The following is a 70,051-nucleotide window of genomic DNA, read 5'->3' on the forward strand; positions in this document are numbered from 1 at the left end:
AGCCAGGGGAGCGAAGTGGACAGGGAGCTGCAGACGGGAGTTTAAGAGGGAGTTTGGGAGGGAGTGTGACGGAGAGGACTATAAAGGTTAGGAAGACCTGCAACACCTGTGCCAGCACTACTGCTGCCTCCTCCACTTGTGCCTGTAGCCAGACAGACTGCCTGACCATGGATGTTTCTACCCAGATCCTGGTGTGGTTCTGCAAGGACTGTGGCTTGCCGTTCCCACTTACTGATACCCAAGCTGGGGGGAACATTCAGTGTGAAAGGTGCCTGCTGGTGGAATCTCTCAGACGGCAGGTGGGGGAGCTACAGGAGGAGGTGGCCAGGTTGAGGAGTATCCGAGTCCATGAGCAGTTCCTGGATAGTATTCAGGTGGAGACTGCGGAGGTAACTGTCCCAGTGCACAGGACGGCTGATAAACCACTGGAGGAGGTGGACCAGGGTGGACACCGGCAGCTGGTTACTTCTCGCAGCAGGCAGTGTTCCACCCCTGCTCAGAACCCTCCCACCGTGGTACTGGAAAACCGTTATGCTGTACTCGATACAGGAGACCAAGAATTACCCCGTACAGAAGAGGAGAAGCCTCGTACCCCCAAGGCTGGGAAGTCTACTGCCACCCCTGCAAGAAGGAAACGTAGAGTAGTGGTGGTTGGAGACTCTCTTCTGTCGCCCTGACATTTCATCTCGGGAGGTGTGCTGCCTGCCGGGGCTGAGACGTTACGCAGGCATTGTCAAGGATTATCCGGCCCTCTGACTACTATCCCATGCTTCTCATCCATGTGGGCACTAATGATACTGCGAGGTGTGACGCTGAGCAGGTCAAGAGTGACTTCAGGGCTCTGGGGGCACAGGTCAGGGAGTTTGGGGTGCAGGTGGTATTCTCTTCAATCCTGCCTGTCAGAGGTAGGGGTCCAGGCAGAGACAGGTGTATCCTAGAGGTGAATGCTTGGTTGCATGGATGGTGTCACCAGGAAGGCTTTGACTATGGGATCCTTTTCCAGGAAGGACTGCTAGGCAGAGATGGCGTTCACCTTTCGAGGAGGGGGAAGACCATATTCGGACACAGGCTGGCTAACCTAGTGAGGAGGGCTTTAAACTAGGTTCAACTGGGGCAGGGGAGCAAAGCCTGCAGGTAAGTGGAGTGCATGGCTACCTGGGAGATGAACTTGAAATGGGAAGGAGTATGGGCTGCACTGGGAGAGTAAAAAGAGGGCCAGGGCAAAATGGGAGGCAAGACCAAATCAATGTCTGAGATGCCTATATACAAATGCAAGAAGTATGGGAAATAAACAAGAAGAATTGGAAGTACTAATAAATGAATACAACTATGATATTGTTGGCATCACAGAAACTTCGTGGGATAATACTCATGATTGGAATGTTGGTATTGAAGGGTACAGCCTGCGTAGGAAGGACAGACAGGGAAAGAAGGGAGGAGGTGTTGCCTTGTATATTAAAAATGTACACACTTGGACAGAGGTGGAGATGGACGTAGGAGATGGACGGGTTGAAAGTCTCTGGGTTAGACTCAGAGGAGTAAAAAACAAGGATGAGGTCCTACTAGGAGTCTACTACAGGCCCCCTAGCCAGGTGGAAGAGGTGGACGAGGCTTTCTTTAAACAGTTAACAAAATCATCCAGGGCCCAGAATTTGGTGGTGATGGGGGACTTCAACTATCCAGGTGTATGTTGGGAAACTAATACAGCAGGGGACAGACTGTCCAATAAACTCTTGGATTGCATTGCAGACAACTTTTTATTCCAAAAGGTTGAAAAAGCTACCAGGGGGAAGCTGTTCTAGATTTAATTTTAACAAATAGGGAGGAAATTATTGCTAATTTGAAAGTGGAAGGATGCTTGGGTGAAAGTGATCACGAAATCATAGAGTTCACAATTCTAAGGAAGGGTAGAAGGGAAAACAGTACAATAGAGATCATGGATTTCAGGAAGGCAGATTTTGGTAAACTCAGACAGCTGGTAGGTAAGGTCCCATGGGAAGCTAACCTGAGGGGAAAAATGGCTGAGGAGAGTTGGCAGTTTTTCAAAGGGACATTATTAAGGGCCCAAAAGCAAGCTATCCCGCTGTGTAGGAAAGATAGAAAACATGGCAAAAGACTGCCTTGGCTTAACCAGGAGATCTTGCATGATCTCAAAATAAAAAAGGAATCTTATAAGAAATGGAAACTAGGACAAATTACAAAGGATGAATATAGGCAAACAACACGAGCATGCAGGAGCAAGATTAGAAAGGTTAAGGCACAAAATGAGCTCAAACTAGCTACAAGCATAAAGGGAAACAAGAAGGCTTTTTACAAATACATTGGTAACAAGAGGAAAACCAAGGAGAGGGTAGGGCCATTGGTCAGTGAGGAGGGAGAAACAATAACAGGGAACTTGGAAATGGCAGAGATGTTTAATGATTTCTTTGTTTCGGTCTTCACTGAGAAATCTGAGGGAATGCCTGACATACAGAATGCTAGTGGAAAAGGGGTAGGTTTAGAAGTTGAAATAAGAAAAGAACAAATCAAAATTTACTTAGAAAAATTAGATGTCTGCAAATCACCAGGGCCTGATGAAATGCATCCTAGAATCCTCAAGGAGCTGATAGAAGAGGTATCTGAGCCTTTAGCAATCATTTTTGGAAAATCGTGGGAGATGGGAGAGATTCCAGAAGACTGGAAAAGGGCCAATATAGTACCCATTTATAAAAAGGGGAACAAGAATGACCCGGGAAACTACAGGCCAGTCAGCTTAACTTCTGTGCCAGGAAAGATAAGGGAGCAGGTAATTAAAGAAATCATCTGCAAGCATTTGGAAGGTGGTAAGGTGATAGGGAACAGCCAGCATGGTTTTGTTAGATCATGTCAAACCAATCTAATAGCTTTCTTTGATAGAATAACGAGCTTTGTGGATAAGGGAGAAGCAGTGGATATGGTATACCTAGACTTCAGTAAAGCATTTGACACGGTCTCACATAATATACTTATCAATAAACTACGCAAATACAACTTAGATGGGGCTACTATAAGGTGGGTGAACAACTGGCTGGATAACCGTATCCACAGAGTAGTTATTAATGGTTTTCAATCCTTCTGGAAAAGTATAACTAGTGGGGTTCCACAGGGGTCTGTTTTAGGACCGGTTCTGTTCAATATCTTCATTAACAATTTAGATATTGACATAGAAAGTACACATTAAGTTTGCAGATGATACCAAGCTGGGAGGGGTTGCAACTTCTTTGGAGGATAGGGTCATAATTCAAAAGGATCTGGATAAACTGGAGAAATGGGCTGAGGTAAACAGGATGAAGTTTAATAAGGACAAATGCAAAGTGCTCCACTTAGGAAGAAATAATCAGTGTCACACATACAGAATGGGAAAGGACTGCCTAGGAATGAGTACAGCAGAAAGGGATATAAGGGTTATAGTGGACCACTAGCTAAATATGAGTCAACAGTGTGATGCTGTTGCAAAAAAAGCAAACATGATTCTAGGATACATTAACAGGTGTGTTGTGAACAAGACACGAGAAGTCATTCTCCCGCGCTACTCTGCGCTGGTCAGGCCTCAGCTGGAGTATTGTGTCCAGTTCTGGGCACCGCAGTTCAGGAAGTATGTGGAGAAATTGGAGAGGGTCCAGAGGAGAGCAATGAGAATGATCAAAGGTCTAGAGAACATGACCTATGAAGAAAGGCTGAAAGAATTGGGCTTGTTTAGTTTGGAAAAGAGAAGATTGAGGGGGGACATGATAGCAGTTTTCAGATATCTAAAAGGGTGTCAAAAGGCAGAGGGAGGGAACTTGTTCTTCCTTGCCTCTGAGGATAGAACAAGAGGCAATGGACTTAAATTGCAGCAGGGGAGGTTAAGGTTGGACATTAGGAAAAAGTTCCTAACTGTCAGGGTGATCAAACACTGGAACGAATTGCCAAGGGAGGTGGTAGAATCTCCATCACTGGAGATATTTAAGAAGGGGTTAGATAGATGGCTTTCAGAGATGGTCTAGAAAGTGCTTGGTCCTCCCATCAGGGCAGGGGGCTGGACTCGATGGCCTCTCGAGGTCCCTTCCAGTCCTACTCTTCTATGATTCTATGATTCATCCTGTGGATGTGGCCAAGCCAGCAGACCCACCGCTGCCTGAGAAGGGTGTGCGTGGTTGAGATTCCAGCTTGCTCAAGGACGGCAGTGTTGGACACTCTGTCCTTCCACGATATTCCAAGGATGTGCCTGAGGCAGTGCAAGTAGAAGACATTCAGCTTCTTTTCCTGGTGGGTGTACAGGGTCCAAGACTCACTGCTGTAAAGGAGGGTGCTGAGGATGCAGGCTCTGTAGACTTGCATTTTGGTTTGGGTGTACAACTTGATGTTATTCCACACTCTCTTGCTGAGTCTGGACAGAGTTGTGGCTGCTTTTCCGATCCTCCTATTTAGCTCAGTCTCCAATGACAGGGTGTCAGTGATGGTGGACCTGAGGTAAACGAACTCATGGATGACCTCTAATGAATAGTTGTCAATGCTGATTGATGGAGGTTCAGCGATGTCCTGACCAAGTACATTTGTCTTCTTTAGGCTGATGGAAAGCCCGAAGTCCTCGCATGCTTTGGAGAACCGATCCAGCAGTTTCTGAAGCTGGTCTTCTGTGTGTGACACTACAGCAGCATCATCTGCGAACAGCACATCTCTGATGAGGACTTCCCGCACCTTAGACTTAGCTTTCAGCCTTGCAAGATTAAACAGTTTCCCATCAGATCTTGTGTACAAAAAGATGCCCTCTGTTGAAAATCCAAAGGCATGCTTCAGGAGGAGCGCGAAGAAGATCCCGAACAATGTCGGAGCAAGGATGCATCCTTGTTTGACGCTGCTCCTGATGCTGAAAACATCCGATAATGTGCCGTCATATTGGATGGTTCCTCTCATGTCTTCGTGGAAAGACTGGATCATCTTGAGTAACCGTGGCAGATAGCCTATCTTGTGGAGCAGTCTGAACAGTCCATCCCTGCTGACCAAGTCGAAGGCCTTGGTCAGGTCGATGAAGGCAATACAGAGTGGCTTCCTCTGCTACCTGCATTTCTCCTGCAGCTGCCTCAGAGAGAAGACCATGTCAATGGTAGATCTCTCTGCGCGGAATCCGCACTGTGATTTGGGATACACCCTCTCGGAAATCATCTGGAGTCTGCCGAGGATGACGCGAGCGAAGTTTTCCAGTGATGCTTAGGAGGAAGATTCCACAGTAATTGTTGCAGTCGCTTCTCTCTTCTTTGTTCTTATACAAGGTTACAATGTTAGCGTCACCCATATTCTGTGGAACCTCACCCTCTCTCCAGCACAGGCACAGTAGCTCATGTAGGGGTTCCAGGAGGGTGTCTGTGGCACATTTGATTGCCTCTGGTGGTATACCATCCTGGCCCGGGGCCTTTCCTACTGCAATGCTGTTGATGGTTTTCTTCAGTTCGTCCACAGTTGGTTCCTGATCTAGTTGGTCCACTACTGGTAGGAGCTCGACGGCATTGAGGGCTGAGTCGACCACAATGTTCTCGTGTGAGTACAGCTCGGAGTAGTGCTCGACCCAGCGCTCCATCTGTTTGGCTTTGTCAGTGATGACTTCACTATGAAGTCTCCTATGAGCGGCCAGACAACAGGGCAATGAGACAACATGTTGAGGCACACTGTACATCAGAGAGCAGTAGAAAACCATTTGATGAGTGACCAGATAATGATGCGACTGTTGTGTATGTTGCTCATCACTAAACTGCCCCCAAGCTGTTGCATGTTTACTGCCCTGTAAACCAAACCTATCACAGTACAGTTGACACAGTGAATAAAGGTCCTGTTGCTCTGAAATCGTGCGTTTTTATTTAGGAACATATTCAGAAAAGGTATCTGATAACGTGCGGGTTGGGGGGATATAGGAACATGTGGCTGATTACAGTTGTTTTATGTAGCAATCCAAGCTGTGGGAGTGACAGCCTTCTGTTCCATGAGTCAGCCTGGAGCTGAGTAAAAGGCTTCCTTTGCCTCTTTCCGGTCTGCCCCCCACTGACACATGTGGGATGGGTGTTGGAAGAGATGGGCGTGGAACTGAGGGAGGAGGGCAGGTGGTTTATCAATGAGTGCAGTGGTGACTCTGCTCTAGCTGCTTTTCCTGCACCTCTACCAGGCACCTCATCAGGTCTATTTGCTCCCCTGTGAGCCTCAACATCTCATCCTGTGTGTTACACTTATGTTCCCTGCATGCTTTCCTGGCCTGTTTGCTGCGGATGACTTCTAACAGCGCACACCTCCATGCACTGAGTTGTGCCTGATCAGTGTGGGTGGAGCTCATTAAACATGGCATCGCATGCACATTTTTTTGCCTTCTAATCTGCGAAAGCTTAAGTGCTAGAGAGGGACAGGCACCACAGCCAGCCCTCCAGCAGCACTAGGGGAAAAAAATGAACAAGTGTATGCTGTATAGACGATACATTATAAAAAGAAAATGAGGTTATGTCTTTTAGAGTAAATGAAGATTTCATAACACCAAGCACACGTGTTAGGCACAAGGTTTTGAACGCCTACCAGTAAAATGTAAAACACATCAAAGTATCACATTGGGCAGCAGAACTTCATTTTGCAGACAGGCCTGGTAAGTAATGCATTAGGAGGGGTCTTTGACTTCAGCTTTAAAAATGTGGGATAGGATGCTTGCAAACTACAGCCCTCAGTTCACACATCAACCTGGATGGATTATTCACATGTGCATTTGCAAGGGGGCGGGGCTGTGGGTTTACAGTGGAGGGGAACAGATATGTGCAGTCAGTGTGGGGTCACCCCCCCGCCCACAGCATACTTGCTAACTGCAGCCTTCTTTTGCTGTTCTGAGGGGCACTGATCCACAGAAAACCTGTACCCATACCCATCTGCAACCCATTTCTGGCATTCAGAAAACAATATTCACCCAAACTGAGCTGACTAAACTAGGGTTTTGTCAACAAAACGCATTTTGTGTGTGGACGTTCTACCAGTTTTGTTGACAGTATCTCACCAAAACACAACACATTCACCAATACTGTTCTGCCTCTCCCCCAGAAGGCATATCATCTTTGTGAACAGATTTTGTTGACAGAAAACTTGTGTGGATGCTCTGCAGGCACTTCTGTCAACAGACAGGGCTTCTGATTTGCAGGGCAGCCCTGTTTGCTGAGCTTCTGGGTGGCTGTTCTGGTGAGAAAGGACTGGGCAGTCTGGCCGCTCTGTCAGAAGTGTACATTGCTCTTTCAATCCACTTTTGTGTGTGGGTATGATATGTCAACAGAAGTTTTGAAGGGAGATCTCTTCCAACAGTAACTTCTGTCGACAGGTGGCTCTAGTGTAATCAGACCCTAGGATTGTAACCCCCTTCCAATCCTTTGTATTTATTCATAACCAGAGGTGAAAAGTATCAGAGAGGGAGGCGTGTTAGTCTTTAGCTTTGAGAACAACAAGAAGTCTTGTGGCACCTTATAGACTAACAGATATTTTGGAGCATGAGCTTTCATGGGCAAAGACCCGCTTCATCAGGTGCATGGTATTTGGAGGGCGTTTTAGAGGGGTATTTAAAGAGTGGGGTCCCAGAAAAAGGGAGGGCCAGAGCTGACTAAGTCTACTCAGCAAGGTGGAAATGGCCCATTATCAATAGTAGGTATCAAAAGAGGAAAAAACAAATCAGATCAGACAGGGGGATGTGAGCCAGTGTCACAGTCCAATGGGGAGATCTTAACACCCAGGGCAAAGAAGGGGTGAAAGCAACACATTTCTTACAGGTAGTGTCGCAGTCTAGCTCCCCTCCCCTTGGCAGGCCACTGAGACAACAGTGCCTGTAATAAATTTAAGTATTCGATGGAGTGAAGGGAGTTCAAGGCTGAGGAATGGGATAGGGGGTTCAGGCGGCAGGGGGCTGCGGGTTTGGGGCACTGTTTCTTCTAAGATCATTCATCCATAAGTGGAGTAAGTTTTGGCTTGTGCACCAATACTGAGGTCGTGTGTGCTTGTTCAGATATGTGCCACCATGGCACTACACCCACCAGTTACTAACAGCAGATTTTGTAAAGCAGGTGTGCATACAAACACCCCCAGAGAGAAGGACGGAGCCCATCCTCTGCCCACACACACCTCAGAGGGAATGGGAGCCTCAGCCCAGCCTTCCCTCACATACAGTAGGCAAGGGAGGAATCTAGCTACATACACACGAGGGTAGGGTGGATCCCAGATACATACACACACCCTGGAAGATGAAACTGCGGATCTTCAAAACAAATGTGAAGAGTTTATTTATTTTAAAAATAAAATACAAAGATAAATTTCAGAGCTGCAATTCATTTGCAAATTTGACTCCATCAGCCAAGGACTGAAGAGGCTGGGAGTGGTTGGCCCATTACAAAAGCAGTTTCTCCACTCTTGATGTTCACACCTCCACATTAGCAACTGACAATGGGCCACGTTCCCTCTCACTGAACTGACCATTTCTTCTCTCCTCTCTTGATGTTCACAACTCCACATTAACTGCCGATAATGGGCCACATCCACCCTGACTGATAGACCTTGTCAGCTCTGGCCCTCCCCTTTACTTAGACCCCCTCTTTAAATCCTCCTCTGGACCTCCTCCCCCCGCCCCATACATCTGACGAAGCAGGCCTTTGCCCACAAAAGCTTATGCTCCAAAATACGTGTTAGTCTATAAGGTGCCACAGGACGTCATTGTTTTTGGGGAGTATTCTGGGCAGAGACAGAGGAACAGATAAGAATATCAACGCCAGAATAGGGAAAGTAATAGCTGCACTCAAGACTTTTCATCCCATATGACATTCAAAATAATATCTGCAAAGATGAAACTGTAGATCTTCCACACCAATGTGAAAAGTGTGCTCTTGTATGGATCAATAACCGTGGGCTCAGCGCCCATTGGTGTCTGATGCCTCTCTCACTATTTCCTTCCATCTTTCCCTATCCAGTGCAAAGTGGCTTAGTTTCTGTAGACTAGCTCCGCACCAATCTACTACATCATCTATCCATTCTCTGTGGGGTCTGCCTCTCCTATTCGAACCATCCATTGTGCCAAATACTAGGGTCTTGATTTTTCATTCGTTGTTCATTCTGCAAATATGTCCAAATAGCTGTAGCTTCCGTTTTATAACCTTCTGCAGCAGGTTCTCTTTCGGCTGTATCTTGCTATATAATTCCTCACTGGTGACCTTCTGCATCCATCCTATTCTCAGAATCTTTCTACAACAACTCCTTTCGAACACCAATGTTCTTCTTTTCAAATCTTTCATTATCACCCATGTCTCACATCCGTACAACATGCTGCTGAATACACACGTTTTCAAGACACCCAGCTTCGTTCTTAAGCTAATTGCTTTGCTTTTCCAGATCTTACCCATCGCCTTCAAACTCGCTCTTCCTTTCGCTATTCTAGTCGCTATTTCCTTCTTACAGTCTAGATCATACGTTATGTTGCTCCCCAGCTATGTGAACTTCTCTACGTTTTCTAGTTCAATACTATCCACACTGATCTTCCTTCCTATTTCCTTATCTCCAAATACCATTTTTTGTTTTATCAATGTTCATAATCCGTCTGTACCGCTTCCCTTCTTTGTTTAACACTTGCACCATTTTCGCTAGCTTCTCATCTTTCTCAATGATAACTATATCATCTGTGAACCTCAAGTTGTTAATTCTTTTCCTGGGCACAGATATCCTTTCTACTTCTTCCTTGATCTTGTTCATTGCTCTCTCCAGATCTGTGATTAAGATACTTGGCGATATTGGATCTCCTTGTCTCGTACCTCTACTTGTTTTAAACCAACTTCCCAACTCCCCAAATGTTCTCACCGCTGCCTCTGCATTATCATTGATCTTTCAACAACTGTATTAGTCTGCTATCCACTCCGTATGACTCCAACACTGCCCAAGTCACTTTCTGACCTATAGTGTCAAATGCCTTTTGAAAATTGACAAAGCAAGCATATACATTTTTGTTCTTTCGTCGAGCTTTCTCCGCTACCAATCTTAGTGCCAATATCTGCTGTATGGTACTTCTATCTTTTCTGAAACCTACTTGCTCGTCTGCTATATAGACTTCAAATCACAAGCTACCTACAATCATACAAAGATGCCTGAGGTACATCCTTCACATCAAATGGCAAGACGTTGTCACAAATGAGGAGCTTTGGAACAGAGCAGGACAAGAACCACTTGATGTTAAAATTAAGAGAAGAAAGACGCTATGCCACGCTCTCAGGAAACCAGCATCCAGTATAGTGTCAAGCTCTCACATGGAACCCACACAGAAAACGCAAAAGAGGAAGGCCTCGGCCAACATGGAGAAGATCTACTGAGACTAAAGAACAACTGAGGTACTCTTGGGGTCAGCCAGAAGTTTTGTCCCAAGACAGAGTGAAGTGGAGGAGATTTGTAGATGACGTACGCTCCTCCTACAAGGGTGTAAGTCAGCCCAAGGGTGGCTGGAATCTCCTGGCCCCTTCAAACTGCCACGAGGAGCAGTTCACAGGGGCTGAAATTGTGTTGTGCCTCTCTACCAATCTGCCAGTTTTGGAGGGAGAGCAATTTCCAGTGGTCTGGGTGTGCAGCAGGCAGCATGCCTGTCTCAGGACCCTGGAGGGCTCCTGGCTGGGAGTCGTCCAGGTAAATCTCACAGCCAGAGCCTCCCTCTGCAACCCAGAGTTTCCCTCCCTCCAATCACCTGCCCCCCTACTGCATATAACCCTGCCCTTCTGCCCCTCACTCCACGTAACCCAAACCCTCTGCCCTCTTCCTGCCCCCATGCTCCCTTCCAAACCTTGCACCCCAATCCCCTGCCCTAGGTCACAAACCAAACTCCTGCAGCCACATGAACACTTTCCAAATTCTTGATCTAGAGCCATAAAAGAAACGTCATCAACTGGAAAAGTGTTGTGGCTATGTTGGAGTTCTGGTTACTTCTGTGAAGATCAGCTTCACCGCACAACCACGCAGCCTAAAAATACCCACTTTTAGCAGCAGGAGGCTGGCAACTGAATGTTTGCAATTCCATGGTACAACTCCAGCTAAAATCTGCCTCCCAGACTAAGATCAGGCTCTCCTATTTTGACAGGTGCTACCCAAACCCCCTCAACCAAGGTCATAGATCAAAGCATCAGGAATTGCAGATCCAGACTCAGATCATGGCCCTGCGTTGTGACAGGCATGGCTCAGATCCCTGGCACTCACAGATGCCCATTGTGCTAAGTGCTGTATAGACTCAGATCAGGAACCCCTCTTCGCCTGATCCTGTACAGATGCGAGCTGAAAGCAGCACATGATCATGGCAGTCATCACATATACCTACAGTAGCAACAGTCTCCACCCCAAATCTGACCAGCAAAAGGCTATTGTAATCCATTTGACGGGTGGGGAAATTGAAGCATTGCTCCTCCCAATCTCTGCCTCTAGAACACCTGTTGCTGCTGTGAATAGGAAAGGGAAAGGGTTGTTTTGCGATGGATCTTGTGCCAGAAAAAAGATGGCCAGGAGGGAGAGCCACACAGGAAGTACCCATGCGAAATCAAAAAGAAAGGCTTTGCGAAAACAAGGGGTAACTTATGGGCTATGTCTACACAGGAGCACTACTTCGAAGTAGAGATTTTGAAAGATGCTACTTTGACGCGTAGCATCTACACACACGTCGAGGCTGGTGCCATCAACATGCAACATAAAAATAGCGACGCAGCACGTCACAAGGGGCCACCCCGGACATGGAAAGAGCGTCCACACATACAAGGAGCCCCTTTTGAAACCAGGAGTCAGGAAAGGCTGCGGACAGGGTCACAGGGCTGACAAGCCCTTCCAAGACCGCAGCAGGCCGCTCCTTTAAAGGACCCCTCCCAAACAAACACACAGTGCCTGCAGCAATGAACAGAGCAGCAGCAGCTCGACATCCTGCTGGCCACCACCAGTAAAGCAGGCGCCCCACTAGCTGCAGCACGGGGGGCTGCCCTGCAGCTGTTGGCAGGGGAGCCCTCCCCAGTGGCAGAAGGGGACACCCCAGGCCATTTGGCTCTCCTGCCCCCCCAGTGCCCCACTGGCTCTGGAGCCACCCCACCAGCTCTGAATAGTAGGAGCAACTTGTCGTTGGGGAGTGGGATGATGACTGGTGGCTCCAGAACTTCTTGGAGCTGTGCCTGTGGCTGATCCCTGCCTTGAGATACCAGGACACGCGGATGCGGCATGCTCTCCCCGTCGAGAAGAGGATCGTGATAGCTGTCTGGAAGCTGGCCACTCCAGACAGCTACGGCTCTGCGGGACACCACTTCGGTGTGGGCAAGGCCACAATGGGTGTCGTCATCATAGAAGTAAGGAGGTCCAGGCATGCACCCACTGGGAGGGGTGAGAGGCCAGGGACAGGGGCCAGGCACACCCCGCACACCCTCACAGGTGCTTATGTCCCCTCCCTGGAGGTGTCCCATGCTCTGAAAGCCCTGCTCCTGCAGAGGGCCGTCTGCACTGGGGACCTGGACGCAGCCATTGCAGGCTTTGCTGCACTGGGGTTCCTGAATTGCTTTGGGGCCCTCAACAGGACTCACATCCCCATCCGCACCCCAGAGCACAGCTGGGGGACAATTCATAAACCAGAAAGGCTAGCATTCCATGGGCCTGTGGGCCATGGTGGACAGCTGGGGCTGGTTCCACGATATATATGTGGGCTGGCCCAGCTGCACCCACCACACGTGGGTCTTCTGCAACTCGGGCCTGTGCCACCAGCTGAAGGTGGAGTCCTACATCCCTCAGAGGGAGAGCCCGCTGGGGGACACCACGGCTACGTCTACACGTGAAGCCTACATCGAAATAGTTTATTTCGATGTAGCAACATCGAAATAGGCTATTTCGATGAATAACGTCTACACGTCCTCCAGGGCTGGCAACGTCGATGTTCAACTTCGACGTTGCGCAGCACCACATCGAAATCGGCGCTGCGAGGGAACGTCTACACGCCCAAGTAGCACACATCGAAATAAGGGTGCCAGGCACAGCTGCAGACAGCGTCACAAGGCGGACTCAACAGCAAGCCGCTCCCTTAAAGGGCCCCTCCCAGACACACTTGCACTAAACAACACAAGATCCACAGAGCCGACAACTGGTTGCAGACCCTGTGCCTGCAGCATGGACCCCCAGCTGCAGCAGCAGCAGCCAGAAGCCCTGGGCTAAGGGCTGCTGCCCACGGTGACCATAGATCCCCGCAGGGGCTGGAGAGAGAGCGTCTCTCAACCCCTCAGCTGATGGCCGCCATGGAGGACCCCGCTATTTCGAAGTTGCGGGACGCGCAACGACTACACGGTTCCTACTTCGACGTTGAACGTCGAAGTAGGGCGCTATCCCCATCCCCTCATGGGGTTAGCGGCTTCGACGTCTCATCGCCTAACGTTGATGTTAACATCGAAATAGCGCCCAACACGTGTAGCCGTGACGGGCGCTATTTCGAAGTTAGTGCCGCTACTTCGAAGTAGCGTGAACGTGTAGACACGGCTCACCATGCCCCTCCACCTGGTGGCCAACGCCGCCTACCCACTCCAGCCCTGGCTCCTGCGGCTGTATACAGGCCACCTCACCACCAGCCATGAGGGGGTTCAATGGACGGCTCACCCATGCCCACCACACAAGGCATGGACTTCAGAAAAGCAGACACCTTGGACTTCAGAAAAGCAGACTTTGACTCCTTCAGGAACCTGATGGGCAGAATCCCCTTGGATTCTACCATGAAGGGAAAAGGGCTACGTCTACACGTGAAGCCTACGTCGAAATAGCTTATTTCGATGTAGCAACATCGAAATACTCTATTTCGATGAATAACGTCTACACGTCCTCCAGGGCTGGCAATGTCGATGTTCAACTTCGACGTTGCGCAGCACCACATCGAAATAGGCGCAGCGAGGGAACGTCTACACGCCAAAGTAGCACACATCGAAATAGGGATGCCAGGCACAGCTGCAGACAGGGTCACAGAGCGGACTAGCGCTTCCGGGGCAACAACTAGCTGCTCCCTTACAGGGCCCCTCCCAGACATACTCAGCCTGCACAGCACGCGGTCTGAGGAGCCACAGGCACACAGACCCCGGGCGACGCAGGCATGGACCCCCAGCAGCAGCAGCAGCCAGAGGTCCACTCAGCCCTCCCTGCAGGAGCAGGGTTCGCCCTGATCCATGCCATGTGGGAGGCAGCTGAGCACCTCCTTGCTACACCGGAGGAGGAGCTGCCCCCAGGGCAGCAGCGCTCAACCCCCAACCCTGCAGCACCCCGCCCCTCCGCCCTGCCTCACACGCCGGCGGCTGTGAAGCTACCCCACCAGCACCGACTGGTGGGAGCAGCTGGTGCTTGGGGAGTGGGACGATGACCGCTGGCTCAGGAACTTCAGGAGGAGCCGGCAGACATTTATGGAGCTATGCCAGTGGCTCACCCCCGCACTCAGGCACCAGGACACCGCCATGCGGCGTGCCCTCCCTGTGGAGAAACGGGTCGGCATCACTGTCTGGAAGCTGGCCACTCCAGACAGCTACCGATCCGTGGGACAGCAGTTTGGTGTCGGCAAGGCCACCGTTGGGGCTGTCCTCATGGAGGTAAGAGGACCCACGGGGGGAGGGCAGGGCAGGGGAGGGGGGCCCGGGCAGAGGAGGGCAGGGGAGGGCAGGGCAGGGCAGGGCCACGCACACCCTGCTCACCCCTCATTGGTGCTCTCCCATGTGCTTTCCCTGCAGGTTGTGCGTGCCATCAACGTCATGCTCCTGCACAGGCTCGTGAGGCTGGGGGACCCAGATGCCACCATCGCGGCCTTTGCCAGCCTGGGCTTCCCCAGTTGCTTCGGGGCTCTGGATGGGACTCACATCCCCATCCGCGGCCCGCATCACAGTGGAGGACGCTACATCAATCGCAAGGGCTACCATTCTGTCGTCCTCCAGGCCTTGGTGGACAGCCGGGGCCGTTTCCAGGACATTTATGTGGGCTGGCCTGGCAGCACCCACGACACCTGGGTTTTCCGGAACTCGGGCCTGTGCCGCCGGTTGGAGGCGGGGACCTACATCCCCCAGCGGGAGCTCCCTGTGGGGGACACCACCATGCCCTTCTGCGTCATCGCGGATGCGGCATACCCCCTCCGGCCCTGGCTCCTGCACCCGTACACGGGCCATCTCTCCGCTAGCCAGGAGCGCTTCAACCAGCGCCTGAACCACGCGCGCCAGGTGGCGGAGCGCTCATTTGACCGCCTGAAAGGACGCTGGAGATGTCTCCTGAACCCGCCTGGATGTGGGCCCCAACAACATCCCCCTGATTGTGGGTGCCTGCTGCGCCCTGCACAATTTGGTGGAGAGCAAGGGGGAGGCCTTTTTTCAGGGCTGGGCTGTGGAGGCCGGCAGGGCCGACCTGCAGCCACCCGCTGCCCCCAGTCGCCAGGTGGACCCCGAAGGGACCCGGGTCCGGGAGGCCCTGCGGGCCCACGTCGATGATGAGGCCGCGGGGTGAACTCTGCCAGGCCCCCCACTGCCCACCCCTTCCTCCACAACACTCCCTGCCCCAACGCCCACACCATGGAGCACCCAACCGCACCCCCCCGACACTTTTCCTGGACAAATGACAGCACGCATTTGTGGCTGAACTTAAACTGGTTTTTCTTTGAGAACTTTGTTTTTTTGGAACTAGAATTAAAACAAGAACAAACTATACACAAGATGTGTGTAACAAAAGTAATGTGTACAAAGAAAACAATAGTAATAAAAAAGTTTGTTCACTAAAAAGAAAACCAGGGATGATAAAGGGGAGAACTATTTACATGAGGGGGGACGGGGCAAAGGGGGGCACAAAAAAAGAGAACTACAACTGTCCATCATTGTCCTTTTTTAAACATCAACTATATACAAGGGGGGGGGCCCACGTCCCGGGCCCCATGCCCCTAAAGTCCGGCACTTGGGGTGGGCGGCTGGGAGCCCCGCCGCGGCCACAGCCCTGTCCGGGGCTGGCTGGGGGCGGGGCGGGGTGGACCGGAAGATATGCCCGGCGAGTCTCAGCTGGCTCCAGGGGTCCCTCGGTGGTCTGGCCCTTGCTGGTGGATGGCTGGGCGACGGCGGACGGGACGGCGACGAGCGGAGCAGCAGGTGGTGCGGCGGGTGGAGCAGTCAGGGCGGGCGCTACGGCGGCCGGCGCGGCATGGGGGGCCAGGTAGTCCACAAGGCGGTTGAAAGTGTCCATGTAGGCCCCCCATGCCTCTTGGCGCCAGGCCAGCACCCGCTCCTGCAGTTCGAGGCGGTGTTGCTCCACCCGCAGGCGCTGCTCCGCCACCTCCAGCTGCCGACGGTGGATGGCCAGCAGCTGTGGGTCTGTTGCCGTAGGCTGGTGGTGGTGCGGGGTCCGCCGTCTAGCCTGCCGTGGGGCCGGTCAGTCCTTGGCCGAGGGGCTTGCCTGGAGCGATGGCCCCGGAGGGGTCTCCGGGACCACTGATGCCTCGCCGGCGCTCTCTTCCGGCCCTTCCGATGGTGCAGCTGCGGGACGCAGGAGAGGAGGGGGGGAAGAAGAATGGAGACAGGCGTTGGTGTGGGCCCCGAGCCGTGGCCTTTGTCCCCCCAGCCCTGTGCTGCAGGTTCCCCATCCCCGTCCCCGGGAGATGCTGCTGTGATGGATGGGGTTCAGGGGTCCCCCTGCACTGCACCCCGTCCCCTGGTGGGAGCGACTCTCACTTCACTCCGCAGGGTCTGACAGGAGAGGTTTCTCAGGCCACAGATGCCCAGTTTCTCCCAGGAGTGATAGCACCAGCTGTCAGAAGAGACAGTCCTTCCAACCCGTCCCGGGGAGAAGACCCCAAGGGGTGCCCCTCTGGGATGTAGCTTTCCCCCTCCTCAGGCTGGCTGCCTTCCAGCTCTCCCTTCCCCTAACCCCTACCTGCGGCCCCCGCCGCCCCCCCCCCATTCAAAGCCAGCTCGGCTCCTCCCTCCTCTTTGTTCAGGGCAGAGGTGTCACCTGCCAGCTGTAGCCCCAGGATCATCCTTTGCCCCTGGGAGCTATTCGGCTCTTGTTGCTCATATCTTGCCTGAGTCTCCCTTTTGCACTCCCCCCACTCCATCACATGCTGCTGCTGCTGCTGTTGCTGCTGCGGGGTGTCCCACCCCCTCCTCCCGAGGGCCCCTCGAGGTTCCGCTCCCCCCTGCCCCAGGGATGGGGCATGGCACTGTCGTGCGGGGTTGTGGGGGGCAGGGGCTGATGCACTGCTGTGAGGGACATGGCCCTGCTGTCCTTGGGGCCATGGTCATGTGAGCCTGTGGGGGGCCCTGGACACATATCTCTTACCCCCACCCCTCAAGGCCAGGGGTGTACACCAGAGGGGGGTACATACCTGTCGGTCTACTCCCACGGTCCGGAGATCTCCGGGGGGCAGAGGCCTGGCTGCTGCTCCGGGATGGCAGGAGGAGGATCTGCAGCCCAGATTCTGCGGAGGAGGAGCCCCCCTCCTCCTCCTCCTGCCGCGATGGCCCGGGGGTGGGCTCTGGGGGGGGCCCCCGGGGTGCGGGGCTTACCTCCGGGTCGGACTCCGGCTGAAGGGCCTGCTGGGGCTCGTCGGCCGAAGTATCAAGGGTGGCTGGAGGGGAGGAGGTGTGCCGGGGGCCCAGGATGTCCCTGAGCTCCCTGTAAAAGGGGCAAGTGACGGGGGCGGCCCCAGATCGTCTGGCCGCATCCCGGGCCCGGGCATAACCCTGCCGCAGCTCCTTCACCTTACTCCTGACGTGATCAGGAGTGCAGGCAGGGTGACCCCGGGTGGCCAGGCCCTCGGCCAGCCGAGCAAACGCATCCACATTCCGCCTCTTGCTCCCCATTACCTGGAGCACCTCCTCCTCGCTCCAGAGCCCCAGCAGGTCCCACAGCTCGGCCTCCGTCCAGGAGGGGCCCCGCTGCCGCTTGCCAGCCTGGCTGCCCGCCTGGCTGGGCTGGCTGCCCTGGCTCCCCTTGGGGGGGTCCCCTGGGGGCGCTGGGGGGGCTGCCGGGCGGCCATTGAGGGTCCTGTGGCTGCTGAGGGACGTGCAGGCTGGCCGCGTGTCTGAGCTGCTGCCTGCACGTTCCCTCAGCTTCCTGCACAGGAAGGGAGGGGGAGGGGACCTTTAAGGGGCCGCTCCATGCGGCCACCATTGAGCTGAGGGGCTGGAGAGAGCGTCTCTCAACCCCTCATCTGATGGCCGCCATGGAGGACCCTGCAATTTCGACGTTGCGGGACGCGCAACGACTACGCCGTCCCTACTTTGACGTTGAGCGTCGAAGTAGGGCGCTATTCCTATCTCCTGATGAGGATAGCGGCTTCGACGTCTCGCCACCTAATGTCAATGTTAACATCAAAATAGCGCCCAACACGTGTAGCCATGACGGGCGCTATTTCGAAGTTAGTGACGCTACTTCGAAGTAGCGTGCACGTGTAGACACGGCTAAGGAGTCCAGGAAAACTGGCAGTATTTTAAGGAAGCCCTATTGAAGGCACAGAAAGAAACTGTCCCGATGCGCAGCAAAAGAAGTAAATATGGTAGGAGACCAGACTAGCTTAATGGGGAAATCCTTGGAAAACTTAGGCACAAAAAGGGAGCTTACAAAAAGTGGAAACTTAGACAGATGTCTAGGGAGGGATATAAAGGTATAGCTCAAGAATGTAGGGCAGTTATCAGGAAGGCAAAAGAGCAACTGGAACTGCGACTCGCGAGGAACTGAAGGAAAACAAGAAAAGTTTCTACAGGCATGTTAGCAAGAAGAAGGTGATCAGAGAGGGTGTGGGGCCTCTACTGGATGAGGGAAGTAACCCAGTGACAGATGATGTAGGGAAAGCTGAAGTACTTAATGCTTTCTTTGCCTCTGTCTTCACGGACAAACACAGCTCCCGGACTAATGCGATGAGTGATGAATTGTGGGATGAAGGTGGACAGCCTTTGGTGGGGAAAGAACAGGTTAGGAGCTATCTAAAAAAGCTAATTGCACATAAATTTATGGGCCCAGACCTAATTCATCCTAGCGTTCTGAGGGAGTTGGCACATAGAGATCGGGAGAGATCCTGGATGATTGGAAAAAGGCAAATGTAGTGCCCATCTTTAAAAAAGGGAAGGATGATGATCCAGGAAACTATAGGCCGCTCATTCTTACATCAGTCCCTGCAAAATCATGGAGGGGCTCCTCAAGGAAGTCATTTTGAGGCACTTGGAGGAGGGGAGAGTGACCAGGAATAGTCAGCATGGATTCATGAAGGGCAAGTTACACCTGACCAATCTGATTAGTTTCTACGATGGGATAATTGGCTCTGTGGATACGGAAGATCAATGGATGTGATTTATCTTGACTTTAGCAAAGCTTTTGATACAGTCTCCCACACTATTCTTGTCAGCAAGTTAAAGGAATGTGGATTGGATAAATGGACGGTAAGATGGATAGAAAGCTGGCTACAAGGTTGGGCCCAGCAGGGAGTGATCAACGGCTCAATGTCGGGATGGCAGTCGGTTTCTAGTGGAGTGCCCCCAGGTTCGGTTCTGGGTCCTGTTCTGGTCAACGTATTTATCAATGACCTGAATGAGTGGTTGGATTGCACCCTCCGCAATTTTGCGGATGACACTATGCTAGGGGGAGAGGTAGATATGCTGGAGGGTAGGGACAGGGTCCAGAGTTACTTAGACAAACTGGAAGACTGGGCTGCAAGAAATCTGATGAGGTTCAGTAAGGACAAGTGCGGAGTCTTGCACTTGGGCCAGAAGAATCCCAAGCATTGTTACAGGCTGGGGTCCAACTGGCTCAATAGTAGTTCTACAGAAAAGGACCTGGGAGTTGTAGTGAATGAGAAGCTGAACATGAGTCAAAAGTGTATTGTTATAGCCCAAAAAGCTAACGGCATATTAGCTTGCATCAAAAGGAGCGTTGCCAGTAGATCCAGAGAAGTGATTATTCCTCTTTATTCGGCTTTGGTGAGGCTGCCTCTGGAGTAATGTGTCCAGTTCTGGGCCCCCAATTATAGGAAGGATGTGGATGTGGAGAGGGTCCAGTGGGGCGTGTGTGTGTGATCAAAATAATTAGGGGGCTGGAGCATATGACCTATGAAGAAAGGTTGAGGGAATTAGGACTCTTTAGTCTGCAGAAGAGAAGACTGAGGGGGGCTGGAGAGAGGCTGTTCACAGTGGTCACGGATGGGAGAACACCAAACAAAGAGCTCAAGTTGCGATTGGAAACATCCAGGTTGAACATTAGGAAAAACTTTTGCCCTAGGAGGGTGGTGAAGCATTGGAGTGGTCCTGCCCAGGGAAGTGGTGGAGCCTCCACGCCTGGAGGTGTTTAAGTCTCGCCTGGACAAAGCCCTGGCGGGGCTGATCTGATGGGTTTGGTCCTGCTTAGAGCAGGGGGCTGGACTCGATGGCTTTTTAGGTCTCTCCCAGCTCTGCTGTTCTATGATTTCATCTGCCCGCCAGCGGTGTCGGCTTGGGCCAGCGGAGGCACTGGGGGGCCTTCCCCCTGCAGTAGCAGCAACCTGCACAGCTGCGCAAAGGGCACCCGTGGGAGCAGCGGCTGCGAGCCAGGACACCCGAGCGCTCTCTGGCCGAGGCAGGGAAGCGGGGTCTGGCGGGTGGGAGTGCAGCGGGTGGAGACGGGCTGGGCGCCCACTTTGGCGTTACCTCCGTGCCGCTGGCGAGGGGCTGCAGGGACAGGCGGGAGAGCCCTGCGGGGATACCCGGATGGGACCGGGACCGGGACCGGGATCGGGACCCGGCCGCGCAGCTCCTGGTGACGTCACACAGGTCCTGCTGGGAACAAGCCCCGCAAACCCCGGGGGCGCGGGCGGCGTCTGGCGCTGAGACAAACTGCCCTGAGCCGGCCCCGCCGTGACGGGCGCAGCGGGAATCGCCCGGGGCGGGGCGGGGCGGGGCGGGGCCCGGCCGGGCGTCGCGGGGCAGGGCGGGAGCGCGGCGCTGGTTAGGGTCAGGCCCGCCCTGCTGGTGCCCTCGCGTAGCAACCGGGTGCTATTTTAGCGCCGTTTTTTCAGCCACGGCCAGCGCAGGCGCAGCAGCGGCGGGGCGAGGAGCGCAAGCGCAGTAGCGGCAGGACCGCGAGCGTAAAGGGCGGGGCGAGGAGCGCAGGCGCAGCAGCGGCGGGGCCGCGAGCGTAAAGGGCGGGGCGAGGAGCGCAGGCGCAGTAGCGGCGGGACCGCGAGCGGAAAGGGCGGGCAGCTGGCGCAAGCGCAGTAGCGGCGGGGCCGCGAGCGGAAAGGGCGGGGCGAGGAGGGCAGGCGCAGTAGCGGCGGGGCCGCGAGCGGAAAGGGCGTGGCGAGGAGCGCAGGCGCAGTAGCAGCGGGGCCGCGAGCGGAAAGGGCGGGCAGCTAGCGCAAGCGCAGTAGCGGCGGGGGCGCGAGCGGAAAGGGCGGGGCGGGGTGCGCAGGCGCAGTAGCGGCGGGGCCGCGAGCGGAAAGGGCGGGCAGCTGGCGCAAGCGCAGTAGCGGCGGGGCCGCGAGCGGAAAGGGCGGGGCGAGGAGGGCAGGCGCAGTAGCGGCGGGGCCGCGAGCGGAAAGGGCGGGGGGAGGAGCGCAGGCGCAGTAGCAGCGGGGCCGCGAGCGGAAAGGGCGGGCAGCTGGCGCAAGCGCAGTAGCGGCGGGGCCGCGAGCGGAAAGGGCGGGGCGAGGAGGGCAGGCGCAGTAGCGGCGGGGGCGCGAGCGGAAAGGGTGGGGCGGGGAGCGCAGGCGCAGTAGCGGCGGGGCCGCGAGCGGAAATGGCGGGCAGCTGGCGCAAGCGCAGTAGCGGCGGGGCCGCGAGCGGGAAGGGCGGGCAGCTGGCGCAAGCGCAGTAGCGGCGGGGCCGCGAGCGGGAAGGGCGGGCAGCTGGCGCAAGCGCAGTAGCGGTGGGGGTGGGGGCTCGAGCGGGAGGTTGGGGTCTCCGAGCGTTGTGGGGGACTCGGACTTGGGGCTGCGAGAGCTTCCTTGGTCTGGGGCCTGCGGCGGCGGCGGCGGCTGGCAGTCATGGCGCACGCGGGACGCAGGCCTGGCCCCGGCCCCGGCCCCTCCCCCTCCCCGGTAGGAAGTGTGGTGGGGACTGTGTTTGGCTCTTCCCTTCGCTAGGGCCCGTGCCCCCCCCTGCAGCGGCTGCTTCGCCTCCCTGCGGCGGCGGCGCGGCCCCCCCCCTCTGTTCCCTCGTCCTGTGGCGCCTGGGTCCCCTCCCACGTGCCCTGGCTGAGGGGACGGGTCGCACCCTGTGCGGATGTCACTAAGCGCGGCGGGGCGGGTAGCTTCGTGGGAGGGTCGGGACAGGGCCCCGAGTGACCTGGACAGAGTGGAGGGTTGGGCCGAAAGAGAACTGAGGCGGCTCAGTAAGGAGAAGTGCAGAGTCCTGCCCTGGGGACGTGAGAATCCCAAGCGTTGTTACAGGCTGGGAACCGACTGGCAAAGTAGCAGTGCAGCAGGAAAGGACCTGTGGATTACAGGGCATGGGAGGCTGCATATGCGTTAACAGTGTGTCCTTGTAGCCAGCAAGGCTGACGGCATAGTGGGGTGCATTAGGAGATGCATTTCTACCAGATCTAGGGAAGTTGTTATTCCCCTCTACTTGGTCTTTGTGAGGCCACACGTGGAGTATTGCATCCAGTTCTTGGGTCCCTAATATAGAAAAGACATGGATGCATTGGAGTGGGCTCAGTGTAGAGCAACAAAATAATTTAAGGAGTTGGAGCAAATGACCTATGAGGAGAGGATGAGGGATCTGGGCTTATTTAATTAGCAGAAGAGAAAAGTGAGGGGCAATTTGGTAGCAGCCTTCAAGGAGGGCTCCAAACAGGATGGAGAGAGGCTACTCGCAGTAATGACTGCTGGTGAAACAAGGAGCAGTGGTCTGCAGTTACAGAGGAAGAGGTGTACATTGGATAGTAGTGAAAACTATTTCACCAGGAGCGTGGTGAAGCACAAATGCGATACTGGGAGAGGGCCCTTTCCTGGCCTGGGGCCTTCAGAGGCGGCAGTGCCTTATGTGTGGGTTGGACTGGTAGTCAATTCCTGAATTTCAATCCCTAGAGATTTTTAAGTCCTGACGTACCAAAGTCCTGAGTGTGATGATTTAATTAGGGTTGATCTTGCTTTAGGCAGGGGGCTGGACTAGATGACATCCCAAGGTCTATTCCAGCTCTAGGATTCCATGACTTCTCTCTGACCTTCCTCCTTCCCTCCCTCGCAGCTGGAGAACGTGGCCATGGAGGAGGAATGTCCACTAACCCAGACTGCCAGCCAGGTGCAGCGGAACTTGGAGAGACTCTCACCGGCTCAAGTGGATCAGAAGGTGGAGGGGAGGGTCTCTGGGACACACAGGGTGCCTGTTCTCTCCCTCCCAAAGGAGACCCCCTCATTGTGTGACACACCTTGTCTGCTTCCTTGTAGGTGAGTGAATTGGTGCAATACCTTCTGGTCAAGGATCAGAAGAAAATCCCAATCAAACGTGCAGGTGAGATGTCTACTAGATGGTTATTGGCCCTAGTGTGGAGATTCTACAGCCCCCCTCGCATTAGCAGAAGGGGTCCCCAAAACCAATTCTCTTCCCCATTTAGTCTGAATCCAGCTATCTGAGGCAGTAGAGCCAGGACTAAAACATTAGGCCACAGAGCCTTTCACATTGGATGTGTTGGTTTTATGCATGCTTTGATTTTAGCCTTTTTTTGCTTCTCCCCTCTGAGAGAGTGACTGGTTCTAGCAGTCCTGCTGTGCCTGTTAAGCTAGTCTTGCCAGCTAGGAGTAGTGTCCTAGCTAGTCTTGCCAGCAGAGGGTGCTAGGATTCATGGGAATAACTGTAAGGAATCGGGTATCTGAGGGGTAGCCGTGTTTAGTCTGGATCTGTAACAGCAATGAAGGGTCCTGTGACACCTTATAGACTAATGGAAAAGTTTTGAGCATGAGCTTTCGTGAGCACAGACTCACTTCATCAGATGCTGACCAGCATCTGATGAAGTGAGTCTGTGCTCATGAAAGCTCATGCTCAAAACTTTTGTTAGTCTATAAGGTGCCACAGGACCCTTCATTGCTGCGAGGAATCAGATAAGTGTAGGAAGAGAACTCAAGAGGTCGTGTTGTTCAAAGCCCTGAAGGAAGCAGGACCTGCCCCAGCTAAACATGTCTCCCTCTTTTTCTCCCTTATAGATATCCTGAAAAACGTCATCAAAGACTACAGAGGTGTCTACTCTGAGATCATTAACCGAGCCGGCAGGACCCTCCAGAAGGTCACTATGGTGTAGGGAGTTGGGCCCAGCCAGGGGTGCTGTCATCCGTGTGTCAGTATGGGGCACTAGGGAGTGCTGTTCTGTGAGGGGGCTTAGCAGGGACCACTCTTCCCTCAGTCATTGTTGGGCAGCAGGGTCCCCATGCTGCAGGAGGGAGCACCTTTCAGCTAAGTGATCTTTAGACCTCTTTTTAAGCCCTTATGTTTGCCTCAACCTTTTTTTGTTGGTAAAACTTCTGTTGGTTAGAGGTGTAGGAAAAAAAACACACCCCTGACCGACAGAAGCTTCACCAGAAGTGCTGGTGTGGATGCTGGTTATCAGGAAAAGCAAGAGGGATTCCTTGTAGGAGGTGGCTTAAATATGCCTGCGTGAGACTTCTTTCTGACTGGTATAGAGTGGTTAGGTTATGTCCAGGTTGTACACATAGCATTTGTGCTCTGGGTCAGTATTCTGTTACATGGTGTCTTTTGCCATGAGTTCTGACTCACGGCCTGTCCTTACTAGAAGACCTCATTCCATGCCTCTTTGATACTAACCTCTTCTTCCCTTTTCCCCTCTGCCCAACCTCCAGGTTTTTGGGCTGCAGTTGGTGGAGATAGACACCAAGCATCACATCTACATCCTGGTCAGCAATCTGCTGCGCCTGGAAGGCGAGAATATGAAACAGTAAGGGAGGGATGGGATGGGCTGGCTGGGGTGTGGGGCAGTGTGACAGATTATTCCCCTTTACTCCTAAATCAAAAGGCTTCTGAGCTCTTAGGGATTAATTCTTGTCATGAAGTTCCACTTGCCTAACCCTGTCCCCTAATAACTGGCATGGCTAATCCTTGTGTTCCCCCGTTGTGTTCTGTTTCTCTGCTCTCTAGTGGCCAGAAGGCTGCCTTGCGATGTCTGGAAATTTGCTGGAAGGTCTATAAGCTATCCCTGGCTCTAGTGATTAGAGTGGGAAAGACTGGTTCTTTTTCCAGCCATGGAAAATATGAATTGGGTCTTTATTTTGCCATTAAACCCACTATTCCCTTGTCCAGATCCACAGTCTTCCATAGAGTTACTTGGATAAGTAACACCCTTCTTGTGTGTTGTAGGGATGATTGTACAGCAAAGCTGGGCCTCCTTATCATCATCCTCAGCTTCCTCTTCATGAAGGGCAACGGTGCTAAAGAATGTAAGTTCTGCTGCTTCCTTGTGGGATCCGGCCCTTCTTTGCAGGTTCTGCCTCTGATATTCTCACTCTGCCCTTTCAGCTGCTGTGTGGGAGATGCTGAGGAGACTGCGAGTTGACCCTGGGTATGTGTGGGGTCTGAGATACAAGGGTTAATGCTTTCCAGCACCAGCTGTGGGCTCCTTCTTCTCTGTGCACCTGCTAGCCAATGGAGAATCTTGCAGGCTGGGGTAGACTAGTAGAGGCCTGTCTTCACTGAAGTCCCACCTCCTTAACGACATTCCTATCCACTTCTCCAGAATGAGACATGAGGTCTTTGGGGATGTCAGGAAGTTGGTGACTGAGGAATTCGTTCGCCAAAAGTAAGTTTGGGCTTGTTGGGGTGCCTGGATTCTCTGCCTGGGAGGTGAGTGGGATCTAGTGGTACGAATAAGGACGCTGGGCACCAGGACTCCTAAATTCTGCCCTGTCCCTGGAGCGGGGTGGGGTCTACAGGGATGGGGGAGAAGCAGGGCTAGCTCACAGGACCTTTGCTGTAAACAGTAGGCCCCATTCCTCTCACAGAGCCACAGACCCAAGAATCTGGCTATCGCTCACCCTGCATCCGCATCAGTAGATTTGGGCCATGTATGAGGTGCTGTGGTGGCCCATTGGGTTGGGTAGCTGATACATCTCTCAGCACAGTCTCAGCTGGTTTGAATCCAATGTTGTTGGCGTGTACAGAGCAGCCATGGCAAAGCTCACAGCCTTGCTGTTTATACCATGCCGCAGATGATCTCGTTGCCCCCTCAAACAGTCGGCTTGGAGGATGGTTCCCTGTGCCGGAGGGCATCGAACATGTGCATAGCCTGGACTGGCCTTCTGTAATTTAGTTCCAGCACACCTTTTTCCCCTCTGGCAGCACAAAGGAAAGGACGGCTAGTCTTTGGGACTCTGAAAATGGGTAGCCTTAGAGCCTTGGTGAGGGCGGCAGCCACAGAATTGCAGTGAGAGCTGACGCTTGGACTGGAGAGAACAGGAATAGCAGGAAAGCTAGAACCCAGATATCCTAAGCTTCCTGTTCTACCCAGTAAGTCATGTTGCGGTCATATGGCTGCTCTTCAGTAGGAGGAGGGACTGGGTGGGAGGGCAATGTGAGTGAGGTCAGAAGGAGTCTGTAAACTCAGAGTGGAGGAGGGAGATGATTTGATGCTTGGGGAAGGGGTCAGGGTCACTGAGTGCTAACCATGTCCACTTAGGTACCTGGAGTACAACCGCATACCTCACACAGATCCTCCTGAGTTTGAGTTTCAGTGGGGGGCACGGGCTGCCAAGGAAACCTCCAAGATGCAGATCCTGAACTTTGTCGCCAAGGTACCTGCCCGCTGGTGGATGCGGAGGGTGGGTGAGAGGGTTCTGAGATTTGGGGATGGGGTGGCTTGGATGTCTGAAGAGGGGTCACTTAAGAAGGGACTAGACTCTAAGGGGCAGTGCTTGGAGAAATGGGGGGCACTGGGCAGCCAAGGGGACTGAGGATTGGAGGTCCCCCAGGGTGCATAAGCACAGGGGTCCTGCCGAGAGACAAAGTCTGTGTCTCCTAAGTCTTGCTGGTGCCCATGTGGGCCCTAGGGGTGATCACAGCCCAGCTATGTCAATTGCTGCTTCCTGCCTCTCTTTCATTAGATCCAGAGCAAGGATGTCAAGGCTTGGAGTACCCAGTACAATGAGGCAGCAGCTGAGGAGGTGGCTGCAGGGGGCCTCTCTCAAGACCCTAGACCTCCTGGAGACACTGGTGGGACCAACCAGGGAACACGACGGCGGAACCAGTCAGCTTCATCCGCTTCACACAAAAGTGGTTTGCCCCATGGTGCCTCGTGAACCAGCAACAGGCAGGGCCCAGCATCCAACACCTAATGGCCTATTGGGGCGGCTGTCTCTGCCCTTCTGATCTCAGGCACCCTTCCTATCTGCCCCCCGGACAAATGGGCTGTGAAATGAAATTTGACTGTAGTGCATTGTTTGCTAAGCTGGCAAGGTGCAGCTCAGCTGGAGCAATCTCTCCTTGGCTTGCTGGGTTGGGGAGGGCAGCAAAGTGCAGCTTGTGTAAACCCTGCTGCCTGCGTTGTGGTGGAGGGTCTGGAACATGGCCTTGAACATGGCCTCTGACTTGTGATCCACCCAAATCACTTTTAAATAAAATCTCCTCGCACCCCCCCCCAAGTTGAGCATCTAATTCTCAGCAGGGAGATTTTATTTGTAGGTTTGTTTGTGGAGGCCAAGAGCGCACACAACGCTTGCATGCTACCTCTGTGAAAAGGTGTGTGTTTGTAGGAATGAAGCCTAGATGTGGCCAGGGCTCTGGCATTATTGATCTTGGGAAGAAGTTCTAGACACAAGGTCAGGGTATAGAGCAGCTTCTGAGAAGGCTTGAGTGCAGAAAGCAGCATGCTGTAGCAACTCTCCTGAGCAGCTGGTGCTCCTGGCTATGTTATCTGACAGCCACAGCTGTGCCTGTAGCATCTTCCTGTGGCAAGCTGGGGTCTAGCTGTGCAGTTACACTCACGGCAGCTTCCCCTCATGTGCCGCCCACCACCACCACCACTCCTGATCAGCTCAAAAAGCATTGTGCATGCCCAAGACATGTCCCTCCCCCTCCACTTGCCAAATGAACAGCTCAGGCTCCCTGCAGACCTAGACAGCACCGCTCATGCTCAGCTAGCTCTCCTCCTGCTCCCCCCACATTGAGCAGTAGGCTAGACCCACAGCATCCAATACGCTGTCTGTTTGCTACGTGTGGCGAACTGGACAGCATGATGTGGTGAATGTGGCTCCGTACAGCTGCATACATGGAGCACCCTACACTCCTCTACACATGCGCCCCACTGCTTGGTGGGACTAGTGTGGCAGATGTGGCTCCTTCAGTGGCTTAGGGTGTGGTGTGGTTGTCCGGGGCATGGCATGGCTTTGGTGATTCACTGGGGGTGAGGGGGTAGGATACCTGGCTGCGGGGGTCAGAAGATGGGGGTGCGGGGGGTAGGGTGCCTGGTGTGTTGGAGCTTGTGCCTGGCTGGAGGGGGTGGGGCATTTGGCTGTCATTGGTTTTGGACATCACTGGGCTAGACCCTAACTGAAGGCAAGCTGAAGCAGCAAACGGTGACTTCAGAAGCCAGGGGCTGAGGCCCCAGTCTTGTCACAACCTTCCTGAAGAGAGTAATAATGACTCCTAGCCTGCTTTAATTGTACAGGTGGATACTGTACTAGACACGTGCTTCATTGGGCTCCTGTTTCATATTAACAATCTGCAGTATGATGCATATAGGGTCATGACCACCTTGTTGGTCACAGCTGTGCCCAATCCCATGGCTCTGAGGAAGTGTGGGCCTTTTGTGCTTTAGTTTTGATGCCCTAGCTCTGTTTAGACTCTCTCTTTCTTGGGTAGGAACTATCTTTCATTAGGCTGTGCAACATTCGCATGCCAGGAACCCTTATCTCAGGCATGTGGTCTCTAGATGGGCTCTTGATCATAGAATTCTAGGGCTGGAAATAACCTTGTGGATCCTTGTGTGTAGAAAAACACTATCACCTATTGCCAATCCATTGAACGAACAAGTCACCTGAAGTGTTCTCCATTTTCATTCATGTTACCTAGGCCGCCTTTTCCCATGGTCTGTTCTCTGCCTGTATTTATGCTTCCAGTTTTCACATTGAAGTTGCCTGTCAAAATCAAGATATTATTCTTTGCTTTCTGGTTCACAACATTTTGTAGTTTTTGTAGAAGTCTGTTTGTTTTACATTCCTCAGCTGCTTGGTTGGTGCCTAACGTTGCACGATCAGTACCTTCCGCACTTTGGTGTAGAATCTGGCTATGATGGTACTGCTGTCCACTCCATTAAAGCACCAGATGCCATTCTTGATAACATCAAGCCCACAGCTTCGTGTGGTGCACCCTCTTTTTCTTGTCCTGAGTAGATGAGGATTTCACCTGTTGCCAAACTTTGCTGCCCAGATTGTTTCTATCTTGTCTCACACAAGCCCAAAACAGCAAGCTTGTACTGTTTCATTTCCACTGCAATCTGTGCTGTGTTCCCTGCTTGATACATGATGTGACTGTTCCACATCTCAAACTGGATGGTGGTTCTGGGTGAGAGAAGGGTCCTCTGTGTGGTAGCTTCCTTTTGGCTTTCTCTACCATGCTTCATACTCATTCCAAGCAAATTGCCAACTTCCTCCAAAGACTTGTGTACTTGTAAGTTTCTTTGTAGATGTTTCTGTAACTTTTGGTTTTTATAGATAGGGTTGTTAACCCTAAGCCAACCCCTTTTGCCCTGGGAAGAGGTGATCCACATTCGTCCGGTCTCTACCCTTTGACCTGTCCAGTTTGGGTGACTCTCTTCCAGGAGCTGTAGTTACCACTGACATAGCTCTGAGTCATTGAGGGATATAAGCCACCTCACCACAAGAAATGGACCATGGGGTGATCCCATGTGGTGGGCAGGGGTGAATTACTCCCTCCTCGGAGGAAACTTTCCAATATATGTTTTATTTAGGGGGCTCTAATGGCAAAGTGATGGGTATAGGGAAAACATAAGGAAACCAAGATCATGGTTCGTTGTATGTTGGTCGTCTTCTGGTGAGTAATTTCATGGGGCTAGAGTCCAGGGATCTCTGGGTCCCCAGCAAGAGGAGGTGGGCAGAATGTGTGGAGGGAGGAGATAGAGAAGTGGAGGACATGGACTGGATGAAGGTGGCAGAGCCCTGAGCAGAGGAGTGGATGGGGCTAAGGGAGATCAGAAATGCTGGTGCCTGGAGTGGCCAGGGGATACAGGGCCATGCTCAGAGGAGGAGGATGAAGAGGGTAAGAGTGGAATGTAGTGGTGGTTTCTGGAGTGGTTGGTGGGATACAGGGTCTTGACAAAGGGAGGGTATTGTGTCTGGATAGGGTGGCATGTAATTGGGCATGTGTTGGCATGGGGGGGGGTGCAGAGTTCACTGAGAGTCAACGTTTCTCAGTCATTGTTTTCTTAATTCAGTCTGCCTGTTCATTATTGACAGGACTGAAGCATTCATTTGTGTTTGACTGTCAATGTTTTTCATCCACTCAGCTCAAGTATTTCCTTTGTTACCACATCAGAATAACTCTCCAACATTTCATGCTGTGACTTCTTCTTCCTCCACCTTTGGGACAACCTCTTATGGCCAGTACTGGGCCCTCAGCTTCATCTTGCAAGGTTGCTTCCTGAAAAAATGTAGAAATATTAATGCCATTGGCAATAGCAACATTTTACTTTTTCAGAACGATGAATATATTGACAGAATGAAAGGCTGGCTGTCTCTATAGAATATATTGCAACGGCAAGGTCACTCTGTGACTCTTAAGGCTGAAGAATGCATGATTCCAAGCAGAAAGATTTAAGATCTTCTGTCGCTGAGGTTTGTCTTCAATGCCATGCTAAGCTACCTTTGGTTCACAGGGGGGAAGAAAATTTGCTGTCGTTTCAATCACCTGCAGTGCTGGGGGGCGCAATGTGTCCAAGAGGACACTGGCCTGGGCACAGGGGTGCCTGTAGCATGGCCTTTAAAGCAGCAGCTTCTTTAAAAGAAGGCTGCTCCAAGAGCAGTTTAAAAAAACATGAAAAATCATGGCAGGTCTGCACATGAACTGGGGGAGGGGTCAATCAGCCAGAGGCCTGGGGTAGAGGAGATACCATGTGTCTGAGTGGATGCTGCTGGAGGGGAGGGGAGTGGGTGGCTGTAGTGCCTGGATTTTAAATCTGCACCCTGATTTAAAAAGCAGTAAGGCTGCGTGAGTTTTGCTCTGTACAGGGTTTGTAACGAGCAAAAAATCATTAACGATTCACAAAACTTCCCATGCATTTGAGGTTGCAAAATGAAACAGCAGCTTCATCAGAAAAAGAAAAAGGGACGAGGAAAGATTGTTCATTCAGTCTAAGTACGATGTTGGAAAATTTGCGAGAATACTCTGTGGGCTATGATTCCAAATTACATAATGTTGGGTTGGTACAGTAAGGGGTCCTACTATGGAAGCACGAACAAGTCAGGTCTGCCCAGTCATTTTGTGAGGAGAATCCAGGAATGCCTGTCTGACTTTCAGCTTTTTGTCCAAACAGAATCAGGTCTCCATGTGAAATATCAGGCCATTCTAAGGGAAACAAGCATAGATCGTCGTCCCCCATTGCAACACACTATTATCAGTTAAAACCATACTTTCCAGAAGTGCCCTCTTTAAGATCCTGGTTTGCTTCTGAAGCTACCCCCTGAGAAAAGGGTGTAATCCCCAGAGGTAGGGAGACCACGTAATAGGGTGAGTGAAGACCACTCGGGGCTGGCATTAAAGGCCAGCTGGCCCTTAGCCATGGGGGTAGAGCACAAGGCTTTAGCCTTGATGATCACAGGTTCAGTTCCCCTCTACCAACAACTTAGGTCTGGCAGCATCACAAGGGGTGGGCTCCAAGTTGAAAAACAGCTCCTGGCTTTCAAGATCTGCTTCTGTACTTGACTGCACCCTGCTATCATCCACTTCTTCCAAATCACATCACCTTTCCTCACCCTCCAAAGGAACACTCCTTGATGAGAAGTCAGTGTCCATTCTGGAGGAAGATTCTCCAGCCTGAAGCTCATCATCATACCAGCATTTCTGGGGAGATACCCCAAACCACCCGTTTGCTTGTTTCCGTTTCTGGTAGCTTTGGCTCAGCTCCTTGATCTGTAGGTGGCACTGCTGAGTCCCTGGTGTAGCCTTTCAGAATCATGCCTTGTGATATTTTTGCATAAATATCATGTCTGTTGCAGGCTTTGAGCTGAAGGAAGATCACTCTTCCTCCTCCCCTTGCTGAGGTCCAATATCTGATGCCTCCATGGTTCCAACTCATATAAGGAGGGATGAGTATATACATAAAATGGGCTCTTTTGAGCTGAAAGGGAAAGAAGGTGGCTCTTCTTCCAGAACCCCTCTTCCACTCCTTGATCAGGAAGAGCACCTTTCGAAAAGGTCTTTTGCAAAAAAGCAGGTCTAGATGCACCGTGAGCCCTTTTTTCAAAAGCACAGTCTTAACGTTGCTGGATTTTTGGGTCCCTGCCCTGCTGTTTGAAAACAGGGAGGGGTGTGTGGACACTCTCTATTGAAAGAGAGGATCGATCTCCTTTTTAGTATGTGGATGCTCTTTCAAAACGTTTTTTCCAGAAGAAATGATCTGGAAGAATGTCTGTTGAAAAATCATTGTAGACCCAGCCCTAGTATAGATGTGATTGTGCTTCTCTGTCTGAGCCAGAGAAGACAATAGTCGCTTCAACTGTCTGGATGCTTGGCACCTAGTAGTTAACAACCAGAGTGGCAGCTAGCCATGCCCAGGAACAATAACGAAGAACTGAGGAGGGGCTGGCAGGGGAGTTGCCCGGGCTGGGAGGAAAGCCATGCTGTAGCGTTCTGTTGTCTGTGCTAGCTAAGGCTTGTTAAAACAAAAAAGTCCAATAGCACTTTAAAGGTGAACAAAATAATTTATAAGGCCTGTTAAGCTGTGCGGCAGCTAATCAAGCGCCTGCTTGTACCACACTGTCCCTGTGAAAGGTCGGGGGAGGTCTGCGCTGTTCCCTTGGGCCGGATGCACAAGACTCGCTCCGGCGGCCGACTGGGGGAGCAGAGGGGAAGCCGGGGTGCTGAAGGCACCGGTGTTTGGGGTAAGGAGGCGGTGACGCCAGGGGGCTTCCGCCTAAGGCCCGGCCCGCGGACCGGTCCCGCCTGGGCTGCGGGGCGCAGCCGTGTGGCGGTGCCGCTGGCGCTGGGGCAGAGCCCGCCGCGGCGGAGCACTGGCTGCCCCGGCAGGCGCGTCCCGACGGGGGCAGTTCTCGCTGGCGGCGCGGGCTGAGCGAGTCGCTCGCGTGCCCGGTCCCAGCGCTGTCCCGCCGGCCTCGCTCCGTCCCCGGGAGCCTCCAGCTCGGGCGCTGGCGGCGGCGGCGGCTTGTCTCGGGCTCGAGTCGTTCCGCCCCCAGCCCCGCCACTTCGCAGCTGCTCCAGCCCCTGGGTGCGCCGCGGCCCAGCCGCCGCCCGCTCGGGGTCTCTTCCCCGCTGGCCGCGGCCCCCGAGCGGGGCTCTGGGGCTGGACCCGGAGGCCCGGCCCGGCCCCGGCCGCCGCTCCCTGCCGGCGGAGGCCCACAGCCCCCCTGCGAGGGCCCCCCGGCAGCCGGGCCAATCCGGGCCGGAGCCGCCCTCCCCCGCCCGGCAGCGCCTTGTGCTGGCGGCGGAGCCATGGCCGGCAGCCCGGTCCCGCCCCGCAGGCAGCGGGGCAGCGAGGTGAGGCGGGGCGGGGCGCTCCCGGGGGGCCGGTTTGCCCCGCGGCAGGGGCCGGGCCGCGCTGCTGCCGAGCTCGGGGCCGGGGGCGGAGCGATCGGGGCTCTCCGGACACGTCTGCGCCATGTGCCCGCACCGGGGAGCCGGCGGCGCCCGTGGGAAAGGGCCAGCAAACGTGGGGAGCCGGTGTGCGCGTCCGCGGCGCGCCCGCAGCCGGAGCCCCGCGGGCCGGGCCGGGCGCCAAAGAGCCGCGCCAAGGGGGCAGCTGGAGAAAGTGACTGGGGAGGTGCCGGTGCCGGTGCCGGTGCCGGAGCTGGGCTGGGGCCAGGGGCTGCGTTTGTGGTAATCGCCCTCTTCCCTTCCTTCCCTCCGAGGCTTCTGATACCTGCTCCTGTCCCAGAGCAGCAGGAAGACCCGTGGCACCTCGCAGACCATCAGATGTCTCAGGTGCCACAGGTGGTTGTGTTGCTTTGGAAGATCCAGACTAACTCGGCTACCCCCCCCCCCCCCCGGTACTTGTCTGGGAGAGGGCACTGGGCGGGGTGGGCGCTGGTGTGATCCGCGATGGCCCTTGTAGTGCTCTTGTGTGTGGGAGGAAGGGCTGGAATTTGGGATCGGGGCTGCTTGGGTTGGGGGGGGCTGGTTGGAGCTGGGCTTTGGGGTATGTCTGTGGGGGAGTCAGAGCCAGACTTTGGGGTGTGTGGGAGGGTCAGAGCTGGAGCTTGGGGGTCAGAGCTTGGGAGTTGCTCTGTGTGTGGTTTGAGGGGATCCGTGTTCAGAACTGGTATTTGGGAGTTGGTGCTACAGAAGTTTGGGGGAATGTCTGAAGTTGGTGTTTTGGGACGTGGCTGGGGCATTTTTGGCTCTGCACCCTGTCACTTCACCAGGGTGTCCTGTGTCTTCCTTGGAGATGCTGATCCTGCCTTTAGCACCTCGTGAGGTCATCGGTGGCGAATCTGAAGTGCATCTGGCCAGAAAGGCAGGAGTCATACATAAGCATGTGCAGGGCAGGACTGGGTCCTGAAATCTGGAAGCTGTGAGGCTTTTTGGAGTAGTTTGTAACGTCCCTCCCATCTCCCACCATGTCCCTCCTCCCTCCCTCACTTCTTCCAGCAGGCACCAGGAGAGCATCTAGCCTGTCCACAAAAAGCTGAGGAGGATCAGCAGAGTGCAGAGCTGTTGGTAGGTATCCTGAGCCCACTGCTCCTCGGCTTGCCTGGGCTGAGAGTGGCCTGAGTGACATGGCAAATGCAAGGCGCTTCCTGCCAGCCTCAGCCTGGAAAGCATCCGCACCAGCGCCCAGGGACAGTGCAGGTTCAGATGTGGGAGCAAAATAATGTGTTTAGGATTCAAGAGGCAGCCATGCCTACCCCAGGTCCATGCTGCTGTTATAGTAACAGGGTTCCTTTCTAGCATGGAGTTGGGGAGGAGATATGTGGATGGTCACGTGAAGCGTTGGGTTGAGCGCAGTTTGGCGAGGTTTGGGGGAAAGCCCACCGCTCACAGCTGCCCTTCCTCTCCCACCCTTTGTGGCCTTTCTCAGTTCCCATCACTCGCCAGAGAGGTCCTGTGTTCTGTTAAATTACTCCCCGATCTGGTGGGCGGCTTGGCTTTGATTCTTTCCTGTTACCCGCCATCACAGAATCGTAGGGCTGGAAGGGACCTCGGGAGGTCATCTAGTCCAGCCCCCTGCTTCAAGCAGGATCAACCCCCGCTAAGTCATCCCAGCCAGGACCTTGTCCAGCCGGGACTTGAAAACCTCAAGGGATGGAGAATCCACCACCTCTCTAGGCAACGCATTCCAATGCTTCACCACCCGCCTGGTGAAGTTTTTCCTAATATCTAACCTACACCTCTCCCTCTTCAACTTCTGACCATTACTCCTTGTTCTGCCATCTGACACCACTGAGAACAGTTTCTCACCCTGCTCTTTAGAGCTCCCCTTCAGGAAGTTGAAGGCTGCTATTAAATCACCTCTAAGTCTTCTCTTCTGTAAACTAAACAAGCCCAAATCCCTCAGCCTATCCTCATAGGTCTTGTGCTCCAGACCCTTAATCATATTTGTTGCCCTTCCCTGAACCTGCTCTAGCAAATCCACATCCTTTTTATACTGGGGTGCCCAAAACTGGACACAATATTCCAGATGTGGCCTCAGCAGTGCCGAATAAAGAGGAATAACTACTCTAGATCTGCTCAAAATGCTCCTCCTAATGCACCCCAGTATGCCGTTAGCTTTCTTGGCTACAAGGGCACACTGTTTACTCATATCCAGCCTTTCATCCACCATAACCCCTAGGTCCCTTTCCATCATACTGCTGCTCAGCCAGTCGGTCCCCAGCCTGTAACAATGTTTGGGATCCTTCCGCCCCAGGTGCAGGATTCTACACTTCTCCTTATTGAACCGCATCAGATTTCTTTTGGCCCAGTCCTCCACTTTATCCAGGTCCCTCTGGATTCTCTCTCTACCCTCCAACATATCTGCCTCTCCCCCTAGTTTTGTGTCACCTGCAAACTTGCTGAGGGTGCAATCCAGTCCCTCATCCAGGTCATTAATAAAGATGTTGAATAACACCGGCCCCAGAACCGAGCCTTGCGGCACTCCACTTGAAACAGACTGCCATCCAGATATTGAGCCATTGACCACTACCCCTTGGGCCCGACCATCAAGCCAGCTTTCTATCCATCTTATAGTCCAAGGATCCAATGCATATTTCCTTAACTTATGGACAAGAATGTTGTGGGAGACCGTATCAAAAGCCTTGCTGAAGTCAAGGTATATCACATTCACTGACTTCCTCATGTCCACGGAGCTTGTTACCTCGTCATAGAAGCTAATCAGATTGGTGAGGCAGGACTTGCCCCTGGTGAATCCATGTTGGCTACTTTTGATCACTTTCTCTCTTCCAAGTGCTCCAGAATGGATTCCTTGAGGATTCCCTCCATTATTTTCCCAGGAATTGAGGTAAGGCTGACAGGTCTATAGTTCCCTAGGTTGTCCTTCTTTCCTTTTTTTAAAGAGGGGCACTACGTTTGCCTTCTTCCAGTCATCCGGTATCTCCCCCGATCTCCAAGAGTCTTCAAGGATAATGGCCAAAGGTTCAGCAACGACCTCTGCCAGTTCCCTCAGTACCCTGGGGTGCCTTAAATCCAGACCCATGGACTTGTGAACACCTAGTTTTTCTAGATAGCTCAGAACTTGTTCCTTCCCCACAGATGGCTGCCCTCCACCTTCCCATACTGCATCATCTAGGACCATCATTGGGAAGTTGACTTTGTCAGTGAAGACTGAGGCAAAAAAAGCATTGAGTACTTCAGCTTTTCCTGCATCATCTGTCACTAGGTTATCTCCCTCATCCAGTAACAGCCCCACACCTTCTCTGATAACCCGTTTATTGTTCACATGCCTGTAGAAACCCTTCTGTTACTCTTCACATCCCTTGCCAGCTGCAGTTCCAATTGTGCTTTCGCTTTCCTGATTGCTGCCCGGCATTCTGCAGCCATATGTTTATACTCCTCCTTCGTCAGCTGTCCACGTTTGCATTTCTCGTATGGCGTCCTCTCCTTGGGTTGCAGATACAAACCGAAGCCGAGAAGCAGAAGCTCATTGCGGAGTGGCAGGATCTGCGAGGGTTTCTGGAGGAGCAGGAGCAGCTCCTGCTGGCGCAGCTGGAAGAGCTAACCAGAGCCATTGTCAAGAGAAGGGACGAGTGCATCTGCAGACAGGCCAGGGAGATTTCCCTACTTGGAGGGAAGGGGCAGCAGCCAAGGAGCCAATCTTTGCAGGTGAGGCTGAGTTATTGCAGTAAGAATATACAGCTTCTCTGCCCTAGACCCCACCAAATTAGACAGAGCGAGGTCAGGGCATTATCCCTATTGTACAGAAGGGAGAGGGGCACAGCCCTGCACGCAGTCACACAGTGAGCCTAAGAAAGAGCCAGGGATGGGATCTGGGAGTTCCAGGTGCTGTAAGCCCAAGATCGTCTCTCCTGGCCTGTAAGTGTCTGTCAGGGTTTGGCCTTGTAAGGTGACATTTCTGGCTCATCCTCCCCCTGCCACCTGCCAGGCCCAAAGCCCCATGTCCCTGATTAGTGGGTTCGGTCGTGTGAGGGGACGTTGGAGAAGGTGGGGTGTCTCTGCACAAGGGGGAATTTCACTCTCAAATAGTCTCTCCTTGCCAAGTGCCTGGAGAGAGACTTTCCCCAGGGGCAGCCTCCAAACAGAGGTTCCTGGGCTGCTGCTGAGGACAGAAGTCCCAGCTGGGGGTCGCAGGGGTGGCAGGGAGTCAGCAGCTCTGCTCTGCATGTGGATGCAGCTGTCTGAAATTCCGCAAAGAGCCAAGGCTGCGGTGGTGATGCCCTGGCAGCGCAGGAGGCCTCCCCAGTCCTGAGCACACCCTCTGACTGCCTCTTCTTTCTCTCCCTCAGCAGGGGGCTGGAAGCACTGAGAGCAGGTATGTCACTCACTCACTTGGCAAGCACATGGGCTATGGCGCTTTCCCCTGCTGCGACTCATGGGCTGAATGCCTGTGATCGTGTCTTCCCTCAGTGGCTTCCTCAGGAAGGAGAAGAGCTTGTGAGTCGCAGCCGATGAGGGCTGGCAAAGATAGGTCCTGTGGGCCAGGTTCAGCCTTGCTGATGTGTTTGTGCGGCCACATTGCATGTTCGCAGTTTGCAGGATCCCCGCTTCGGTCTTTTGGAAGTATGTTACAAAGCCTCCTTCCCAAATGCAGACGGAGGCAGCGCTGCATTCCTAAGGGCTTGTCTACACTTGAAGTGGTGCAGCAGTGCCGCTGTATGTTTCAATGTAGACACTGCCCAGGGCGACATTGGCATAGGTAGCCCACTTCCCTGACAGGCAGCAGCTAGGGCAATGGCAGGTTTCCCTCATGAGCCAGCAATGCCTGTGCGGGCATTTCTCTTCGGGGCTCAGAGGAGTTGATTTTTTGCACTGCTCAACACTGTACTTAAGACCACTTAATATTCAGGTGTAGGCCAGCCCGAGTCTGTGGAGCTGGCTGAAACTCTGGCTCAGAGATGTGTGTACCTCCTTGGTGTGTATCTCCAGAGGTATTAGTACCTGGATGTCACCATTAAATATTCCATAGCGGGTGGAGTGGCACAGGGACAAGAGTGAAGCCTTCGAGGAGTGGGAAGTTGCTGTGTGAGGGAAGAACAGAGGGTGGGAGACAGAGACAAGGGAGGAGAGTGAGGAAGTCATGGAAATCCGAGGTGGAAATAGGAGAGGGGCTGTTTTCCCGTGGGGTGAAAAAAGTTGTGACAAGGAATCGCTTTGCATGACAGTAATGAAAAGCTTTGAATATAGAAGGCAGATTCCCCAGTGCTTGCCCCTAGAGAAAGCTCCAGAATCTGTCTCCGTTCCATGCCCCAATGTCTACCCACAGCCCATCTCTCAGGGCCCAGGGAGACCACGAGGCTGACGGCAGGTGACATCTCAGATAACCAAACTCAGATATAGCTTTCTTGGCATCTGGAGGCTTCTGGGCTCTGGAATTGAGGGATCGGGCCCATGCCTCACCCTTTCTGCTCTCCTCAGCAGAGAAGACAGGCCATTTCAGAAGCCAGAGCCAGGGTTTGCAGAACTGGAGAAGAGACTCAGCGATTTCTCTGTGAAAAGTGCCATCCTGCAGGAAGTGCTGCTGGCATTCAAAGGTGAACTGGAGTTTGGCAGCTGCGTCTTTATTGTTATCGGGACACTTGCTCTGGGGAGGAGCCAGGGACTCTCATGATGTCGCTGACCCTGCTCTCTGTCTCACTGCCCCAGTTCAGGGAGTAGCCCTTCCTTATGTGAGTAGCACTGTGAGGCTGGCACTGCCAGTTCTTTGTGTCACTATCTTGTCATGAAAAGAGGTTACGTTAGTAACCAATAGCAATAGGTTCGTGAAGTCAAGGTCCTGAATTCTCACCTCTCCCCTCTTCTCCTTCCCCAGGGACTCTGCGACTGGCGCTTTGGAACAACTCAGGTACATGTCTGTCTCTCGTGGGGAGGATTCAGACCAAGAACCATGTTAGTGGGAGAAGATCGCTGTCTCAGATAATCCTGTGAGGGGTTGACTCCTTATATGGTGTGAGTCACCATTGGGGGTCAGTGTGAATCCTGAGCTGGCAAGTGCATTTTCCTTTGAGGAAAGAAACAAGAGCCTGAATGTTGTGAAATGGCGAGAGAAGGGAAACATCCATACACAGCGCAATGCACTTTGTAGTGTCTCAGGAGTGGGCAGGTGGAGCCGCGCTGTCCCCTCTGTAGACTGATGCTCACCGTGAGACCGGGCTGCTGTACGGCATACGGACTGGCTATGACGGGGAAGAACTCTGTTATGTGTGGGCTCAATCTGACAGTGCAGTGGCTTTAATAGTGCAGATGAGTTTCTCTCACTTTTCACATCAGTTAGCCTTTATTTGAGGCAAAGAACAAACTCCGGTGCTGTGTTAAGTCATTGTGGAGTGTGTTTCAAGCGTCAGACAGGGAATACCTGGCTTGGAGGGATAAGTGTATATGGGGTGTGAGGACACGTCTCACCGGTGCTGCCAGCAGTAGGCCCCTCTGCTAATGCCCTGGGCCATGTTGCTTTTGGGAGAGGGCTTGTAGAAAGGTGTGGAGTGGGGCAGATTAGAGGCAGAGGCTTAAGAGAAGGTGCGGGGTGTTGGCAGGATGGAGACAGGGCAGGGGAGTGGTCTGGACCCCCTACTGTCCTAGAGATGGCCCTGCTGGGCACAACATGCGTTGGGCTTGGCTGGGGGATGGGGCAGGGCTCTAGACCATGCTCCACCCTAAACACAGTGTGAAGCTTTCTAGGACATTACAGATTTCGGGGCAGTTTGGTGCCCCAAATTTCATGATGCCTTCCCGGCTGCATAGTTTGTGTATGGGTAAGGATAGCCTTGGTTGGGGACACGACTGAAAGTTTGGAGCCAGAATGGCACTCTTTAGCATTTGCAGGCAAGTGAAGGAAGCCAAGTCTAGGTGGTGGTCAAGGCATTCAGCCAGAGGATGGGCAGACAAGAAAAGAAATAGGAAAGGCCACAGGAGAGAGATGCTGAAGGAGAAATTAAATGGAAGAAATATTCTTAATGCAGAATTGAGGTTGCCTAGCAACAGCACCTGTTCTTTCAGAATGCTGAATTCAGCAAAGCTGAAACTTCTGCAGCCCAGGAAAAGGGAAGTTACCTCTCTGTGCCCCCTGGAGCTGGCAGGATCATTTGTGGTTGTCGGCCTGTAGTCTAGCTGCACTTGCTGTATTAGGAGCAGCTATGCTGAGTGGTGGAGGTGTTAGTTGGAGAAGTTTGAAAGGACAGTGATTATGCTGAGAGGTGATCTGGGGTGCTTTAGTTTTCTGGAGTAGCTGTGTGTGAGCCCCTCTCCCTGACCTGTGTGATATGAGGAAAGAGGTAATTGTGGACCTTGAGAGATCCATAAGCATTGCAAACACAGGACATATGCTCATTCTGCATTTGCAGAGCTGTAAGGACCACCGAGTCAGTGATGGTTTTGCAGAGGACATTTCTGTGGCACACAACAAGACCGAATTCAAGGTTCTGATTTTCACAGAGCAGTAGCAAATGGTGGTACACTTGAGCACTCCTAGGTCTGAGAAATGAGCACTTTCTAGTGAGGTTGCCTCCTAATACAGATTTGGGGTGACAAACAGTGGCAGAAGTTTCAGATGTGCAAGATAATACTTCTGGACCTGTATATTGAACTCGCTCTAGCCCTCCAGCACAGGGACAGCAGAATGAAAGTTGCTCTGAGAGTGGAGAAGAGAGTGGTGATTTCACTATGGAAGCTGCAACACTAAAATTCTACCAGGCAGTGACAAATCATTCTGGTGTTGGAAAATCCACTGTGTGGAGGAGGGCATGAGATTCTGTGGCCTGCAGTGTGCAAGAATAAATGACCATGATGATTCCTCTGGCCTTAAATTTCATGAGAGACTCTTTGGCCTTCTGAGATGCCAGCCATAGTTCCTTCACTTTCACACAGTATTGCTGCCAATCTCTGGGTTACCCCTTCTCCAGTGAAGCCCCATGCAATCTGCTTGTACGTCACCTTATCTACAGCTGGTCAGTAGCCTCTTCTCTGTGTAGGTCGAAGAGATCTAAGCTGGAATGCATCTGGAGCACGGTCATCTGAGCAATCATGCACTTAAAGTGCTTGTTGAGCTGGACAATCAGCAGAAAAGCATTTCAGACATTTACAGGCTTTAAACAGGCAGGGGACGGTGCTTGCAATTTCCATGAGCCTTGAGGAGAGAGAGTGACCAGAGAGCTCAGTGTCAGGCAATGTTAGAGTTGACATAACTAATGCCATGTCTTAGCTTGAACGGCATCAACTTCAGTTCATAAACCCTGGTTCAGCATGCTCCATGGTGAGGAGGGGTTACTATGTTGATGAACAAGAGAGCTTACCTGGTGGGGAACAAATTTGTGTAGACGTGCTCAACAGGGTTGACATCAGGGAGTTATTTCAACCTAACTATGTAGTGCAGAGCCTGCCTCAGACCATGGTTTTTTTGTGATGAGGGAAATTCCCTCCTCTCTTTCCATTTTCTTTCCATTTCCTTTAATGGCCAACAATTGTGTCATCATAGGTTGTGTGATTCTAGGTGCTTGCAGTTAGTTTCAAGTGGACAGTTAACCTGGGAAGTGTACTTTCCTGTCTAATTGCTTCATCCCCTGTAGCCATGAGGTGATGCTGTAGTTGCATCAGTTGTACACGTACTTGCAGCTCTGTGAAACAGCCAAAATCTCTGCCTTCTGAGTGTATATATCCTTGCCAAAAGTTCAAATACTAGACAAGCAGAAGTTGAGAAATACATTTATTTGGGCTAAGAAACTAACGTGCCATGATCAGGAAAGCAAACTATCGTGAAGGAAGAAAGCCAAGTAGTGGACATTCAGTTCTGTCAAGGCTGTCCTCCAAGGAAATATCAAAACTACACACCAACCTCTTCAACTATACAGTGCCGGCGTTATAGGGCTGCAAAACACGAGCACTGAAAAAGACAGAGGAGCAACAACTGTCTGTCACAGCAAGGGCAATGGAATTAATTCTGGGGATTTTAACCTGCATTTAATCCCCAATGAAGTGATCAGACAGCAGCAGAGTGAAGTGCAGGACATTGTAGTTGAAAATAGATACAAGAAAATATAGGGTCTCAGAAGATTAGGGTAGGAAGAGGCCACAGAAAGTCATCTAGTCCAACCCCCTGTTCAAAGCAGGACCAAACCCCAACTAAATCATCCTAGCCAGGGCTTTGTCATCAATGTCGGGCCCTAAAGACATAGCAGGATGGAGATTCCACCTGCTTCCTAGGTAACCCATTCCATTGCTTCATCCTCCTCCTAGTGATATAGTTTGTCCTGATATCCACCCCAGATCTCCTCCACTGCAGCTTGAGATCATTGCTTCTTTTTCTGTCAAAAATGTAATGGGCTAGTCATATAGCGAGGACAAGTGACAGTTGGTGGATTGCTGCTGTCGCTGAGTGGTACCCATGGTTGCTGAAACAACTTTTTGTCTGACCTCCAAAGAGGTGGGAATATTCTACTGTGAAAAGGCATGACCACCTATGGAGGAGGAAGGCCAGGAAAACAGAAGAATAGAAGATATATTTGTGGTTGGGGCAGCCTATATAAGGGCGGAAGGAGTTCCACAGGCCTACCGTGCTCTGTGTGTGTGTAGGGGGGAAACAATCCTTTTGTTACTTTTAAACTTGCTATGTATTAATTTCATTTGCTTACCCCTAGTTCTCATGGGAACAAGTAAATAACTTTTTCTTATGATTTTTCCATGCCTGTCCTGATTTGATAGGTCTCTGTCATATTGCTCATTAGGCTCCTCTTTTTAATTTCTCTTCATATGGTATCCGTTGAAACCCCTAATCATTTTGTTGCCCTTTTCTGAATTTTTTCCAATGCCAGTGTATCTTTTTTGAGATGAGATGACCACATGTGCTTGCCATATTCAAGATGTGGGCGTACCATGGATTTATATAGCAGCAATAAAATATTCTCTGTCTTATTCTCAATCCCATTTTTATTGATTTGTAACATTTTGTTTGCTTTTTTGACTGCTGCTGCACAATGAGTGGATGTTTTCAGAGAATTTTCCACCATTACTTCAAGATCTCTCTCTTAAGTAGTAATAGCTTAATTAATCTCAACCATTTTCTATACAGTAAACTCTTTCATATCCAGCATTCTATTGTCTGGAACTCTCAAATAACTGGTATTTTAACCATAAGTAAATTTTAGTTACTTAAGTACAGTATTGTGAAAGTACATACAAATAAGTACAGTCTAAGTTTACAGTATACAATGGTATTGTTGTTAGTAAATAAAGTACTCTGCATACGTTTGTTTGTTTGTTAATATCTAATCTTGTTTTTCTTTAGTGTTATACATTGCTAGGTATACCACTCTATTATCCAGAGTATTGGAATATCCAGCAATCTCCCAATCCCCGGGTTGTTGGATATGAATGAGTTTACTTTGTATAGTGGGAATTGTGTGTATTACTTTATATTGCCTATGTCTACACTTGCCCCCTACTTCAAAGGGGACATGGTCATCAGGCTGATTGGAGATCACTAATGAAGTGCTGTGATCCATATTGCAGCACTTCATTAGGCTAATTTTGCCCTGCAGCAACTTCAAAGTGTCAAACTTCAAATTGCTGGAATGCCAGGTAGCTGCAGGCACTTTGAAGCGCCCACGGCTATCTGGCATTCCAGCACTTTGAAGTTTGACACTTCAAAGTTGGTGCGGGGCAGAATTAGCCTGATGAAGTGCTGCAGTATGGATCACAGCACTTCATTAGTAATCTCCGATCAGCCTGATTACCATGTCCCCTTTGAAGTAGGGGGCAAGTGTAGACATAGCCATATATCAACAGTAAATTTTATTTGCCATTTTGTAGCCCAATCACTTGGTTTTGTGAGATCTTTTTGAAGCTCTTCACAGTCTGCTTTGTTCTTAACTATCTTGAGCAGTTTGGTGTCATCTGCAAATTTTGCCACTTCACAGTTTATTCAGATCATTTATAAGTAGGTTGAATAGGATTGATCCCAGTATGGACCCTTATGGAACACCATTAGTTACCACTCTCCATTCTGAAACTTACAGTTTATTCCTACCTTTTGTTTCCTGTCTTTTAACCAGTTATCCGTCCGTGATCCTCCCTCTTATCCAGTCCCTAAAGTGCTGAAACCCTTATAGCTCATGTGTCCTGGTCTGAACTTCTGTAGGACTTTGTTTTACCAGGTCCCTCACTATCAGTGAGAACTGGATCCAGAGTGGTTTCCCCTCTGGGCAGACCATCCTTTTTGTGGGACATAGACATGTGTTCTCTGTTTTTTTAGGATCAACTCTCTTGTATGGCTGTGTGTATTCCCAGCAGAGAGATGCCAAATCTTCCCATTAGTTGAGTATCTTGTAGCTTTGAGTACCTGGGGAGCTGGCTTTAAATAATTTGTGTTAAATAATAGAACACTGGCAAATGTCCACAAATTCACTTGCTCTTGCTTATTTCTTCCCCAGAAAGTTTCCAAATCTATTGTGCTCTCCCAGCTGAAAAAAGGGGAAAGGTGGTGGGCTCTGGCCAGTGTTACCTCTAATTTTTCCATCCATGTGCAGAATAAATTTTGTTATGTACATCAAGGCATGTGTTGATGTGCTCTACCAGTAGAAATGCATGCTTCCAGCTCTGAGCACTTTGCTAATGAGCAGTGTGGCATATGAATCTCTCTTGGGTGGCTGCCCAAGCATTCAGCTTAGAGGGTCCACTACTGGCTCTCTCAGGCTAAGAGCAAAGAGATCCTGTGAGGTGACTGCACAGACTGGAAGGAGTTAAACTAACTCAAAACTTCTTGGTATCTGAAGAAATGAGCTGGATTTCCCTGCAAGGGCCTTGTGAACTCTGAGCTCAGCGTTGTTCCCAGCAGGTGAGGTGTCCTCATGAAGACAGTTGTGAGTTGGAGGGATTCCCACTCATTCTCACTTACACTGGACAGTTTTCTCCCTGATAACCCTTTTCCTAGAGTGCTCACCTGGGATATAGAGGCAAAATTGATCCTGTCTTTTCTCCTCAGGGGATGAATTCCTGATTTTTTTTTTCCATTTTTCCATTAACTATTTTAGTTTGTTCCCCCATTCCTAATCTTTCTCTCTCTGCTTTCTCCCTGGAGCAGGGATAGCTCATGACTAGATTTTCTTTCTGTCCCATCAGGTGATGAGACAGTGTGTGAGAACCAGGAGGACAGTCCTCAGCAGGGAGCTGTTCAGCACATGGAATCATCCAGGATGTTTTCAGAGAGATGTGAAAGGAGTATTCATGAGAGCCAGCACAGGCCAGAGAGGCGGCGGGGAAATCAGCCAGGGAATTGTTGGGGGAATGACAAGGGCGTCAAGGAAACCACAGCCCAGCAGAGAATCCCCACAGGCGAGAGAAGAAACACCTGCCCTGAGTCTGGGAAAACCTTCAGTAGCTGCTCAGCCTTTACTGCACATCAGAGCATACACGTGGATGAGACACCATATAAATGCTGTGAGTGTGGGAAGAGCTTCACTCGTAACTCTCACCTGAGCAGACATCAGCGACTCCACACAGGACAGAGACCCTTTAAATGCTCCGAGTGCGGGAAAAGCTTCAGTGTGAGCTCAAACCTCATTGCACATCAGACAATCCACACAGGAAATAGACCCTTTACCTGTTCAGAGTGTGGGAAAAGCTTCAATCGGAACTCAAACCTTATTACACACTTTAGAATCCACACAGGAAGTAGACCTTTTACATGCGCTTACTGTGGGAAAAGCTTCACCGACAGCTCAAACCTTACTCAGCATCAGAGAACCCACAGGGGGGACAGACCCTATAGGTGCTCAGAGTGTGGGAAAAGCTTCACACGGAGCTCAGACCTTATTAGACATGAGACAATTCACACGGGAGACAGGCCCTTTAAATGCTTGGCATGTGGGAGGAGCTTCAATCAGAACTCTCATCTTATTACACATCAGAAGACCCATAAGGGAGAGTAATTCCATAAATTCCTTGACTAGGGCTGGCCAAAGGTTTGTTTTGTTTTTGTGTTTTAATACATTTGCTATTTTTCCACAGTGATGTTGAAAGCTGTTTCCATCATATACTTCACTGTGGTCCCTCAGCTGTTCCAGGTGAGTTGCCTGCTTTTGCTGCTCACCTTTCTTTGGGTTGAAGCCCATTGTCCTTTCTATCAGTTCCTTGTTGTCTTGTAAGTCAGGGGAGTAGGCACTCTTCCTGCCTGTGAAATGTCCATGCATCCAAGATGGGGAGATTGGCTACAGTGAGGTAAAGTCTACCTGGTTTTCTGTCTCTACTGGGATTTTCCATGAAGTGAGCAAGCTTGCATTAGCTGTCTTAATTTAAATACCAAACTATTTTTACAGTAAAGACATAGATCTAGTAAAGTGCTTGGAGTTAGCTAGCACATTTCTAGTTAAACTGATCTAACCTTCATCACTCTTCCTAGTTCAGACAACTGAAAGCATCACATTTATATTGTTCCCCCGTTGCAGAATGATTGTCAGACTTACTTGAGTTCCCACTCTGTGGACAATTTGTCTCACTCCTGGTTGGTCTCACATTTCTTCTGGTTGTCCTTGGAACTAGTTATTTTTGTACCATTTTCTCATTTAAAATATATTTATAACAAAGAGAAGGAGCAGCGATACCACAAAGTATCATTTCAACCCCTGATACATGAAAAAGATTAGGTGAGTTAGGGGATTTTCTCCTTCCCCATCACCACCATGATTCTCCCTCACTACTACAGTTTTTTTAAATTTATTCTATCCCACTGCCTCCCAAATTGCCATGTGACACACCGTTCTTAGCTATCTGTGCTTCGGAATCACATACTTGTTAGTACTGGAGATTATATTGTCACAGACCTAGATAGGAAATTTTGAATGGCTCCAAAAACCATTGTGAACAACAAGGAGTCCAGTGGCACTTTAATGATTGAGTACATCTACACTAGGAAATTAGTTTGAATTTGTTAAGGGCAATTTTTTTAGCATCCAGTTTTGTGAAGTTGAGGGTGTGAATCCACACTGGCATATGAAGTTGATGGAGTACGTCCCTATTAGGGTGGACAGCTTCAACTTTGTCAGTAATGCACTGTGGGTACCTATCCCACAGTTCCTGCTGCCTCCTTGCATTGTGGGTTAAGCTCCCAGTGTGTGACAGGACAAAAACATGTTGCAGGTGGGTCTGCATGTTTGTCATCAGCCTCCCATTCTGTGCTTCTGTCGTCCTCCTCCCCATGGAAAGCAGTTGCAGAAAGTCTTTTCAGACCCTTTTTTTCATATCCATGTAGATGCTATTGCAAGTCTAGCATGAAGCCTGCTCAGCTTCAAACTGTTGTAAGTATTCTGAGCACCTCCCACATTGTACTTTGGTAGTAGCGAAGCCTAAGCGCCTTCAGAGCAGTGAGAATGCTGAGGAGGACATGGACATAAATGAATGTGAAGCACTGGAGAGGAGGAAAGGGGAGATGCTGGCTGCACTTGATGCTTTCTACACAATGGAGCTCCAGTTCTGGTGATGTGAAACAAGCTCAGACTGGTGGCACTGCATGGTTCTGCAGGTATGGGATAACCAGCAGTGGCTACAAAACTTCTGCATGGATAAGATTGCTTATATGGAACTTTGCAAATTGCTTTCCCCCACTCTGATGTGCAACAGTAGCAGAATGAGACCTGCTCTGACAGGTCAGAAGCAAATGGCCGTAGGTCTGAGGAAGCTTACACCACCAGACAGCTAGCGGTCAGTGGGGAATCAATCAGTTTGGAGTGGGCAAATCTACAGTGGAGGGCTGCTATGATCCAGGTAGCCAAAGCAATCTGTACCCTTCTACTCCCAAAACCAGTGACCATGGGAAATGTGCAGGATGTAATGGGCAGTTTTGCCATGACAGCGCTCTCTAACTGCGATGGAGTGATAGTTGGAATGTACATCCTGGCACCAGACGACCTTGCCACAGAGTACAAAACTGCAAGAGGTGTATGGTGTTGCAAGCACTGGTGGATCACATGAGCCTTTTCACTAGCATAAATGTGGGCTGGTCTTGAAAGGTGCATGCTGCACACATTTTTAGGAACTCTGGTCTGTTTAGAAAGCTGCAAGATGGAACTTTCTTCCCAGATCAGAAAATCACCATTGGAGATGTGAAGATGCCAATAGAGATCCTGGGTGGTCCAGCTTACCCCTTGCTTCCTTAAATCATGGCGCCATAGCCAGCAGACTGGACTGCAGTAAGGAGATGAGCAAATGCAGAATGGTGGTAGAATGTACCTTTGGCCATTTAAAGGCCAGATGCAGGAGCCTCTTGACTTGGTTAGACCTGAGTGAAGGCAACATTTCCCTTGTGGTGGCAGCCTGTTGCATGCTTCATAATTTATGTGAGAGCAAGGGGGAAAATTTCATGCCAGGCTCAAGGGCAGAGGCAGATCACCTAGCCAGTAATTATGAACAGCCAGACACCAGGGCAATAAGGAGAGAACAGCCTCATTGTTAGTCAGGCAGGCTTTAAAAACAGATTTATGAATCATAGACAACATCATGACAGCCATGTGTGCTGCTCTTAAGGAGGTGCCCCCTGAAAGATGTGTGCTTGACTGTAAAGCCTGTAAACTACCCCTTCCTGTGCAATATAAGCAATAAAGACAGTGGGTTCATGAGCTCAATTGTTTTTATTCAGTGGACACTAAAGGAGTTCATAGCATGGGCTTCAGGGGTGGGTAAACAAGGGCATTTTGCCAACACAGGTGGAGGAATGTCAGCCTTCTGCTGTCAGAACAGTCCCTGGGAGTGGAACACAAGGCGCTGCCCTTGACTCCCCCACCCCACACACACAGTCTGGGATGCTGATGGGGGAAATTAGGGAACATGGTGAGAAATGCATGTGGTTCATCATGGGCTACAGTGGGGCTCTGTGCTCCAATACCAGGCACTGCAGGAGCTCTCTTTGCTGCAGTCAGAGTCTGCAGTGTTGGGGTGAGTCTTGTCCCTGGATTGAATCAGGCTTGAGAGCTGAGTTTAGCAAGACAAGGTTACAGGTGCTCTCACTGTTAGGGAAGCAGACCCAGTGGGGTCTCAGTGCTTCAAGTAACTATTCAGAGAGGGTCCTGATCCATCCCACTGGACTTTGCTTTCCTAGGGAAGGAGCAGTGAGCAGCCCTCATTGCTCCCTCCCTGGACTTTATACAGTGCCTGGTCACCTGGGGTATTGGCTCCAAACTGTCCCTGGTAGTGATTTTCCTTACCCAGCAGCAACCTCTAAATGCTTTTTTCTTGTCCCAAGGAGTCAATGTCTTTGTGTTACCAGCTTCCTAGCTATATAGGACCTACCCAGCTGAGTCTGCTGGCAGTCAATTCCCTGCTCCCTGGCTCTTTCTCCAGCTGCAGTCTTATAGAGTTGATAGGCATAGCTGGTCACTTAAAGCCCTTCTAATCATGGTTGGAGTAGACACTCCCTCAGAAAGCTCCACACTAGATGTCAGCTAACTATAGGCTAATTATTGTTTTGGATAAGAGCTTGGGTTATTGCTTAAAGCAGGTTAAATTAGATATACATTTTTTACAGCTTATGTTGTGTACAGATCTATACAATGTAAGCTCATGAAATGTGACCTGTCAATGTGAAGAGAGAGGTGAAAGTAGAGATGCATTGTCTCATTGTCCTTCTGCCACGTAGATGTTACTTATGCTAGGTTTACCACTAAACGAAAGTGATTTTTTTAAGTATAAAGAGTCATAAAATGTAGCAGACGGAACAAAGGAGGTAACTGAGCAAGCAGGAAGCTTACTACACTAAAGAAACTGGTTATGTGTAATGTTGCCCCTAAAAATTGTTCTAATAATCTTCTTTGCAGACTGGATTCCCTTCCATTGGGGTCCAGCTCTTCTCCCCACTTCAGAGAAGGAGGGAGGGATAGCTCAGTGGTTTGAGTATTGGGCTGCTAAACGTGTGGTTGTGAGCTCAATCCGTGGGGAGGCCATTTAGGGATTGGGGCAAATAGATGTCAGGGATGGTGCTTGGTCCTGCAAAGAGGGCAGGAGGACTGACCTAGATGACCTCCTAAGGTCCCTTGCAGTTCTAGGAGATGTGTATCTCCAATTATAATATAATAATATGAGCCTTACAACAGGCCTATGCTAAGGGGCAAAGTTGACCTAATTTATCTGACTCCAGCTGCATGAATACCATGTCTGAATTTGACACACCTTAGATTGTTACTGGGAAGGGTGGAAGGGGAGGGAATAATAGGAGAAACTTTCCCATCAAGTTCCCTTACACTTCTCCTGCTGATGAAGAACTGGAGTCAATGAGACAGCAGATGGTGGTTTATTTAGTGTCTCTTCACTAAGGCTTGGCCTGTACAAGGGCAGAACATCAGTCCCAGTTACACAATTCTAGTTGTGCCATTAGAGTAGCTTGAATTGATGCATGAGGATTAACTTCCTACCCTTCTGTAGATGGGGGCTTTTAAGGCTCATGACGACATCCCTTAGTCCAGGGAATACCAGGGTCAATGGCTGAGCCCAGAGAGATTGATTTTGTTGTGTCTTCACAGATGCCATAAAATTGAACTCCAGAGGGTCAATCCCACCACATCAAATGTGTGGTAAATATAGATTCAGCCTCAAAATCAATCCAGGGGTAAGATTGCTACAGCACTGATTTCCCCCAGTAAGTATAAACAAGCCCTTAGTTATTTCCAGCACCCATCTTGTGAGGAGAAGTAGGGGAGTATTGACATCCTGGATTACCTCCCTCTGTGCCCTTTAAATAGGATTTGAATAAGGTGGGAGTTCTTTGTTTCAGAGTCTGGCACCCTCCCAGCTTCTCATGGAGAAGTACAGAATTCAGGATGGTTTCAAGTAACAGGAGACATGGTCACAATGATTCTCTAGGGCCCCTTAGCCATTCTTTAAAGGTTAGCCAACACATTCCCAGGCAGGTTATGCTCTTTTAGAGTTCATTGTCTTTTGACTGAAAGCAGCAAATATGAAATTACAAATGCCCAAGTCAATCCAACTTAATACATAAAAATGTAACGTGTACAAAGAGGATAAACATATTCAGTATATTATAGCCTTTCCAATTGTATGTTACATAAACTATTTTGCATCAAGGCTACCTGAGTTACAATGTTCATATCAAATTATTTTCATAAACTGCATGGAAATACTACATCACACCCAAAACTGCTGGGTTGGGACTGGAACCTGGGGTAGAGAATGGGGCTGTTCCCCTCTTCAGGGTCATCCCTAGGCATACACAAAATATACAACTGCTTGGGGCACCAGATTTCCAGGCATCCACTCAGCTGCATGTTCTTGTATGACTAAGTATATCCCTATTCATTTCTGCTGCTGCATTGCAGCCGGGTTCCTCTCCCTGCTTCCCCTGCTGCTCTTTTGTGCCAGCAGCAGGAGCCTGTGTTCTCCATGCCTCCTCCCTGACATCCACATGCTCCACTTGGCCAGCAGCCGGCTACTAGAAGGGACTCCCTCCTGCCAGGCTGGGGACAGAGAGGAGCTCTCAGCCTCTGTAGCTCTGCTCCAGCCCCAAGAAGCCACCAGGCCCAGGTAGAAGACCTGTAACATGGGGGCAGGAAGCCCCAGGCCCCTGGGCAGAAGCCACACTTGGTGGGAATGTGGGGGAGGAATCCTGAGCTCCAGGAAGAAGCTGTGTGGGGAGTTGTGGTTGAAGGGAAGTCCCAGGCTCCTGGCAAAAGTGCGGGAGGCATCATGAGTTGCATAGGGCCCTATAAAGCATGAGGATGGTCCTGTCCCTACTATCTGCTGAGAAAGTGGCATCATCAGGGCTGTACAGGAGAAGACTGCCTGAGAGTGCACAGAAGGACTTTGCATAACCCTGGGGGGAATATGCTCAGTGCAGCTGGTGTGGTGTGCACTCCCCCCACACCCTCTCTGTTCATCACCAGTCAGGTGGCTGCTCATACCCAGCTACCTCCCTCCTTGCAGGACTGGTGTGCTGGCCTGATGCCCCATTCCTTGGCCTTTCCCAGAGCTGAGCACCTAGCTCCTGCTGGCCAGGTGGTGGCCAGTGACCTTGGCAGGCTGGAGGTCTGAGTAAGGGGCAGTGGTGCAGCAGGTGGTTAAGAGAAGCAGGGAGGCCCCCGCCTCCCTCCTGGCCCTGCTCCAGGTTGCCAAATCTCCCAAACCAGATGTCATTTTAGTAAAGAGCATCTGGTCTGGGAGAGCTGGCAACCCCTTTTCCCCACCAGCTTCAGTGCCCTCCTGTCCTGTGGGTGGCAGATACCTGAGCAGGGTTGCATTGGGTAGTAGCACAGGTAGGGACAACCCTGAGAAGCAAGTCACATTCTGTGTTCTGAAGGGGGTTTTCCAGCATGGATTTAAAGGAAGGAAGATGTAATCCTTAACCTTCTATAGTTGGGGAAACCAGCATGGTTGAAGCTGAGCAGATGCAGTTTGGAAGACGACAGAAAATTTTGACAGCATATAACTGAGTGGTTTAGTATCTGTCACACTTATCACACTGGTAGCCTGGTGCTAAAAACGTAAAGATGTTTTTTGATGGTTGGTTGTTTATTTTGTTTAAAAGGTGTGGTTGTGAACTTTGCAGCTGTGTAGCACCTCCCATTTACTGATGCGGTCCCAGATGCAGTTATTCTCATAGAACAAGCATCTTAGTTTAATGGGAGTTGGAAAACAGTATAAGATTTGGCTAATGCCTTTTTCTCAATACCGCTGGCCCCAAACTAAGAGATGGGGGGAAAGCCGATTGGTGTGGAGGAGCACGTGGATCGGACGGAGTCTTCTCTTGGAGGAGAGTCCATTGATAGAGATTCTCTAGGTTTTAGTCAGAAAGAGAGGAGGGGAGATGATATAATATGCGCCAGATCAGACAGGAAACATTCACATATAAAAGAATCTAATACCTCAGGGAAGGGCAGACAAATAAAAGGTGGCAATTTTTTAAAGTGCTTCTACACAAATGCTAGAAGTCTAACTAATAAGATGGGTTAACTAGAGTACCTTGTATTAAAGGAGATTGACATAATAGGCATCACAGAAACTTGGTGGAATGAGGACAATGAATAGGACACAATCATACTGGGATATAAAATATATTGGAAAGACAGAACAGGATGTGTGGGTGGCAGAGTGGCACTGTGTGTGAAAGATAATGTAGAATCAAATGAAGTAAAAATCTTAAATGAATCAAAATCTTCCATAGAATCACTATAGACAGTAATACCATTCTTTAATAAGAATATAGGAGTAGGGATATATTATCGACCACCTGACCAGGACAGTGATAGTGACTCTGAAATGTTAAGGGAGATTAGAGAGGCTATCAAAATAAAAAACTCAATAATAATAATAGGGGATTTCAGTTGTCCCCATATTGACTGGGTGCATGTCATCTCGGGACGAGATGCAGAGATAAAGTTTGTCAATGCCTTAAATGACTGCTTCTTGGAGCAGCTAGTACAGGAACCCACCAGGGGAGAGACAATTCTCGATTTAGTACTGAGTGGAACACAGGATTTGGTCCAGGAGGTAACTATTACAGGACCTCTTGGGAATAGTGATCATAATATAATAACATTTAACATTCCTGTGGTGGGGAAAACACCTCAGCAGTCCAACACTGGCATTTAATTTCAAAAAGGAGAATTACACAAAAATGAGGAGGTTAGTTAAATGGAAATTAAAAGGTACAATGACAAGAGTAAAATCCCTGCAAGCTGCATGGAAAATTTTCAAGGACACCTTAATAGAGGCCCAACTTAAATGTGTAACCCAAATTAAAAAACAGAAAAAGACCTAAAAAAGAACTACTATGGCTTAATAACTATGTAAAAGAAGCAATGAGGGATAAAAAGGCATCTTTTAAAAAGTGGAAGTCCAAACCTAGTGAAGTAAATAAGAAGGAACATAAACACTGCCAAATTGTGTAAAAATGTCATAAGAAAAGCTGAAAAAAGATTTTGAGGAACAGCTAGCCAAAAGCTCAAAAAATAATAGCAAAATGTTTTTAAAGTACATTAGAAGCAGGAAGCCTGCTAAACCACCAGTGGGGCCCCTAAATGATCAAGATACAAAAGGAGCAATCAACAATGATAAAGCCATTGTGGAGACACTAAATAATTTGTTTCAGTCTTCACAGCTGAGTATGTTACAAACCTTCACTGTCCTTTGTGGGTGATGAATCTGAGGAACTGTCCTGGATTGAAGTGTCATTAGAGGAGGTTTTGGAACAAATAGAAAAACTTAACAGTAACAAATCACCAGGACCAGATGGCATTCACCCAAGGGTTCTGAAAGAACTCAAATGTGAAATTGTGGAATTATTAATGAGATTTGTAACCTATCCTTTAAATCAGCTTCTGTACCCAAGGATTGGAAGACAGTCAACATAACGCGAATATTTAAAAAGGGCTCTAGAGGCGACCCTGGCCATTACAGACTGGTAAGTCTAAAGTGAGTACTGGGCAAATTAGTTGAAACAATAATGAAGAATAAAATTGTCGGACACATAGAAGAACATAATTTGCTGGGCAAAAGTCAACATGGTTTCTGTAAAGGGAAATGATGTCTTACTGTTCTGTTAGAATTCTTAGAAGGGATTAACAAACATGCAGACAAGGGGGATCCAGTAGATAAAGTATACTTAGATTTCCCGAAAGCCTTTGACAAAGTCCCTCACCAAAGGCTCTTGTGTAAATTAGGTTGTCATGGGATAAGAGGGAAGATCCTTTCATGGATTGAGACCTGGTTAAAAGACAGGAAACAAAGGATAGGAATAAATGGTAAATTTTCTGAATGGAGAAGGGTAATGAGTGGTGTTCCCCAGGGGTCAGTCCTAGGACCAATCCTATTCAACTTATTCATAGATGATCTAGAGAAGAGGGTAAGTAGTGATGCGGTAAAGTTTGCAGACGATACTAAACTGTTCACAATAGTCAAGACGAAAGCAGACTGTGAAGAACTTCAGAAAGATCTCACCAAACTGAGTGACTGGGCAATAAACTGGCATATGAAATTTAATGTGGATAAGTATAAAGTAATGCACATTGGAAAAAATAACCCCAAGTATACATACAATATAATGGGAGCTAATTTAGCTACAACCAATCTGGAGATAGAGCTTGGGGTTATCATGGATAGTTCCCTGAAAAAAAAAAACATGCAGTGTGCAGCAGCAGTCAAAAAAGCAAATAAGATAGTAGGAATTATTAAGAAAGGGATAGAAAATGTGACAAAGAATATTTTACTGCCCCTTTATAAAACTATGGTATGCCCATATCTTGAATACTGCATACAGATTCGGTCTTCTCACCTCAAAAAAGATATTTCGGTGTTAGAAAAGGTTCAGAAAAGGTCAACTGTTTGTCAGAGGCTGGAGATGGATGGCTGGAGATGGATGGCAGGAGACAAGTTGCTTGATCATTGTCTTCAGTCCACCCCGTCTGGGGCACCTGGCACTGGCCACTGCCGGCAGATGGGATGCTGGGCTAGATGGACCTTTAGTCTGACGCAGTAATGGCCATTCTTAGGTTCTTAAACCCCCCTCTAGTCTGTGAGTTTGACTGTGTGGGATGGGAGTTAGGAGTCTCAGGTTGGGGGATGGAGGCCGGCATTCCCTGAAAGCTGATCACTTCTGTTTATATTGGTGGTGCACACAACAAAATTCTGCTTAAGGAGGGTATTTGTTTGCATGGAACAGTCTTCTGCCACCTTTTTTGTTGGTGCCACCATTTTAAAATGCAGGTGGGCAGCCCCAAGCCATATGTGATTCTTTAAGGAGCCCTACGTGGCAGGTGCTGCTGCTGCCGCCGTTCTCTTCCGGCTCCCAGCACCCTGCCGTGCAGAAGGAAAGACTCAACTTAATCGGTTTAATGGGCAGCTGTTAAACCAGTTAAATTGAGTGCTTCCTTCTGCATGGCAGGGCGCTGGGAGCTGCCCCTGCCGTTTTACGTGGGCCTCTGGCAGGGCTGGGGGAAGCTGTGCAGACGCTGCGAAGAGCAGGCAGCTGGCAAAGAAGCACCAGCGCACAGAGCTTGTGGATAAGGTGAGTCAAGGTTTGGGGGGAGGGTGGTTTGGGGTTGTGGGTGGGGTCAAGACACCTGGGAGGGGTGAGGGCAGGGAGAGGCTGAGACTGTGGGGGAAAGGGTGTGCAGTTTAGGGCTGCAGGGTGTGGGGTTAAGCCACCTGGGGGTGAGAGGGGAGCCTTGGGGGCTGCAGGGGTGTTATGCCTGGGGTTGGGGTGTTGATTTAGGGCTTGAGTCCTGGTTGGGAGGGCAGTTTGGGTCTTGAGCTCCAGCACCGCTTTTTCTAGAAATGCCTGGAAAATGTTGGGAACATTGGTGGGGGCCACTTGCTTTCACACAGCGCCCAGTGCCCAGCACCACAGCTGAGGCACCATCTGCTGCTTTCCTGTACATTCTAGCGAACTGGTTTGGCATTAATCACTTGAGTGGAAGCCATTAATCGCATTCACTGGAGGCCATTCGAGCGCTTGAGTGTTGGTTTTCCCCCTCACTGCTGGCTGCGCTCACCCTTGGTCGACCGACCTCTGCAAAGATGGAGAGATTGGCAAGCCAGGCAGTGAAAATGATTAGACACCCTGACATTTTATGTGTGACGAGAGACTGAACAGACTGGGACGGCAACATGCTGCCAGCACAGAGCATTCTAGGGCAGTGGTGTCCAGCAGTAATTGATAGATCATCACACTTGTGGTTATCAACTTTCCCTCTTTGACACAGGCCCCCCACTCGACATAAATACCCTCCCCATCCCCCAGAGCCAGGTACCCCCAGCCCCGCTCTAAAAATGCCCTCCCCCTTCCCCACAGCCAGGCACCCCAGTCCCCCCACTCTAACAGTGCCCCTTTCCCCAGAGACAGGCACCCCAGTCCACCAACTCTAACAATGCCCACCCCCTTCCCCAGAGCCAGACACCCCCAGCCCCCTCTAACAATGCCTTCCCCAGAGCCAAGCACCCCATTCCCCCCATTCTAACAATGCCCGCTCCCTTCCCCAGAGCCAGACACCCCCAGCCCCCCTCTAACAATGCCCCCTTCCCCAGAGCCAGACACCCCCAGCCCCCCTCTAACAATGCCCTCCCCCTTCCCTAGAGCCAGACACCCGTCCCCCCACTCTAACAATGCCCCCTTCCCCAGACCCAAGCACCCACTCCCCCCACTCTAACAATGCCCTCCCGCTTCCCTAGAGCCAGGCACCCCCAGCCCCCCTCTAACAATGCCCCCTTCCCTAGAGCCAGACACCCCCAGCTCCCCTCTAAGAATGCCCTCCCCCTTCCCCAGAGCCAGGCACCACAGTCCCCCCACTCCAACAGTGCCCCCTTGCCCAGAGCCAGACACCCCCAGCCCCCCTCTAACAATGCCCTCCCCCTTCCCCAGAGCCAGGCACCCCAGTCCCCCCACTTTAACAATGCCCTCCCCCTTCCCCAGAGCCAGACACCCCCAGCTCCCCTCTAACAATGCCCTCCCCCTTCCCCAGAGCCAGACACCCCCAGCTCCCCTCTAACAATGCCCTCCCCCTTCCCCAGAGCCAGGCACCCTAGTCCCCCGACTCTAACAATGCCCTCCCTCTTCCCCAGAGCCAGACACCCCCAGCCCCACTCTAAAAATGCCCTCCCCCTTCCCTAGAGCCAGGCACCCCAGTCCCCACACTCTAACAATTCCCCCTTCCCCAGAGCCAGGCACCCCAGTCCCCCCACTCTAACAATGCCCACCCCCTTCCCCAGAGCCAGACACCCCCAGCCCCCATCTAACAATGCCCTCCCCCTTCCCCAGAGCCAGGCACCCCAGTCCCCCCACTCCAACAGTGCCCCCTTCCCCAGAGCCAGGCACCCCCAGCCCCCATCTAACAATGCCCTCCCCCTTCCCCAGAGCCAGGCACCCCAGTCCCCCCACTCCAACAGTGCCCCCTTCCCCAGAGCCAGGCACCCCCAGCCCCCATCTAACAATGCCCTCCCCCTTCCCCAGAGCCAGGCACCCCAGTCCCCCCACTCCAACAGTGCCCCCTTCCCCAGAGCCAGACACCCCCAGCCCCCATCTAACAATGCCCTCCCCCTTCCCCAGAGCCAGGCACCCCAGTCCCCCCATTGTAACAATGCCCACCCCCTTCCCCAGAGCCGGACACCCCCAGCCCCCCTCTAACAATGCCCTCCCCCTTCCCCAGAGCTGGACACCCCCAGCCCCCCTCTAACAATGCCCCCTTTCCCAGAGCCGGACACCCACAGCGCCCCTCTAAGAATGCCCTCCCCCTTCCCTAGAGCCAGGCACCCCAGTCCCCCTCTAACAATGCCCCCTTCCCCAGAGCCAAGCACCCACTCCCCCCACTCTAACAATGCCCTCCCCCTTCCCTAGAGCCAGGCACCCCAGTCCCCCTCTAACAATGCCCCCTTCCCCAGAGCCAAGCACCCCAGTCCCCCTACTCTAACAATGCCCTCCCCCTTCCCGACAGCCAGGCACCCCCAGCCCCACTCTAACTATGCCCCCTTCCCCAGAGCCAGACACCCCCAGCTCCCCTCTAAGAATGCCCTCCCCCTTCCCCAGAGCCAGGCACCACAGTCCCCCCACTCCAACAGTGCCCCCTTGCCCAGAGCCAGACACCCCCAGCCCCCCTCTAACAATGCCCTCCCCCTTCCCCAGAGCCAAGCACCCCATTCCCCCCATTCTAACAATGCCTGCCCCCTTCCCCAGAGCCAGACACCCCCAGCCCCCCTCTAACAATGTCCTCCCCCTTCCCCAGAGCCAGACACCCTCAGCCCCCACAACAATGGCCTCCCCCTTCCCCAGAGCCAAGCACCCAGTCCCCCCACTCTAACAATGCCCCCTTCCCCAGAGCCAGGCACCCCAGTCCCCCGACTCTAACAATGCCCCCTTCCTTAGAGCCAAGCACCTCACTCCCCCCACTCTAACAACGCCGTCCCCCTTCCCCAGAGCCAGGCACCTCAGTCCCCTTCTAACAATGCCCTCCCCCTTCCCTTGAGTCAGGCACCCCAGCCTCCCCACCCCAGGGGAAATGAATGCAGAGACCCGCCCGAGCTTCCACTGCAGCAGCTGCACCGGGGCCCAAGCTGGGGCAGTGTGAGCTGCACCAGGACTAGTTCTGCGGCCTGCGCTGCAGCTGCACGAGCCATGGATGCAAGAACTGTGCCAGGGCCCACCAGAGCTCCTGCTGCTACTGCCACGCATTCGTCCCACCAAATGGTAGGGTAGATGCACAGAGTGGGCGGATGTCACACGCGTGTGTGTGACTAGGAAGAGCCGCATCTAAAGGCGCCACGAGGTGTATGTGGCTCCAGCACCAGGATTTGCCACACTGGTGTTCTGTTTGCCACGTGGCACGTGGTGAACGTGTTGGACGTCGCAGGTCTAGGGCATGCTAGTAGTACACAGAGCAATGGAAAAGCAGTCTGACATCAGTGGCTCAGATGGAGTGTGGGACCCAGTCCCAGCGGCTTTTTCTGGGTGATGCAGCCTTCTGCAATACGAAGTGGGAGCCAGCACTGGAGCAGCTCGTGCCAGGGGTGCATGGTGCTGAGTCTGGGTGGAGCAAGAGGCTGAGGATGGAGGTGTTTGTCAGCAGTGGTATATGGATGCTGATGGTATGATGACCTCATTCTGTCATCCAGCAGGGAAACGTTTTCATATAGACATTACTCTGGCCCTTTCCTCATTTATCTGGATTGTCATTGTGCAGATGTGTTGAACGGGGAAGTTTTGGAGGTTTGGGGGGTGGGTGGGACGGGTGCGCATATAATGTCCCTGTCTTTAACTGGTTTAATGAGGTGGGGAGTTTGTTGTTGGACACAGACACGGTGACTGGTGTCCTGATGACCATCAGATGCTGCTCAGAGGAGACAACCAGTTTGGGCCAGCAGAGGATAATGATGCAAAGGGTCATCTGCAAGGATTTGGTGACCTGACTCCCGCCAGAAGAGAATAATGGATGGAGGTGGAGAAGAGAGAGGCCCAGATGACCCTGTTACCTGATGACCCTGGGTGGGGCTGCTGGAGTGGATATCTGTAGCTCATCTGGAAGCTCATCTGTAGCTGATCTGGGCAGGGGAGACTCAGACATGCTGGGCTTTGGCTTAGGGTTCAGGTTAGGCGGGGAGGCAGACCTCCAGGTCAGAGTGGGCCACCAGGGAAGGGTGGTTGTATTGGAGTGGACTCCCTGAGAAAAGGCTGTCTCACATATCAGGGCAGGGTTGTTGGTTTTCCATATGCAGGTTGTTTTCTGAATGCATTCTGTCCAAATACACCTTCTTTTCCTTTTATTCACATCCTTGTGCTGTTACCTCCCCTGTCCGGTGCTACTATGATCTTACTAGCTTATAATGATGGTGATTGCATTCTTTCCTTGAATTTCATATACCTTCATTTCCAAATAATCTGCAGTTTTCTTGTGTTTGTCCTATGACTGGCCTATGATTTTGGCAATCTTGCTTTGGCCTTTCTTTGCTCACATGTCTGCAATGAACACCTATGCCTTCCACCTGTCCTTTCACTGCAGTGGTTGCCTACCACTAGATTGGGATCTGCTGGTGGATATTGGAGACTCTGACAGGTGCTTTCCCAGGTTTGGCCAAGAGGCCATTAATCGCATTGCTTCATCTGACCCGCCCCTTACTGCTGCGAATCTGCTGCCCTCGTACCTGTGCTCTCCCTCCCCTCACTGCTTGCTGGGCTGGGCAGGGCAGCATATTGGAATACCGGGGATGACTAAAAGGCCCCTCTCATGATGAGGGGGGGACCCACTAAAAAAAGCCCAGTCCCAAATAGATACGGGGGACAACGAAAGAAAAAACAGGGGCGGGAGTGAGGGTCAAAGGTTTAAAATAAGGGAGCCGGAGGGGGATACCGAGCAGAGGACCCCGGACAGTGCCCACGGCTCCTCGAAGGTGTCTAGGGAGTTGGTGGACGCCGCCCAGAGGAACTCCGCTCGGATTCGTGAGCAGAGGGAGGAACGGAAGTAGGCCCCACAGTCGCAGGTCGCCCCCCCTGCCAGCCTCCTCTCCCTGGTTTTGTAGATGGCCCTTTTGGCTGTGGCCAGGAGGAGGCTGACGAGGAGGTCCCGCGACTTTGTGGGGCCACGGATAGGGTGTGACAGAATGAGGAGGTGTGGGGAGAAGTGCAGCCAGAACCTCAAGAGGAGGTTCTGGAGGAGCCGGAAGAGGGGCTGCAGCCTGGTGCACTCGACGTAGATGTGCGCCAGCTGGGCAGGGCAGGGAGGGGAGGCAGAACTGATGTCAAGGTTCCCCTCTCCCACCCTGTAGTCTATCTCCACAGAACACATAGGAGGCACAAGAGGGCTTGGGATGGAGGGAATTTGCTGGCTGCTTTTGAGAGTGCTGCAGGGCCAGGGCAGGGGTGAGCCTGTGTTGGCCTCACTGCATCAACACTCAGGAGCCCTCTGTGGTAAGCAGTGTCCAGATGCAGCCTGAACTCTTGTCCCTGTCATAAACCCCCTCCTGGATCCAAACTCCTTTACAGCGACTTACCCTGAACCCCTTCCTGCACCCCTCTCCCAGTACCAGGGTCTTGTCAGAGCCCTTCTCCCCCTTCAGAACCACAGTCTGCACCTCAAACCTCTACCCCGCCTGATGAAAGGTGTTGTAAGAGCAGCAGTGATCTCTGTACGTCTAAAAAGCCTGTTACACCTCCCTGCTCCTGTCTCATAGAATGCCTGTGAAATGGCTTTTCCTCCCAGCCACTCCAGGAATGTGTGTGGAGGTGAATGGGCTGTGTGAGCAGCTCCCAGGTAGATAAGGTGCCTGCTGCATGGACATTCAGCACCTAGGCAGCAGAGACCCTGATCAGGCAACAATCACATGCCCCATGCATGGTCACTGCCTGAGGTGGGGTTTGACCAACCAGATGTGCCCAAGTCACCTCTAGCCACAGACCAGAGGAGCAGGTCCTTAGAAGGGGTAGGAACCAGGTGCTGGGAGCGTGCTCACAAGATTGCACGTCCAGGGAAGGCCCTTCGCCTGGACTGCCTGGCCAGTGGTCTGCTGCATCTCAGGAAGGTGTACCTCCACGGCACCATCCACCACTGCGCTGTGGGAAACTGACCTCCCAGAATCCTGATGTCTCCAGTGCCTGGGAGCGTGAGTATGCGAGTGTGGATGTGAATGTGAACCCCTCCCTTTTTCCTTCAGCTTAGTTATCAGTGTAATAAACATGCTGCTCTCTGCCAAACTCTGGTGAGCCACTAGTCCTCCCTAAGCTTAGTACCTGGCCCAATTTTGGGTAACAAAAGGAAGAAGGGGTGTTGGGGGAAGGAAGAAGGGAGGACAGAGTGAGTGGGGGCAAAGCGTTGGAGAATGGGCATGCAGGAGGTGGGACAACAGTATTTGGGTTCAAGGTGGACCTTGGATTGCACGTACATTCAAGAAGTGATCTTGTGTTTATAAAGGATGTGGTCTGCCATTTTACCATGGTAAGCATGGTTACTGTGCACAGTGAACTTTTTTTCTTATGAATATTCCAAAAGCAAATCTTTCGAAGACAAAATTGAAAATGTTTTGGCCAATCTGAAGAGTCATGTCTACCCTGAAGGACTGAATAAATCAGGCGGACAGGCCCCGTGTCACTTGGCTGCCAACTTTCTTTGGAAGGCAAGGAATTCTGTCCTTCATTTTTTTCATGAGGCATTATGACAGAATGTTCAGCCTGTAGCTGCTGGTCCTGGTCTCACTCCACTGGTATTTGCAATACTAACCCCAGTGTTCCATGGGATTGAGATAATAAAGACCAATTTTGCTTAAATCAAAACTTTGCTTTTGCTACCTTTGAAAATGGCAAGACAATGGCATATGAATATTAATAAACATTCTTTCGTGAGCTTGTACATTAAAAAAGTATGTTTTGCAGAGTATCCAGTTAACAGCAACATAAATTACAAAATGGTTTCCAGAATTCTGTTAAAAAATCTATTTCTAACTAGGGATGTAATTGGCTAGTCATGCATACCACTATCTGATAATATGATAAATGATTATTGGATAATAGAATACCTAATTGTCTAGTTGCTTTGAAATGTACAAGAACCCCAGTGGGGTTTCTTGCACATTTCAAATGGGAAGTGCTTATCAACTTATTGAATAGTCAATGGAAAAAAACAAAAAACAAAACATTGACCGCTTGATTAGTTGATTACACAAAATTTAATGTCCTCTGTTCTAACCAGTCACTGAAATTCAACCCTTGGACTCAATCCATTACAGCATAGTTAAAATCACCTCTTCAACCATTGACTTTCATCCCTCCCTTCACGGCAGAAGGTCTACGGAAGCGCTTCTTCTGTCGACCTTCCTTAATCCTTGTAGCTCGTGAAGAGTTTTGGGGTCGACACTGACCCTGGAACGTAGCAGTTCATGCATGCATGAAAAGGCGCCCTGGAAGATTGAACCTGAATGGTCTATTTTCCGTGATCAGTATAGATGTAGCTGAAGGGTGATGTTATGCTACAGATCCATTACGGACCATCCATCCAGGTAGATGAGGTGGAGTAGGCTTTTTTTAATCAGCTAAAAATGTAATTCAATATGTGATATTGATGGGGGACTTCACCTGTCTAGATATGTGGTGGGAAAGTAACACAGCAGAACACAGATCAACCAAAAAAATGTTTAGTCTACATTGTAGGCAACTTTTTGTTTCAGAAGGTGGAGAAAGCTGCTAGGGAGGAAGCTGCTCTAGATTTCATTTTAACAAATGGTGGGAATAGGTTGAAAATTTAAAAGAAGTGGGTTAGAAAGTGAAAGGTTCCCCTGGACCAAGGAGATGTGCACAGGTAGCCAAAGCCAGAGCTGTGAGCCCCTCTGGTGGAATTTGCTGCCCATATGACAAAGTGAATCGCTACCCATGGGTCAGCTCAACATGCATGGGCAACAAATCCTGACGTGGCAGTTTCTGATGGTCTACTTGGCTGACAAAGGACAGCCAACTTGGTAACATAAAAAATAGACACCAGGAATCTCCCTAGCCCCACCCCTCCTGAGGCTCCTCTTCTTCCCCTGAGGCCCTGCCCCCATCAACTCCTCTTCCCCCATCCTCTCCTTCACTTGCTGTTTTTCCCTTCCCAGCTGTGCCCACCCGGGGCAGAAGCAACTTGCCTGTGGAGCAGTGCCGGAAGCAGGAGCCGCCTGATGCAGGTAGGAGGTGGCCCCAGCTGAGAAGGGGCTGGAGCAGGTGATGACCCAGCGCCTCCCGCAGCTACAGTAACCAGACGTCAGGTGCCCGGTCAGTCGATGTGGTGGGATGTGATCAGGTCCCTTTTGCAACTGGACTTCCCAGTTGAAAACTAGGTAGAGCAGCATCTCCACTGGTCCACTTCAGCTGGGTTGGGCCAGGTAAGGGTTGGTATGAGAGGGGCACTGTTCCACAGGCACTAAGGTAATTTCTGCCTGATGTAGGACAGGAATGAGCTGAACCAACTCTCTTCCCAGAATGCCATTGGCAGGGCTGACCCAGAGCCTCCCAATAAACAGGTCATGGAGAATGTTTTTCTTCGGCCAGTGGCACAGTACATCTCCGGGGCCTGTGGCGTTTCACATGCAGAACAGAAGGCTCTGGAGCAAACTGTGCAGTGGGGTGATGTGGCCTTATTTCCCTCTTAGCCTGGAGCTGTTAAAAGGATACAAGTGAAACCCAACTCCATGCTGAATAGGAATGGCCCCCAAAGGACACATCAGCATACGCAGAGCCCTAAAGAGCAGGTAACACTGTGTGCCTTTCCAGTGAAGGCACAAACATGCTCTAGGCTCTTGTAAACACCTAAGAGAACACCAGGCATGCTCATGAGCTCAGGCACCATGCATGTGGCTAGGCTGGTGCAAACAAGAGGGAAAGCTCTAGACACCTACCCCAAGAAGGAGAACTTTTCTGCAGAATCCAAGATGTCCAGGGCCTTGTCTCCAACAGGGGCAGCATTCTCCCTTCAGTTGTACACACTGGTTACAATGGTCCAGCGACAACTCGGAGCCCTGCTCTGGGGGGCAAGGAACTGTGTATTCTATTATTTTGTCACAGTGTCTCCTCCATATGCATCTTGGGTTTGATGCTCTTTGGAGCAGGGATTGTCACTGGGTGTCCCTGTGTAACGCCAACAGACCCAGGTTGCTAGCACCAGGGACTGAACCTGCCATCATGCGGGCTAAAGCCTTGTGTTCTACTGCATGAGCTAAAGGCCAGCTGGCTCTCAGCTAAAGCTGTAGAGCAGAGACTTCACTCACCCTGGTATGCAATCTCAGTGCCTGTGGGTGTAGGTAGGCATCCTTCAGTCTGCATAGACTATGGATCGCGCCCTTTAAAGTTTCAATTGAGGACTTCATTTACAGCGTCTATTGTGACTATAAAGACCCACACGAGAGTGACAGTCCTTGCTGCATCTCTTGCAGATGTGGTGGGTTTGGGTACTACATGTGTAACCGACACACCTAGGGTGGGTCACTGTCTCATGTAGTGGCACCTGGACCACTGACCCAGAGAAAGAACGAGTCTCCTCTACACCTTCTACAGCCATAGCTGAGAGGCAGCTGGCTTTTAGCTCAAACTGTAGAGGCTCCTGCGCTAGCTCCAGAGGCCCTAGGTTTGCACAGCAGGGCCATAACCTGGTTGGGCTTTTAAGAGCTAGCACTGTATAACATGCCTATGCATTCCGAAGTAAGTTATTCCGGCACAGCTGATTTCAGAATAATGCTGCATTTCAAAATAGCACTTAGCTGTTTCGAAATAGAGCGTCTATGCACAAAAGCTGGGTCTACACACGAGCACCCTTTCAAAAGGGCAAAAATCGAAGTTCAACAATGAAAATAGCAGCCATTGAAAAGGAGCGACTGCACGCCAATAGCAGGGCAACTGGTTGATCCACCCTTTCAAAGGGCTGCCGCAGTCTTTCAAAAGGGAGTGTCCACATGGCTCCAAGCTCTCTTTCAAAAGAAGGGAGGCAGAATATGCCGTGGGTGGGGTCCTATGGCTGACAAGCCCTTCCAGGGATGCAGCCAGCCACTCCCTTAAAGGGCCCCACCCTCCACCCTCCAAACTGCTTAAGCTGAGCGATGCCCAGCTGTCCCCAGCTCTGCAGAGCCCACTCGTGCTCCGGGATGGAGGCACAGCAGCAATTCCTTCACGAGGACACCCTCATCCTAGAGACCCTGCTGTCAGTGCTCTGCACCATCACCACAGCTGCACCTGATCTACTTGCATGGCTGAGCGGTTCCCCCAGGGCCATGGGGCTCCCCCTCACCCAGGGTAATGCCAGGTTTCCACCCCCCGGCTGCCCCCGTGCATCTGGACCCACACCAGCAGCACTGACTGGTGGGAGTGCCTGATGCTGAGGGAGTGGGACGACAAAGGGTGGCTGCAGAAATTCCGCATGTCGAGGCAGACCTTCCAGGAGATGTGTCATTGCCTCACCCCCGCACTCCAGCACCAGGACACCTGCATGCGGCCCACTCTTGCCCTGGAGAAACAGGTCGCGATCACCATCTGGAAACTGGCCACCCCCGACTCCTGCCGCTCCGTGGGACAACAGTTTGGGTTGGGTAAGGCCACTGTCAGGGCTGTACTTATGGAGGTATGGTAGGGCTAGGTCATGCACCCTCCCACAGGTGGTTGGGGAGGCAGGGTGAGGGGAAACCCTGGTTGAGGGGGCAGGCTGGGAGGGGGCAGGCTGGGGCTACGGGTTGGAGGGGGACAGCTCTCCACACCCACACTAGAGCACATGTCCCTCTCCCTTCCATGCAGGTGATCAGAGCCATCAAAGTGATGCTTCTACACAGGGTTGTTCGCCTGGGTGATCCGGATACCACTGATGTGGGCTTCCAGGACCTGGGCTTCCCGAATTGCTTGGGTGCTTTGGATGGCACACACATCCCCATCCATGCCCCGCCACACAGCCTGGCCAGTACGTCAACAGGAAGGGCTACAGGAAGGTGGTGCTCCAGGCCCTGGTGGATGCTAGAGGCTGGTTCATGGACATCTACATGGCCTGGGATGGCCGCACCCATGATGCCCAGGTCCTCAGGAACTCCGGGCTCAGCCAGCACATGAGGACTGGCATGCTTGTCCCACAGCAGGGAGATCCCGGGGCAGAGGCAGCACCGTGCTGCTCTGCATGGCGGCAGACACAGCATACCCCCTCCAGCTGTGGCTTGTGCGGCCGTACATGGGACACCTCAACCCCACACAAGGGGCCTTCAACCAGTGCCTCAACCACGCCTGCAACATTGTGAAGCAGGCTTTCAGGCACTTTAAGGAGCAGTGGAGGTGCCACCACACGCAGTGGGCGGTCGGGGTCCTTAATGTGCCCCAGGTGGTGGGTGCCTGTTGTGTCTTCCACAATGTTGTTGAGAGCCTGGGGGACTCCTATGTCCATGTGGGGGTGATGCAGCCGGCGCTGGCTACGAGCAGCCAGGCACTGCCCCCATCCACCAGGCCCATCAGGACGGCCTTCACATTAGAAAGGCCCTCAGGCCCTTTGCGGATGGCCGCCTGTGACCCACATGCACACCCACTCACCCCCCATGCACATCCGCCACCTGCTGTCCCTGCCATGACCACCCCAGCACCCACACATCCACCATCCCTCCCTGAGGAGTACAGCATGAGGAGGTGTATAGAAAATAAACATTTATCAAGAACAGGATGGTATGTGGAACTATGTACAGGTGGGGTGGATATCGTGTGTAGTGGGGCAGGGGACCCTGAATCTGGAAGGGGAGGGGGCACCTAACCCAGAGGGTGTGGGGGCACCTAACCTGGAGGGGGGCACCTAATCTGGAGTGGAGGTGGGGGGGGCTCATTGTGGGCCCAGGGTGGTGGGCTGCGAGCCCCATCAGCCCCTGGATCCCCTGCCTCCCTGGGTGTGGGGTCCCCGGTAGGGAGGGGAGGAAGTGGGGAGCACTGGTAGGTAAGGCTGGGGGGTGTCTCAGTAGGGGTGGCAGGAACAGGTTCAGCAGGGGGAGCTGCCGGGGGTGGGGCCAGGAGGCAGGTGACATTGGCTGCATGCTCCTGGAGCATCTGGCCAATGTCCTTCAGGGTGTGCCACAGTCTCTCCCACACCACCCGCAGCCACTTCTGCTCAGCCTCAGCAAACTCCCGGTGCCACTTGGCCACCTGGGCCTGGTGGTGGCTGGCTGGATCCTCCTTGGCCCAGCGGTGGGTGTCCAGCTGCAGCCCTGAGGGCGCACAATGTGGATTGTTGCCTGGCCACCTTCAATGTCCTCCGGGGGGCTCTTGGGGACCCGCGATAGGGCTGGGCTCTCCCAGCACACAGATGGTGCAGCTGTATGGAGGGGGGGACAGTGTGTCAGTAATGTGCCATGGCCAGTGGGAGGTCTGGCTGTGGGCCACCCTCTTTCCTGAGCCCCCGCATGGGGCACCCCCCCCCCAACAGGCTGGGCATCCCATCTAATGGTGATACAGCTGGGGGCCTCTCACACTGGTGGGCTTTCCCAGCCTGGGTGCACAGTCCCTGGGTGCTGTCCAGCACCACTGACCACCACTCCGTGAGTGGTTTTTGGCACTGTCCACTGGGGTGGGTGCTGGGCATTGCTGGTGGGCCAACATGGGGTGCTGTGTACCAAGGTGGGCCAGCATGCGTGCAGCCCAGGACCACTGGTTCTGTGTGCGGCTGGCTGCCCAGTGCATCACCCCACCATGTAAGTACCAGAGGGTTCCTCAGCAATGTCCAGGGATGTCCAGCTGGACGATTGGGAGGGGATATAGATGACGAAGTCCGCCTCCTTGCTCAACCAATTGGTGGTGCCCTCACCCTCTTGGGTCCCTGGTCCAGGCTGCTCCTGCACCTCGGGCTATGGCTTGTCAGCCAATGTGTCCAGGAGTGTCAGGGGTGGGGAGCTGTCCCAGGGCCCTAGGATGCCACAGAGCTCCCAGGGGTGTGGGCAGGTAGCTGGGAATGTCCTGGAGAAGCTGGCCTGGTCCTGGGCCCAGGCATAGCCCTGACACAGCTCCTTCACCTTCGAGCGTACCTGTTCCGCGGTATGCTATGGGTGGCCCCTCATGAGGAGGCCCTGGGCCAGGCGGGTGAATGCTGTGGCATTGCACCGCTTTACCCCCATCTTGTGGAGGACCTCCTCCTCTTTCCAGAGGCCCAGAAGGTCCCGCAGATCCCGCTCCAGCCAGGAAGGGGCCCTTTTTTTCTCCCCCCCCAGGAACCCTGTGAACCCTGTGAGGGCTTGGAGGGGGGCCATGCAGCTCATGCAGGGGCTGGCTACTGGCCATGGTCTCGGTGCTCACAGGGTGGAGCTGGAGCACATGCAGG

The 70,051-nt window shown here is 51.8% G+C and overlaps 2 protein-coding genes across 3 annotated transcripts; both read left to right on the forward strand.

Moving 5' to 3' along the window:
* Window positions 1-21,871: 21,871 nt before the first annotated feature.
* On the forward strand, window positions 21,872-28,229 carry LOC142002882 (non-structural maintenance of chromosomes element 3 homolog). The gene is made up of 10 exons (XM_074979360.1): window positions 21,872-22,039; window positions 23,190-23,291; window positions 23,390-23,453; window positions 24,143-24,222; window positions 24,794-24,888; window positions 25,308-25,387; window positions 25,467-25,509; window positions 25,684-25,746; window positions 26,623-26,737; window positions 27,047-28,229. Exons 1-10 carry the CDS (start codon window positions 21,986-21,988, stop codon window positions 27,239-27,241), a joined length of 891 nt encoding a protein of 296 aa, XP_074835461.1. The 5' UTR covers window positions 21,872-21,985; the 3' UTR covers window positions 27,242-28,229.
* Window positions 28,230-33,069: 4,840 nt separating this feature from the next.
* On the forward strand, window positions 33,070-46,786 carry LOC142002881 (uncharacterized). 2 transcript variants are annotated; one of them, XM_074979357.1, is made up of 7 exons: window positions 33,070-33,671; window positions 34,782-34,850; window positions 37,242-37,451; window positions 38,096-38,118; window positions 39,222-39,337; window positions 39,616-39,648; window positions 45,912-46,786. In XM_074979357.1, the coding sequence occupies exons 1-7, from the start codon at window positions 33,627-33,629 to the stop codon at window positions 46,718-46,720; spliced, it is 1,305 nt and encodes a 434-aa protein (XP_074835458.1). In that variant the 5' UTR covers window positions 33,070-33,626; the 3' UTR covers window positions 46,721-46,786. The 2 variants fall into 2 exon arrangements, with proteins under 2 accessions (XP_074835458.1, XP_074835459.1); XM_074979358.1 differs by having other exon boundaries at window positions 39,225-39,337.
* The last annotated feature ends 23,265 nt before the right edge of the window (window positions 46,787-70,051 follow it).

The sequence above is a fragment of the Carettochelys insculpta genome, chromosome 28, assembly GCF_033958435.1.
Source record: "Carettochelys insculpta isolate YL-2023 chromosome 28, ASM3395843v1, whole genome shotgun sequence".
Taxonomy (NCBI): Eukaryota; Metazoa; Chordata; order Testudines; family Carettochelyidae; genus Carettochelys; species Carettochelys insculpta.

Bases quoted from the DNA above. Each gene is read 5' to 3' on its own strand.
- LOC142002882 (XM_074979360.1), top strand. From the start codon at position 21,986: ATGGCGCACGCGGGACGCAGGCCTGGCCCCGGCCCCGGCCCCTCCCCC. The intron at 24,889-25,307 runs GTAAGGGAGGGA...TGTGTGTTGTAG, and splicing joins GAAGGCGAGAATATGAAACA to GGATGATTGTACAGCAAAGC. The intron at 26,738-27,046 runs GTACCTGCCCGC...CTCTTTCATTAG, and splicing joins TCCTGAACTTTGTCGCCAAG to ATCCAGAGCAAGGATGTCAA.
- LOC142002881 (XM_074979357.1), top strand. From the start codon at position 33,627: ATGGCCGGCAGCCCGGTCCCGCCCCGCAGGCAGCGGGGCAGCGAG. The intron at 37,452-38,095 runs GTGAGGCTGAGT...CTCCCTCAGCAG, and splicing joins CAAGGAGCCAATCTTTGCAG to GGGGCTGGAAGCACTGAGAG. The intron at 39,649-45,911 runs GTACATGTCTGT...CTGTCCCATCAG, and splicing joins GGCGCTTTGGAACAACTCAG to GTGATGAGACAGTGTGTGAG.